At 42.3% G+C, this 72089-nt stretch overlaps 2 protein-coding genes and 1 long non-coding RNA gene across 3 annotated transcripts; all 3 read left to right on the top strand.

Annotated features, from left to right (window-relative positions):
* The first annotated feature begins 20511 nt into the window (after positions 1-20511).
* On the top strand, positions 20512-22938 carry LOC114313406 (uncharacterized). Its single transcript, XR_003647177.2, has 3 exons — positions 20512-20675; positions 21779-21814; positions 22580-22938. It is a non-coding gene; the product is annotated as an uncharacterized LOC114313406 (long non-coding RNA).
* A 7254-nt stretch (positions 22939-30192) lies between these two features.
* Positions 30193-32047, top strand: LOC145799286 (uncharacterized). Its single transcript, XM_082888834.1, has 2 exons — positions 30193-30609; positions 31592-32047. The coding sequence occupies exons 1-2, from the start codon at positions 30193-30195 to the stop codon at positions 32045-32047; spliced, it is 873 nt and encodes a 290-aa protein (XP_082744960.1).
* A 5486-nt stretch (positions 32048-37533) lies between these two features.
* On the top strand, positions 37534-38097 carry LOC114313434 (uncharacterized). Its single transcript, XM_028259820.1, has one exon. The coding sequence runs from the start codon at positions 37534-37536 to the stop codon at positions 38095-38097; it is 564 nt and encodes a 187-aa protein (XP_028115621.1).
* Positions 38098-72089: the final 33992 nt, after the last annotated feature.

Genomic DNA, 72089 nt, shown 5'->3' on the forward strand with positions numbered 1-72089 from the left:
TCTAATAAGCTAGCATCCATTTTTTTTTTGGCTCCCACAATTGCCCCAAAATTTTCATTGTCTGCGGTAGAAGGAATGAGAGTTTTTATTATCGAGTTGCACTGTTCAAATAAATGTTAAGTTTCTTGATAAAGAACACTTTGAATAAATGAATAAAAATAAATAAATGAATGTTAAGTTTTGTGAGACCATGAAATATTCTCTCACATGGATGTTGTAGAGATCCAACGAAGAGATGAACTTTGTCCCGGTGTGTCTGCAAAGATAAGCATGATTGGTGCCATCCAACCGGGGTTGTCGGCCGGAGACACTCCGATGCTAAAGTTAGTCCATTGATTGAAAGAATAAAACTAAGGAAATCAAGAGTGTTTGTGTGTAGTGTATGGAGAGAGCACCTGTTTCTCCGTCTGGGATGCCCCTCTTTATAAAGATAGGGGGTGTGATATTTATTTGAACTGGACCCATTGTAGGCCTTGTTTGGTTTAACCCCAATAAGCGGATATATATTTTTTTTTTCTGGCTCCCACAATTGCCCCAAAACTTTCATTGTCTGTGGTAGAAGGAATGAGAGTTTTTCTTGCCAAGTTACGCTGTTCAAATAACTGTTAGGTTTTCTTGGTAAAGAACACTCTAGATAAATGAGTAAAATGTATGAATGAATGACTACATGTATGCTTGAATGTATGCATAACTGTACGTATGTCTTGAATGTATGTATAAATATACATATGTCTATCATAGGATGAAATTATATCACATGAGTTTCAAACAAATCATAATGATGGGCCACGGTATTGTTACCACCGGACAAGGACTGTAGGTCGCGATACTATGACCCCCGAGCGAGGGTGTACTATATTGTCGAGTGCAAAAAGCACTTCAAAATATGGACTTTCGTGCCGAGCTAGTGATATTTCTATGTACCAAGCACGGAAATAATTACCTGAACAAAATAATGTAGATTAAATAAGGCAGATATATCAGCCAAAAAATGGACCACGGTATTATTACCCCAAGGCGAGGGTGTAGACCTACGGTATTCTAACCCCCGGGTATGGGTGTAGGCCTGCGGTATTTTAACCCCCAAGCATGGGTGTAGGCCTACGGTATTCTAACCCCCAGGCATGGATGTACGCCTGCAGTATTCTAACCCCCGGGCATGGGTGTAAGCCTGCGCTATTTTAACCCCTGGGCATGGGTGTAGGCCTTTGCTGATGGCGCTCCGTGCCAAGTGTGAAGATTACGTTGTACTCAGAAACTTTTGCTAATTTTAAGTGGCAACTAGGTGCCAATATGGCAAGGACTTTGAATAATGCATCCTGTACTGAATAAGGTGGACGTGTTAATCACCAATAATATTGCTCCGTTTGTAAGAAATTGCCAAGTAGATATTGGGCCAACTATTTAATTGCCGAGTTGCCAGATGCCAATATGGCAAGGACATTGAATAATGCATCCTGTACTGAATAAGGTGGGCGTGTTAATGACCAATAATATTGCTTCGCTTGTAAAGAATTGCCAAGTAGATATTGGGCCAACTATTTAATTGCCGAGTTGCTTAGTCCATGACAGGTGTCGGAAGGAATGCAGATTCCCATTGCCCTATGTTGCAGGGAAGATTCGGCTTTGGTAAAATGACGGTGCACAAAAAATATGCGAACTGCCGATTGCCAAATGCAAATTGCCGACTACCAAGTTTGTAATGTATTGCCCCAAAATTGGTGCTTGCATGGAGCGATGTGAAAAGGAGCGGGAGTGTGTAACTCACGTAAAGGTCGTTGTAATGTTTGTACCAAGTTGGCCGAGTATGCATGCATATCAAAGGTGCCGAGATGATGATCGGCTGATGTGCCCCAATTGGAAAGCGAAAAATTGACTAAGATGTCCTAGTGGGCAATTGTTTTGCCGAATAATGTTAGGCGAATAAAGTTTCCAAATACTATGGCCAATGTTGCTGCATAAAGTTGACAATGCATAAAGTTGACAAATAATGTTGGTTAGCCGAATAAAGTTGATGCACGGCTGAATAATGATCATGCACAATGTTGAATTAATAATGGTGCCCGAATAATCTTGCCGAGTAAAGTTGATGCACTGCCATGTAACTAGTGTCAAAACTTGGATAGGTCATTGTGCGATCTTTTGGTCGGCGATTTTTCTTAGCTTGCGGTGTGTCGGGATCCCTTCGGAGTTGGATTTGCTAAGAACTTGGTTGGCAATGGTTTCCAATTTATTGAAGTTGAGTTTCTTGTCCAACGTATATTTGCCCCATTGCTTCTGAGTAAGATTTGTGATTCGGAAGGAATAAAATTGACTTGGGCCAAGATTGCCGAGTAGGCAGATAACAATTTGAAACGAATTATGTGCCCCTATTCGGTGCCGTGGTGATATCGAAATGGAGCCGAGACAAAGTAGGGTGTGTGGTGATATGCGAAGTGAGAGCCATTGCGCTCAATTCTTTGAATAAAATTTGCATTCTTTTTTTTTTTGAAGTTGAATTTGAAAATTATGTCCGTATCGATGGGCTTGGAATGCATCAAATAGCTAGAAACGAATATTGGATCATTGGAATCGGACCCCTGAGGGCATATTTTTATCCAAAATGGATATGAGGGTTCAGATCAATAGGGTGTAAGGCAACTGCGAAGCACAGGATTATTTCTTCATTGCTTGTTGGGTCACCTTCTCTAGCGAAAGAATTCATTTTCTAGGCAAACTTTGATCGGCCCATACAACTTCGATTTAGCACCGATTTGGACACGGTTTGTTACGTTCGAGTCGTCTCGATGTGTACTTCACATTGGGATGATCAAAACTTGATTTCGACAACTTTGAAAATTTTAGCGTTTAGAAAATGTGGTCCATTTCGCAGTTTCCAGTAAACTTTGGTTACTTCTTGGCTGCTCGGGTTGGTGGGTTTGGACTCCTTGATTTGACACGAATCCTCTCGTATATTTAGATATTGGTTTCGGCAAGCTGAGATGCTATTTCTATGCCGAGATAATAAGCATGAGATTTTTGCCGAAGAGGTAGGCAAGTTAATAATTGTAGTTTCGTGCCGAGAATGTCCAGTGCTATTAATAGAGCCAAATGTTGACAAGCAATGTTAGCCAAATAATGTTGCCGAGAAAATCCAATGTGGTGCGACGTGGCCAAATAGTCTTGCCGAGTAATCAATGAGCCGAATAATGTTAGCTGAATAATGTTGCCGAGAATATCCAATGTGAAGCGACGTGTGGCCAAATAGTCTTGCCGAGTAAACAATGAGCCGAATAATGTTAGCCGAGTAAAAATCTTTTGGGTGAGCGTAGTGATGCCAAGAAGGATGGAAGAGCTGCTGAACAACTTCATTGTTGGTTTGCCGAACAACCTTTGTTGGAACACTTGTGATTCTAGTGTCAACCAAACTGATTGGAAAGCCAAGCTTGAGTCATGTGCCAAGTAACTACCTCCAAAGCACCTGGATCCATCTCATTTACTGTGACTTTGCAAGAGCTTGGTCGGCAATACTTTATGCATGCAACTTCTTCAATTCTGCCGAGATCTTGGTCAGGATCAATATGAGCCGTTCACGAAAATTGAATTATGTATATATATAGATTGCCCCAAACATGTATATATATAGAGAGATTGTCAATTTATGTCCTTATTTAAATTACTTGTTGTAATAACTCACGACCTTATTTATGTCAATTTCAGCTAGAGAGAGAAAAAGTGAAGATCAACTTTTTTGGCCAAGATAGGTTTGAGGAACATATAATAAATAAATAAATAGATAGTCCATGTATGAATTTGGCTAAGAAACTCCGTTAATAATGCCGAAATGATGTTGTCACCAAGAAAAGTATGAAACCCATTTTTAGAGAGAGAGTGAAAATATAAAAGCATATCCACATAATATGTGCCGACTACTCTTCTCAGAATGTCGAGATAGATATTAAACAAATGTTTGGACCGAATCTATGAGCATCAATATATAGTGGACCAAATCTATAAGCATAAATGTATACATATATATATATATATGTACATGCATATAGGCAGCAAGATAGAATTCAAAAATAAATTTAAACAAAGAGGAGAAGGATAGAATCAATCATGAGTCTTGTTTCTAGTAACGTGTAATGAATATTTGAGCATCTTGAGTGTACTGGTTGTCATCTCCTTCGTTGAATTCTTGTAGAGGTTTCCCACAGACGGCGCCAATTGTGAGACCATGAAATATCCTCTCACATGGATGTTATAGAGATCCAACAAAGAGATGAACTTTGTCCCTGTGTGTCTACAAAGATGAGCATGATCGGTGCCACCCAACTGGGGTTGCCCACCGGAGACACTCCAATGCTAAAGTTAGTCCTTTGATTGAAAGAATAAAGCTAAGGAAATCAAGAGTGTTTGTGTGTAGTGTAGGGAGAGAGCACCTGCCTTTCCTTTTGGGATGCCCCCTTTTATATAGATGGGGGGTGATATTTATTTGGGCTGGACCCATTATAGGCCTTGTTTGGATTAACCCCAATAAACGGATATATATATTTTTTTCTGGCTCTCACAAGTTTCATCACCTGGTTATCATCACAAATTCAAAGTCAGCACTTTCTAGCAATTCCACTGACCAACAATATTATTTGGTATTTTTAAGATGACAACAAGGAATTCATTTTTTAAAAAGAAAAAATCACCACTGGATTATGCACTTTGAAACATTTTAAGGATAGCAATATATTACAATCAGGTTGGTTTTGTTCCATGGAAATTTTTTCAAGTATCTCATTGGTAAATATATTATGTAAACATATTGGAAGATTTTCCTAGATATTTTTGTAACAAACTCCCTTATGGTTCCTACCACATTCAGAACAGGGTGGTATTAAACGGTTCCCTTGACTAGAAGTAGTCGTTGACGCTGTGTTTTGCTTTTTGTTCAACGGGTGGTTCTTGCCTTTCTTAAACTTGAAACCCTGTCTCTTACCACGCCATTCAGATGCTGGTGTTTCAGTTTTCAGTGCTTCGATGTTCAACTCAGCCATCAAAGCTCGGTCAAGGACATTCACATAATTCGGTAATTTCAAAACATTTATTCTATCAAGAATTGCAACATTAAGGCCGCCTTCGAACTTTCTGGCCTTCTTGTAATCAGTGTCCACTATATGCGATGCATATCTCGCAAGCTCGGTGAACTTTGTTTCATATTCAGCAACGGACATTGTGCCCTGTTTCAGGTGTTCAAATTCAGTTACTTTTCTATCGCTAACACACTGAGGGAAGTACTTTCCAAAGAAGGCTCCTTTGAACTGAGCCCAAGTCATAACGGGGTTGGTGTCGCGGACTAACATCCACCACCTTCTGGCCTCTTCTTGTAGTGTAAAGGTGGCTAGCAGTACTTTATGTGCTTCAGAGCACGGAAAGACCTCAAATAATTTTTCAGTCTCAAGAACCCATGCTTCAGCTTTTAACGGTTCAATGCCTCCCTGGAAGGATGGCGGTTTCATTTTGCTGAACTTCTGGGTCAGAGCAATTATATCCCCACCATTTACATTCACATTCTATTCTGGTACAGCCGGAGGAGGAGGTGGGGGCTGTTGATTCTGTTACTGGTCTAATCTTTCAGTTATCAGTTCCATCATCCATTCCAGTCTGGCCATTCTGGCCTCAGAGGATGAGGATTGAGTTTCATTTGCAGTTCTTGCATTATCCATTTCACTATAAGCAGTTATGACAGTTATCAACATAGGCAGTCATTTGTTTAAACAGATTAACATATTAGCATATATTCAATCATGTCATAAGCACACACTTTAACATGTTCATGGAATGCCCTAAGCACTTTTCTAGGACATCCTATAGCTCATTTGGACACGTGTGTGTGGTATAACTCGTGGTAAGTAACGCTCTGATACCACTCTGCCACGACCCAAACCCGACCCTATGGGTTTAGCACCGTAACCGGCCAGTAATCCGAGATTACCGAAGGCCTGCTTAACAGTAATACAGTAAAACAGAGTACAGGGCCTGGCGGAAGCCAAAACAGTAAATAAACAATGTCCAATGAGTTGTGTCAGTCTGTATGCAAAAAGACTTTTCCTACATATATACATTCAGTACAGAAAAGTATACACAATATATACGATCATTCAGAATAGGGACTCAATCGCTTATATAACAGTACAGAACAGTGCTATCAGTCTATACAGTTCACAAAATAGGTACAGAGACAGAAAGGGGAAAGAGACCCCTAAGCCATAGCATGGCAGGCTCGGAACCTCGCAGTGAGGCACAGTAGTTGGCTTGACAAAACTGGAGTTTACCCCGACGCTTCTAGCCGCGTATTGGTGTCGGTACACCTACATATATGTATGAGCAGTGAGCTAAAGCCCAGTGAATAACACAGTGCGTAAAGGAGTTAAGAATGAATGTCCTTACAGTAATGAAAACAGTTCATTGTTTCAGTAAATCAATCATTCAGTCATATGTGGTACATCCCCTAGCATAGCAGTACAGTAAACAGTAGGTCTTAAAAGACCGAACAGTAAATGATGGCCATTAGTCAGTAAACAGTAATGGTTCCAATGAGGGAACCGACAGAGATCTCTGTAACAGTAACAGTAAATAGTAGTTGCTAAGGATGCCACAATACAGTTCAGAATATAGGACATACATTCATTCAATTAACAGTAACAGTTCAGAAAGCAGTACAGTTCAATTGTTCAAAAGATAATCATTTTGAACATATCTTTACACAGTTGTTACTCACTGAGTTCTGGGCTACAGTAAAGCTAGAGCGCGTCCCCAGTCGCCAACCCTACACAGTTACAGATTGAACACACACTAAGCTACACAGTTGGGAAATTAATAACTTAATCCCTAATTGCCTCGGTGTGTTCTATATCTATATCCTCAACAAGATGTCTTAAACTAGGCCTAAGAATGCCTAGGATGGGATGAGGATGCAAAGATGTGATCAGAAAACAGTTTCAGAATTTTCAGAAAAACAGAGTCCCGCTCGAGCTCAGGTTTCCCCGCTCGAGCGGACATGCAACAAAGGCACACGCTCGAGCGTCAAATCCCCCGCTCGAGCGTACTGTAAAAGTACTGGATGGGTGAAATCTCCGCTCGACGGACGCTCGACGCCCGCTCGAGCGTGAGACACATGCCTCCGCTCGAGCGTCTAATCCTCCGCTCGAGTGGACTGTAAAACAGTGCAAGGTACTGGATGCTCGAATTCCCCGCTCGAGCGCCACTTTCCCCGCTCGAGCGGGAGTGCAAAATTTGGAAAACCCAGATTGCACCTTCAAGCCAAAAACCAAGTTTAAATGCATCAAAACCGATCCTCTTGGGCTGAATTTCCAGAAAACACTTGTAAACATATAGAATGACATGATTCAAAGCTCAATTTGAGAAATCAAGGCCCAAGGGTAGTTTAAACCAACCCAATTTCAAACCAATTTCATGAACAATATTTCAAACATGACATGCATGAATTCAAACCAATTTCAAAGCTTCAAAGCATGCTCTAGAGAGCTCATTCTTTTCAAAACAAGATGAAAACATGGTCTACTCTCAAAACATGGACATGCATGTGACAATTTGCCATAAAAACAATTTAAAATCCAACAATACCAACATGCATGCATGAATTAAGCTATAATTCAACATTTTTGAATCAAATCATGACTTAGTTCTACAATGAAGCATGAATCATGCAAGAACTAGCTCAATGACAACGATAAGAAGATGAGTTTCCTACCTTAGTCTTGTATTCAAGGTTTAGGAGCTCAAATATGAAATCAATCTTCAATTCTTCAAGCAATTCTACAAGTGAACTCAATTCTCTCACTTCCCCTCTCTCTATGGCCGGTTGAACAAGGAGAATGGACTGATGAAATGTTTTGATTCAATGTGTATACAAGGTCAAGCCTAAAACAAGTTTTGGTGTAGTGGCCCACTCAAGGGCAAAGTTGTTGTTAAGTCAAACTATGCAATTTAACTTACTTTAATCTAATTTTATCATCCCAAATCAATTTTCGAATAACTATACCATAAAATCACATAAATTACGTTAATCACAAAACACTAATCGGTTTCCGGTTCGGCCGCTGATAAGGCCTTCAATTAGCAGTTTAAACACTAAAATACTAACAGATCAAATAAACAATCAACAGATAGAATTACAACTAAACAGATATACTCTGTCAAGTCAGTTCTAGTTTTCAGTCAATCAGTTCAATATTTAAATCAGTTCAATTATCAGTCATAATCGGTTCAGTTTAACGGTAATCAGTGGTTATTCGGTAAACAGTGACGAGGGTTATTACAGTTTCCCCTCCTTAAAAAGAGTTTAGTCCTCTAAACTCGAGTTACCTTCATTCTGGAAGAAAACAGGGTTCAGTGGAAACAGTTCAGGATATCTTTTAGCCATGTCATCTTCCCTTTCCCAAGTGGCATACACGCCACCATGGTTTTGCTAGTCGACTTTTACTAGCGGGATCTCTTTGTTTCTCAACTTCTAGATCCGTCTGTTTACAATCTGAATAGGCCGTTCCTCATAAGTATAGTCATCACTCAGCACTACACAAGTTGGCTCTATCACATGGAAAGGATCCCGGAGATAGTCTCTCAACATAGAAATGTGGAAGACATTGTGCATATGCCCCATTTCAGGAGGAAGCGCAACTTGATACGCCACCGGATTGATTTTCTCGATAATCTCGTACGGTCCGACATATCTTGGCGCTAACTTGCCTTTGACTCCAAAACGAGTCTGGCCTTTCATCGGTGTCACTTTCACAAAAACGTGATCACCCACTTCATACTCTCTGTCTCGTCTTCTAACATCAGCATAACTCTTCTGTCTACTCTGCGCAGTTTTCAGTCTTTGTTGTATCAGTTTCACTTTCTCAGTGGTTTCATAAACAATCTCGGGCCCAAGCAAAGGCCCGTCTCCAACTTCTGCCCAGCAAATCGGAGATCTACATTTTCTGCCATACAATGCCTCGAAAGGCGCCATACCAATACTTGAATGATAGCTGTTGTTGTAGGCGAATTCCGCTAAGGGCAAATGACTTTCCCAGTTTCCCTGAAAATCAAGGACACACATTCTCAGTAAATCCTCTAGAGTCTGGATGGTTCTTTCTGACTGGCCATTTGTCTGAGGATGATAGGCACTACTCAGTCTTAATTCAGTACCCAATGCAGTCTGTAAGCTTTGCCAAAATCTCGATGTAAACTTCGAATCCCTGTTAGAAACAATGGACACAAGCACTCCATGTAGTCTAACAATTTCATCAATATAGAGTACAGCCAATTTGTCCGCATTATAAATTGTCTTAACAGGTAACAAGTGAGCAGATTTAGTCAGTCTATCAACAATAACCCAAATTGAGTCCATACCTTTACTAGAGCGAGGTAATCCAACGATAAAATCCATGGTCATATGTTCCCATTTCCACTCCGGTATCGGTAAGGGCTGTAATAAGCCTGCGGATCGTTGATGTTCGGCTTTGACTTGTTGGCAATGAAGACATTTTGATACAAAATCGGCAATTTCTTTCTTCATTCCCGGCCACTAGAAATTCAGTTTTAGATCTTGGTACATTTTCGTATTCCCCGGATGGATAGAAAATTTTGAGTTATGGCCCTCTTGCAAAACTCTTCTTTTCAGTTCGGTATCATTCGGTACACACAGTCTTTCTTGAAATTTTATTACATTGTTTTCAATCTTGAAACCTTGTCTCGGTTTAGTTTCCCTTTCTTCGATGATCTTCTTCAAGAAGTCATCCAGTTGCTGCTTCTCTTTAATCTCTTCAATCAGTGTCGGTTGAGCAGAAATAGCAGCTAAGGTTCCACCTTGTTCTCGCAAAACAATTTCAATTTCAGATTTTTCAAGGTCACAAAGCAACTCTTTCTGTCCGGTAAGCAAACATGCTAAGTTTCCAATCGATTTCTGGCTCAATGCATCGGCAACGGTATTGGCTTTTCCCGAATGGTACAATATCTGTAGGTCATAATCTTTAATCAGTTCTAGCCATCTCCGCTGTCTCATATTCAGTTCTTTCTGTGTGAAGAAATATTTCAAACTCTTGTGGTCAGTGTATACTTCACATGTCGCCCCATATAAATAGTGACGCCAGATTTTCAGTGCAAATACTACTGCAGCAAGTTTCAGATCATGGGTCGGGTAGTTCTTTTCATGCGGTCTCAGTTGTCGGGAAGCATAAGCAATAACTCTCCCATTCTGCATTAAAACACATCCCAAACCCTTATGAGAAGCATCACTAAATATAGTAAAACCATCCGTACCTGAAGGTAGGGTAAGAATCAGTGCAGTTACAAGTCGAGTTTTCAACTCTTGGAATGCTGATTCCCTTTGGTCAGTGCAGTCAAATGATATCCCTTTATGAGTTAACTGAGTCAATGGTAAGGCAATTTTAGAGAAATCTTTGACAAATCTTCTGTAATACCCGGCTAGTCCCAAAAAGCTTCGGACTTCTGTCACGTTTGTTAGTCTAGGCCAGTTCACTACCGCTTCAATTTTCTATAGATCAACGGAAATTCCATCTTCGCTAACAACATGCTCCAAAAACATAACATAATCAAGCCAAAATTCACATTTAGACAGTTTAGCATAAAGTTTATGTTCTCTTAGGGTTTGTAGGGCAAGTCTCAGATGATGTTCATGTTCTTCTATACTTTTGGAGTAAATCAGTATGTCATCAATGAATACTACAATAAAGTCATCAAGGTATGGTTTAAAGATTCTGTTCATGAGGTCCATAAATGCAGCAGGTGCATTGGTAACTCCGAAAGGCATAACTAAAAATTCGTAATGTCCATACCTCGTTCGAAAAGCAATTTTATCAATGTCTTCTGGTTTAACTTTCAACTTATGGTATCCTGATCTGAGATCAATCTTAGAAAACACTTGAGCACCCTGTAACTGATCAAATAAGTCATCAATACGTGGCAATGGGTATTTATTTTTCACAGTTACCTTGTTTAGTTCACGGTAGTCAATACATAGTCTCAGTGAGCCGTCTTTCTTCTTCACAAATAAAACAGGAGCACCCCATGGCGAAGTGCTAGGCCTGGTGAACTTCTTATCTAACAGTTCCTGTAATTGCACTTTCAATTCCTTCAGTTCAGTTAGAGCCATTCGGTAAGGAGCTTTAGATACCGGCTGCGTTCCCGGAATCACATCAACGGTAAATTCAATCTCTCTGTCAATCAAATCCCCTGGCAAATTGTCTGGAAAAACATCTGGGAATTCTCTGACTATAGGAATACTGTTCACATTAGCACTACCATCAGTAGATACAGTCAATACAGAACACAGATATCCTTTACATCCCTTTTCTAATCAATTTAACAGCTTTCACAGATAAAATCAAATACGGAGGAGGTACTACTCCAACCCCATTAAACACAAATTCAGGCAGACCAGGTGGATGGAAAACTACTTGTTTCGTTACACAGTCTATGGTGGCATGATATTTCATTAACCAATCCATCCCCAATATTACGTCAAAATGATCAATGTTCAGTGGCAGTAAATCAATAAATAGATGTGCATCTCCAATAATAATTTCACAAGCAGGATACATATATGCACAGGTCATAGATCCCCCAACGGGTGAAGATACAGCTAACAGATAGTTCATAAGTTCTAAGGGTCTATTCAATTTTTGCGAAAAAGCATGCGACACATATGAATGCGTGGACCCTGAATCAATCAGTACATATGCATTTTGAGTACAAATAGAGAGGATACCTGACACAACGGTCTCTGTATTTTGTACATCTCCCGGTACTAGGGCAAACACTCGGCCCTGCCTCATAGGCTCTTTCCCGGTAGCTTTGGGATTCGGTTTTGGTGCAACAGTCGATACTGCCACGCTTGGCGTAGCTTTACTACTAGCCTGTGGAGCAGAGGGTCATTCTTTAACCATGTGGCCCATCTTGCCACACCTGTAACAAGCTCTAGATATTTTTTAACAAACTCCCTTATGGTTCCTACCACATTCAGAACAGGGTGGTATTGAACGGTTCCCTTGACTAGAAGTAGTCGTTGACCTTGTGTTTTGCTTTTTGTTCAATGGGTTGTTCTTGCCTTTCTTAAACTTGAAACCCGGTCTCTTACCACGCCATTCAGATGCTGGTGTTTCAGTTTTCAGTGCTTCGATGTTTGACTCAGCCATCAAAGCTCGATTAAGGACATTCACATAATTCGGTAATTTGAAAACATTTATTCTGCCAAGAATTGCAACATTAAGGCCGCCTTTGAACTTTCTGGCCTTCTTGTAATCAGTGTCCACCATATGCGATGCATATCTCGCAAGCTCGGTGAACTTTGTTTCATATTCAGCAACGGACATTGTGCCCTATTTCAGCTGTTCAAATTCAATTACTTTTCTATCCCTAACACACTGAGGGAAGTACTTTTCAAAGAAGGCTCCTTTGAACTGAGCCCAAGTCATAATGGTGTTGGTGTCGCAGACTAACATCCACCACCTTCTGGCCTCTTCTTGTAGTGTAAAGGTGGCTAGCAATACTTTATGTGCTTCAGAGCATGGAAAGACCTCAAATAATTTTTCAGTCTCAAGAACCCATGCTTCAGCTTTTAACAGTTCAAGGCCTCCCTGGAAGGATGGCGGTTTCATTTTGCTGAACTTCTGGGTCAGAGCAATTATATCCCCATCATTTACATTCACATTCTGTTCCGGTACAGCCGGAGGAGGAGGTGGGGGCTGTTGATTCTGTTGCTGGTCTAATCTTTCAATTATCAGTTCCATCATCTATTCCAGTCCGGCCATTCTGGCCTCAGAGGATGAGGATTCAGTTTTATTTGTAGTTCTTGCATTATCCATTTCACTATAAGCAGTTATGACAGTTATCAACATAGGCAGTCATTTGTTTAAACAGATTAACATATTAGCATATATTCAATCATTTCATAAGCACACACTTTAACATGTTCGTGCAATGCCCTAAGCACTTTTCTAGGACATCCTATAGCTCATTTGGACACATGTATGCGGTATAACTCATGGTAAGTAACGCTCTGATACCACTCTGTCACGACCCAAACCCGGCCCTATGGGTTTAGCACCGTAACCGGCCAGTAATCCGAGATTACCGAAGGCCTGCTTAACAGTAATACAGTAAAACAGAGTACAGGGCTGGCAGAAGCCAAAACAGTAAATAAACAATGTCCAATGAGCTGTGTCAGTCTGTATGCAAAAAGACTTTTCATACATATATACATTCAGTACAGAAAAGTATACACAATATATACGATCATTCAGAACAAGGACTCAATCCCTTATATAACAGTACAGAACAGTGCTATCAGTCTATACAGTTCACAAAATAGGTACAGAGACAGAAAGCGGAAAAAGACCCCTAAGCCATAGCATGGCAGGCTCGGAACCTCGCAGTGAGGCACAGTAGTTGGCTTGACAAAACTGGAGTTTACCCCGACGCTTCTAGCCGCGTTCTGGTGTCTGTACACCTACATATATATATGAGCAGTGAGCTAAAGCCCAGTGAATAACACAGTGCGTAAAGGAGTTAAGAATGAATGTCCTTACAGTAATGAAAACAGTTCATTGTTTCAGTATATCAGTCATTCAGTCATATGTGGTACATCCCTTAGCATAGCAGTACAGTAAACAGTAGGTCTTAAAAGACCGAACAGTAAATGATGGCCATTAGTCAGTAAACAGTAGTGGTTCCAACGAGGGAACCGACAGAGATCTCTGTAACAGTAACAGTAAACAGTAGTTGCTAAGGATGCCACAATATAGTTCAGAATATAGGACATACATTCATTCAATTAACAGTAACAGTTCAGAAAGCAGTACAGTTCAATTGCTCAGAAGATAATCATTTTGAACATATCTTTACACAGTTCTTACTCGCAGAGTTCTGGGCTACAATAAAGCTAGAGCGCGTCCCCAGTCGCCAACCCTACACAGTTATAGATTAAACACACTAAGCTACACAGTTGGGAAATTAATAACTTAATCCCTAATTGCCTCGGTGTGTTCTACATCTATATCCTCAACAAGATATCTTAAACTAGGCCTAAGAATGCCTAGGATGGGATGAGGATGCAAAGATGTGATCAGAAAATAGTTTCAGAATTTTCAGAAAAACAGAGTCCCGCTCGAGCTCAGGTTTCCCCGCTCGAGCGGACATGCAACAAAGGTATACGCTCAAGCGTCAAATCCCCTGCTCGAGCGTACTGTAAAAGTACTGTATGGGTGAAATCTCCGCTCGACGAACGCTCGACGCTTGCTCGAGCGTGAGACACATGCCTCTGCTCAAGCGTCCAATCCTCCGCTCGAGCGGACTGTAAAACAGTGCAAGGTACTGGATGTTCGAATTCCCCGCTCGAGCACCACTTTCCCCGCTCCAGCGGGAGTGCAAAATCTGGAAAACCCAGATTGCACCTTTAAGCCAAAAACCAAGTTTAAATGCATCAAAACCGATCCTCTTGGGCTGAATTTCTAGAAAACACTTGTAAACATATAGAATGACATGATTCAAAGCTTAATTTGAGAAATCAAGGCCCAAGGGTAGTTTAAACCAACCCAATTTCAAACCAATTTCATGATCAATATTTCAAACATGACATGCATGAATTCAAACCAATTTCAAAGCTACAAAACATGCTCTAGAGAGCTCATTCTTTTCAAAATAAGATGAAAACATGGTCTGCTCTCAAAACATGGACATGCATGTGACAATTTGCCATGAAAACAACTTAAAATCCAACAATGCCAACATGCATGCATGAATTAAGCTATAATTCAACATTTTTTAACCAAATCATGACTTAGTTCTACAATGAAGCATGAATCATGGAAGAACTAGCTCAATGACAACGATAAGAAGATGAGTTTCCTACCTTAGTCTTGTATTCAAGGTTTAGGAGCTCAAATATGAAATCAATCTTCAATTCTTCAAGCAATTCTACAAGTGAACTCAATTCTCTCACTTCCCCTCTCTCTATGGCCGGTTGAACAAGGAGAATAGACTGATGAAATGTTTTGATTCAATGTGTATACAAGGTCAAGCCTAAAACAAGTTTTGGTGTAGTGGCCCACTCAAGGGCAAAGTTGTAGTTAAGTCAAACTATGCAATTTAACTTACTTTAATCTAATTTAATCATTCCAAATCAATTTTTGAATAACTATACCATAAAATCACATAAATTACGTTAATCACAAAACACTAATCGGTTTCCGATTCGGCCGCTGATAAGGCCTTCATTTAGCAGTTTAAACACTAAAATACGAACAGATCAAATAAACAATCAACAGATAGAATTACAACTAAACAGATATACTTCGTCAAGTCAATTCCAGTTTTCAGTCAATCAGTTCAATATTTAAATTTGTTCAGTTATCAGTCATAATCAGTTCAGTTTAACGGTAATCAGTGGTTATTTGGTAAACAGTGTCGAGGGTTATTAGAGTAGGAATAGTGAAATAGGAGAAGAACATCTCATCCAAAAGCATTTGAACCCAGGCCGCTTCAGCTGTAGCTTGAGCTAATGATCTGTATTCTGCCTCCGTTGAAGACCTAGCAATAGTAGGTTGTTTCTTGGCTTGCTAAGAAATAAGATTGGACCCCAGAAAAACACAAAATCCAGAAATAGATCTGCGAGCAGAGTGATCACAGCCCAGTCTACATTAGAGAAGATTGCATATCAAAAGAACTAGGACTAAAATTAAGACCATAGTGTAGAGTTCCTTTAAGATACCTAAGGATCCATTTGACTACTGCAAAATCAGCCACAATAGGTATGTGCATATGTTGACAGGCAATGTTAACAGCAATGGAAAGGTCAGGTCAGGTACGAGTAAGATATTGAAGAGCTCCCACAATACTTCTATAGAGAGAGGGATTATGAAATGGCAAAGAAAAACCAGAAGAAAAAGAAGGAGGTTTGAGAGACAAAGAGGATGAGTAAGGCTTATATTGTGCAAGACCTGCCTTGATGAAAATATCAGAGGCATACTTATGTTGGGTCAAAAACAGACCAGTAGAAGTGTGGTGAATAGCAATACCCAGAAAGTAATTAACCAAGCCAAGATCCTTGAGAGCAAATACTGAATTCATATGAGAAATGAGAGATTGAATATGAGAAGAAGAGTTGCCAGTGAGTAAAATGTCATCAACATAGACAAGAAGATAAGTAATGGTAGAAGAAGTTTTCTGAATGAACAAAGAATGATCACATTGACTATGAACAAAACCTATAGAAAGAAGGTAGGAAGCAAAAGTAGTGTACCAAGCCCTAGGAGCTTGTTTAAGTCCATAGAGAGATTTGTCCAATTTGTAAACAAAGGAAGGTTGAGTAGAACAGACAAAACCAGGTAGCTAGTGCATAAAGACATCTTCATCAAGAGTACCATACAAGAAGGCATTTGAGATACCTAACTGCCTAATAGGCTAGTTAAAATGAAGAGTCAAACAAAATAAAATCCTGACAATAGGCTGTTTAGCAACTGGAGAAAAAGTATCATGAAAATCCACACCTTCTTCTTGCAAGTAATCTTTGGCTATCAATCTGGCCTTGTACCTAGCAATGGTACCATCAGAGTGTTTCTTGATCCTAAAAACCCATTTACATCCAATAACGTGGTTAGTTGTAGAAGGAGGAACAAGAGTCCAAGTATGCTGCTTTTGTAAAGCTAGAAATTCTGTTTGCATAGCTACCAACCAATGAGGAGACTGGAGAGCTTCTTTATAAGAAGTAGGTTCAAAGAGAGATGGAGAAATAGAAGTTGAGAAACATAGAGAAGAAGTAGCCTTGGACCCGGTAACCATAGAATGAGTACTAGAGGAAGAAATAGGAGGATGAGGAAGAATAAGTATAGTTGATTGAATACTTGGATGAGCAGACAAAGAAGGAGATGAAGATGAAGAAGAAGGAAAAGAAGACAGTGTAGAGGAGACAGGTAAAATGGAAGCAAAAGACGAATCAGAAGAAGGAGAGAAATAAGATAAAGGATTAGAAGCAACAGTTGGAGAAGGCCAAAAGAAAGACTGAAGTGTAGACGAAGAGGGAGAAGAGAAGTCGGAAGAGGAGACTTGAGCAAAGGGAAAGTGAGTTTCATGAAAAATCACATGCCTAGATATATAAACTCTGCCAGTAGCAGGATCCAAGCATCTATACCCCATCATGGAGGAATGATAACCAATTAACACACAAGGAAGAAACCGAGGCTCAAGTTTGTGGTTAGTATTTGGGTGAAGCCAGGGATAACAACAACATCCAAAAACTCTAAGAAAAGAATAGTCAGGTTAGGTACCAAACAAAATCTGAAAAGGACTAAGACAAGGAGATTGAGACCTAGGCAATCTATTAATGAGATATGCAGCAGTAGAGATAGCCTCAAACCAAAACTTGAGAGGCAAAGAGAAGTGATGCAGGAAAGTTATAGTTGTTTCAATGATATGTCTATGTTTTCTTTCAGCCAATCCATTTTGGGATGGAGTATGAGGGCAAGAAAACTGATGAACAAGACCACATTTTGTGAAAAATTGCTGAAATTTATGATTAGAATATTCACCACCACCATCGGATCGGAAATTCTTAAGAGAAGTAGAGAATTGTTTTACAACAAACACCTTGAATTCCAAAAATTTAGTATAAACCTCACTCTTGTAGTTTAAAGGAAACAACCAGGTTAAGCCACTGAAATCATCAACAAAAACATCATAGTAGCTATATTAAGAATGGTCTTAAGTAAAGGGGCCCCAAACATCACTATGGATGAGGGCAAGAGGTTGGTTGACAACAGAAGAAGACAAAGTAAAAGGCAAACGATGACTTTTAGCCACACAACAGTGAGAACAAAGTCCATTATCATCTTTATTACAAACAATAGGAACAAACTTAGCTATAGTATTGAACTTGAGGGATGACCTAATCTCTTGTGCCACAAAGTAGAAGAGTTGCTTTGAGAAACTAAGCTTGCGGAGGAGAGGAAAACTGATAAAGACCATTAGAGTGAAAACCTCTAGAAAGCACTGCCTTCAAATTTTTGTCCTGAACAACAAAAGAATTGTTATCAAAAGTGATTGTACAATTATTGTCTTGAGTGAGCTGATGAACAGAAATAAGATTGGAAGAAATTTGAGGAACATGAAGCAAATTGTTCAACTAAAAACAAAAGGTAGGAGTGGGAAGAATACCAGCTCCACAATGCTGAATAGGAGGAGAATCTCCATTGCCTACCACAACCTGATCATGGCCTTGATAGGGTTAATACAGATGCATATGTTGCAAGTCATTAGTGATGTGTGTGGTAGCAACTAAATCAAGATACCAAGGAGAAGCTTTAGATGAAGAAGAATGAACAAAACCTGTGGTAGAAAAGGCTCGAGGAGTTGTAGAGGATGGATGTAGAGGATGGAGAAGGACCACCAAGATAGATAGAGAGAGAGCAGAGAGAGAGAGAGAGCAGAGAATATCCTTCTTGAGTCGGTGAACCAGAAGCAAATCCATAAGAGGGTGTATAAGCTGGATTCATGCGATTGCGACACTCAAGAGCTGTGTGATTGTTTTTGCCACAGATTTGACAAACAAAACCTGAAAATAGATCTCCACAACGGCCTCTATAATTTGAAGAATTGGTATAGCGACCTCTGCTACCAGAATTGGAACGATTTCCTCTATAATTAGAAAAATTTGATCGATTATCTCCTGACTGAAAATGTTGATGTTGTGAATTTGGAGATGACTAATATGGCGAAGCTAGGGTTTGATGTTCAGAAGGAGCTCCTTGAATGACAGAGAAAGCAACATTAGGAGAAGAATGTAAATTGATCTTCTCAATATGAATTGCTTCAGAATATAATAAAGAGGACATTTTTTCCATGGTTACACCATCAGATCGGGCTCGAATAGCTATTTTGAAGGAGTTATATTCATCAGGAAGACCATTCAAAACAAGAAGAATAAGATCCTCATCATCTATAGGTGAAGTGACCAATGCAATTTGATATGAAATTTCCTTGAATTGTTGCAGATAGACCTCCATAGTCTGAGATTTCTGTGAAAGTGTTTAAAGCTTGTTCTTGAGTTGATGAATATGTGATCATGATAAAGTAGTGAACCTTTTCTCCAAAGCAATCCATACTTTGCGACTATGCTGCAGATGCAAGACTGAAGAAAAAAATTGGTGGCGACAAAGTCACAGTTAAACAGCTAGGAAGATGTGCATCAATAAGCTTCCATTTGTTGAATTCCGGATTGGAGAATGAATTGTTCTATGCATTCACAATTGTAGGAGGAGGACAATCAACTGATCCATCAAGATATCCCAATAATTATATGGCTCGAAACAGATTATGAACTTGACTTTTTCAAATTAGATAATTTGATGGGTCAAGTTTTACTGTGACTAAAGAATTGAGATTGGAAAGAAGAAGAGAAAGATTTGGATGAAGAACAGTAGAGGTTGGCATTGAAGATAACGCCATTGTTGAAATGCTCGTTAGAGCTCTATTCGCGCTGATACCATGAAGAGAAACTGAATCTTGATTATCATTATTGATCTAACTATTACATTATATATATATATATATATATATATATATGTATATTCACATATCAATAACTAACCATCTGACAAACTAACTAATCTTCCAAACAAACTAACTATATACACGTGAATTGCTTAGGTTTTACACAGCCCATGTGTGATGACCCCGCCTCGTATAATATTTTATATTTGGTTATTTAAGGAGATTTGAGATTTTAATTAGTCATTATCCTAATTTAATTTGGGATTTATGAGGATTGTAGAATCTGATTCGTATATGATTCTATTAAAGATTTATTTTTGGAATTAGAACTTAAGGGTCCAAATGGCTTAAGTAACTGAAATTAGAAAGTTGAATCAATTTAATTTTAATTACGGACCCATTTGGGAGTTTAATTAAATATTCATTTCAGTTTAGTAAAATTGAGATTCAATTAATTAGGTCCAAATTGGAGTTAATTAAGTTAATTAAATTATGAGGATTGAGAATTGTGATTATTACGAATTAAATTTATTTATAGAGCGTCCAATTTGAATATATAATTTATTGATAAAAATTTGAAGTCTGATTAGAAATTGAAGGCCTAAATAGTTTGAGAAATCAAAATTGATAATGGAAATAAGTCTAATTTAATATTTGGACCTTTTTGGAAGTCTGATTAAAAATCTGATACAGAATGGTACAGATTAAATATAAATAATTGAGCCTTAATTGAAGTCAAATTAGATTAATTAAATTATGTGGGAATTGTAATTAGTTATGGTTAATTAAGCTAATGTACAATTAGTGTGCTAACTAATCCTAGCATACATCACCACATGGATTAATTTAAGGTGGACAATTGTCCCATGATTTTTAATATTATAACAATAATAATAACAATTATAATAAAAGAATGGAATAAATGAAATCAGGAAGAGGGTGAGCTAAGTATTTGAGCCTTAAATCTATTCACCAACCTGTTCGGCTGGGAAAAATCAGAGAAAAGAGAGAGAGAGAGATAGCGAGAGAGAGAAAGAGAGTTTTGTGTTGATGGGTTTGAACGAAATTCAAGAAATTGAAGACAAAGGAGGAAACTCAAAGCTTGACCAAGAGATTCAACAAATTGAAGATTTTAGGTAAGAAATTAAAGTTTAAATTTTGTAGATAAATTACCTAAATGCTGAAATTGAGAGATAATTGAGTTCAATTTCATGTAATTAAAAAAGGATTTAGCAAGATGATGAAGAAATGGATTTATGTTCAATTTATGGTAATTAATTATTTTGGGTTTGATGTTGTGATTTTGCATGAAATTAAGCTTCATTGTTACATGCATGAATAAATTTTACAAGTTTAATACTCCAATTATACATGCATCATGGATTTTGAAGAATTTGGATTAATTCAATCACATATTTTGAAGAGAGAAAGGAAAAGCTTTAGAAAAATCAAATTTATGGAATTTTGGAATTAATCCTAATGTAAGAAAAGTTTTGATCTTATTATGAAAATTATGAATTTGTTTGATCCATGCATGTAATTGAATTTAAAAGTTTTATTCAATTTAAACACATTTTAGAACATCTATGATTATAAATTAAGTTTTTGGTTAAAAATTGAGTTAAGTTGAATTTCTAAGAAATTGATTTGTGTAACTCATAGTTAAGTTGATTTTTGTTTATTAATAATAAAATTGGGTTCTATTTTTACACACATCATGAAATTTCAAGAGTTTGGAAAGTCTAATTCATATTTTAAAATTGTGGGTTTGATATAAAGAAAATGAGTTAAATCTAAATTTGGACAATTTGAGCATAATTTTGAATAAATGATTTCTAATTAGGAGTGTTTACTAAATTATACAATGATTCTCCATGTTTTAAACCAAAAATACAAGTTTTGAGGCATTGAATATCAAATTTGAACTTCGAACACAATTATGGAAATTCCAGAATTCACACTGTCCGTTCGAGCAAGGAAAGTCTCGCTCGAGTGTGAAAATCGAGCTCCCAGAAGTTTTGCAAAATTTTACAGTCCGCTCGAAGACCCTATTTTCAGCAATTTTTGACTAACTCTTTTAAATGCATAATTGCATCCTTATGACATTCTAAGAATTCTTAGGCACCAATTGGACTTACATAGTCATTAAATAAACTAGAAATACATAAAGAGAGTTGAATTAAATGAAATGAATATTGAATGGTGCTTCTATTGTGTTTTTGTTATGTGATTTATATAGGTGGACATCCGAGGCCTTACATCGACTTAACACGCTGTGAGTAATAACCTTATAAAGATATGTTCAAAGTATCTTTACTTTCGAAAATGTTATTGCTATCAAAATCGATATGTGATTGATTGAATGAATTCTTAAAATGATTTGATAATTGATAGCATGACTTATTGAAATGTTATGTCCTCTAACTAATGAAGTTCTGTTTTGAAATGATATTGTGGCATCCATTGAATATAGGCCCTTGCCTGGGGGTAACAATACCATGGCTAGGCCCTTGCCTGGAGGTAATAGTACCATGCCTAGGCCTTTGCCTGGGGGTAACAATACCATGGCTAGGCCCTTGCCTGGGGATAATAGTAGCATGGCTAGGCCCTTGCCTGGGGGTACCAATACCATGACTTTTAGATTGATTGACATACGATTCATTATTACTTCATGGATGTACCACATAATTTGACATTGAAAGATCTAAATGATGAAATTAATGAATTAATAAAAATGCTACCGCACAATGGTTTTTATTATTGAAAGGAATTGATGTGATGGCTAAACGAATTGTTTTGCCTATGGAAATGGATTGTTTCGGAAAAATGAAATATATGTTTTGGTAAGAGATTTGGTATGGAAAATGTTTTGTTATAAAGTTTGATATAATATGGCAAATGCCTTAGTTTGAAAATGATTTAAGACTTATTTCAAAATTGTAAGACATGTTTTTGTACTATCGTCGAACTTCATTTATTTAACCTCTTTATTCTGTTATTACTCGCTGGGCTTTAGCTCACTATTTATATGTATATATAGGTGAGTAAACTAAGCAACAAGGATAGAGAAAGCCTCGGAGTCTACCCCTGTCAGCCTTTTGAAGAGCTTCCGGAATGGAGCAAGTTAGGCTCGAGTAGAGCCAAGAAAATCCGCCCCTTAGCTTTGCCAGAGTTTTGTATTTTGCTAAGTCTTAACGTATATGTGTGTGAGATATATAAGATATGTGTATAAATTATTATTGTGTTTTAATGTTTTAATTATTTTAGTCATCATGTATGCACAAGCTCGATGGACATTGTTATTTTTTTTGTTTTGCTTCCGCTTAAGGCCCCGATATAATTAAAATATTTTGAAATTTTATCTTTGAGGCCAAAGGTAATCTAGGATTACTGGCCGGTTACGACGCTAAACTTATAGAGGCGGGTTTGGGTCATGACACCATGGCTTGTGATACACCTTCATGTAAGACTGCACTTGATTAGCTTCCGTGGACTGCTTTTGCGCTGTTTGATCTGTTGCAGTAACTATTGCAGTAGCTGAAGCCTTGGATTGCTATGTTAAGTCTTCATTAGATTTTAGTGAATTGCTCCCATATATAGTGGCATACAAATTTAAATTTTAAAATAGTTGAGCATACTTTCCTTTTAGAAATCATAATTTATGGAATAATTAGTGTTTTATTGTTATGGTTAATTGAGTTAACCAATAGAATTTTTTTTTTAATATTTAAAAGTTATAAAATTTAGTTTGAGGATTTAGAATTATCACAATTCTTTTGGTTGAAAACCCCTTTTACTTAATATAAGGACTCGTCTAAAATCCATATTTAAGTTTACTACTCAAATTTCAAATTCTGATTGAATTTAATTTGAGTTGATAAATTTTTATCTTAGACCTATTTTGGGAAGTTGGCTTTTTATTCCATCCGAACTTTGTGGTTAAACTCTACTACGGTGACGATACTATAGGAGAGGCCTTGCGAAAAAATAGCTCATTGTTAAGATGATAAAAAGCTTAACACCCCAAGAGTAAAAAGCACTACAAAAAAATCAATTTTTTTCTCTATTTTTTTGAATGTTTTTTTGCAAAAAATTAGAAATCAATTCTAAAGACAACTATTACTCTTGACCAAATTGAAAATAGTCCTCAGGCCATAAAATTTTACTTACTTAAATTACTTAAGGCTACGAAATTTTACGAACTTAAATTACTCAAATCGGGCTCACCCAAATTGAACCTCAATTAGGCCATAGGATAAAATAGATGCGCGCTCTAAATTTTATGATCTAAAAATTCATACAATGTTAATAGATATCCTTATCATATATCTCAATATTCAAGAAAAAATTATTTTATAATCTAAAAATTCATCAAATATTAATATATATCATTATCATATACATTTAGTCGTGCATAGTACAGTTTGGGATTGCTGCTGCACAGGGTGCGTAGCAGCAACTGTTGTGCACCTTATTGGGCCCATTCCAGGGTCTAATTCGATAATTTGAACCATTCACATTTTAGAACGTATCGAGTATTATATACTTGTAAAATATCACGTCAATCAGATATCGTTGGCCTTTTCATAAAATCACATGTGTATTTTTTTTTTTAAAAATACGATAAATATAATTTGAAATATAAAACTCAATGCACATGTGACTTGATGAAAAAGATAACGATATCCGATTGATTTAATTTTTTACAAGTATGTTTTACTCAATACCTTCTAAAATATGAACAGTTCAGATTATCGAATTAGGCCCTTAAATGGGCCCAATAAGGCATGCAACAGTTGCCGTTGCACACCCTACGTAGCAGCAATCCGAAACTCTGCATAATATGGGTTGAATGTTAGTATATATATAGCACATAATTTTAAATTTTAAATGGAAAAATCTATACTATATATTATAGTAAATTGACATTGCAATGAGGAGCCATATGAGAAAACATCATACAAATTTTCGTGGTTTATTTTAATTTTAAATAGTTTAAAAAAAAAAACTTATTGGCTGACAATCATGTAAGCATAAAAAATATAATTATTCCATATTTTGTGATTTTCAAAAGGAAACAACCAATCCGTTTCCAAATTCAAATTTATGGGCCTAATTATATTCCATGACATCTAAAATAATAATGACAATCTCATAATAGGAAAACTTCCATTGAAAAATATATATATTGAAAGTATGATTAATTGTTCCTAACTCATCCCCACCCTAAAACCCTAAAATATTAAAAAGTCATATGTATTGTTAAGGCTCATACACAGCATAGACAACAAGAAGAACTTCTTACAAGTTTAGATAGTCACTCGATAATAAAGCTATTTCAAAGTTACTGGTTAGTCAACCATTCCACCTCAATTCTCATAATGTTTTTTATTGTATAATTGAATTTCTTTAGTTGTTTTTTATCTAATAATTGTTTGATTTTAAACTAAACCAAAGTCTTGTGTTCCATTTAAGAAGAAACAATTATTTATTGTTTGATACTAAAATTAAAATAATAGTTAGAAAACACCCCTATTTGTCGTGCTAACATATTTTTGAATAAATTTGAGAGATTTTGTTTTTTTGCTCGATAGTTTGAATAGGTTTGAAATGCATATATTTGGATCATTCAATTTTTCTAACTATATATATATATATATATTGGGATGTTTAGTTTGGTTTTCGGGTCAATTTGAAAGGTTAAGATTTAAAAATAAAAACAAAAATAAAAATAAAAATAATAATATAATAAAAATAATAGTAATAATAATTTAAAATCAAAGCTAGACTGTTTAAAGTATCCGAGTGAATCAAAACTGTATAAAATTCAATGTCTTAGGTTATGTATTCCAAAAAAAAAGCATCCCAATTATCAATCAACAAGAAATCAATTAATTAGTAGAAAACGTTGCAACTACTTTAATTCAATTGATTTCTATATTTATTTAGAACCAAGATCAAATCATCTTTTGAAAAAATAAAACTGTACTGTATAGTTTAACTTTGTTTACAACCATTTTTATTTTTTTTTTTTTTTTTTGCCATTATAGAATAACCATGATATGATGGTCAGCTTTAGCTGTTAACTTGCTAAGGTAACTTTAATTTTTCTGTTAGCTCTATTCGCATTCCTTTTTTCCCATCACATGCTATGCTTTTAACTGACTATATACTTTTTGCATAAATAACATAATTGTCCTTCTTAGAAGATGAATAAAGAGAACGGTAAAGGCATAGGAAGGGAAAATTTAGCTAATTGACAAGTGTAAACAATTTTATTGTAACTTTGCATAATAAAAATAAAATTTTCATATTTCTACATCTACATATATGTTATAGCGAAAGAATGTTTCATCCGAAATGCACTATTAGCTTTACAGCATTGATCTTCACAATTTTTTTTTTTTTTTTAAATTATATGTTAAAAAATACACTTGGCATAGAATTGGTCCATCTAACCATATTTATGATTTTGGAATTTAAAATGTTTTACGTAGGAGAAATTAAAATTACATAGGAGAAATTAAAATTACAAAATTCATGAGATGGAATGTATTATTTTATGTTAAATGTACTGTTTGTAATATATTTTATTTTTCTTTAGTTTTCATCAATTAATTATGACAAGCACTTCTCATTAAAAACTTAGAATACACATTAATGACATAACAAAAAAAATATATATCAAACCAGCTAAAAAAAAAAAAAAACTTCAATGTAATGCTGATGAAAATGGTTAAAATCTAATTGATTCTAAACTATTTTTGGTAAGGTTACTAAGTTATGGTTCTTAGGTTAGAAGCTTCAGGAAGGGAATCCGAAGCACGAGTTCGAATCCCGCTTGTGACTATAGGGGGGTTGCACTATGTTATTATTTAATTTTAAAATTATTTATTTATGTCCGTGCATAGAGCTCAAGTATTATACTAATATATGTATATTTTAAAAATCATAAATTATGAAATAATTAGATTTTTTTTATGATTATAATTAAATTTTAGTAAATTGCTTCTATATGGTGGTATACAAATTTAAATTTTAAAATAGTTGAGAATACTTTTCTTTTAGAAGTCATAATTTATGGAATAATTAGAATTTATTGTTATGATTCAATTAGAGTTAATCAATAGAATTTTTTTTGTTAAAATTTATTTGGAAATCCCATTTCAAAAACTTGTATACTAAAAAGTTTTATGAATTTTCTTATAGACATGTAAGTCCCATTGACTTTGTGAGTTATTCTAGGAGATCCTTTTAGTCTTTTTTTTTTAGAATTTTTGGACTGATATGCCCTTTTTGTTTTGTTTTGTTTTGTTTTTTTTTTTTTTTTTTTGAATTAGCCAACAAATAAGGGATTTGGATTACAATGTACTTGTATTTTTATTTGGAAATATCGAAAACCGAACTTAATTTTGGAATTTTCTGTGAGAAATTGGGTATTCCTTATATATAATTGCTTGGTTGTTTATTTGAAAAGGTCAAAGATCTAACTTAACATTTGGTAATTTATATTGTATTTTATCTCACAATTGGCATGATTAACGATTTCAAATTCATTGGTCCTATGGACAGTTGAAGCATTTTTATTATTTATTGTTTATTGTTTTATGTGTGATCATCCTTACTGAGAGTTCCGGCATGATTTATGAAATAATTAAAGTTATTGTTTTGGCTAATTGAATTGACCAATAAATTTTTTTTTACAACAATATTGGGGATATTAATACAATTATTAATAATCTTATTAGTACACTTAACAATTGGGCCGAGCTACGTCAGCGTGGGATATGGCGTTGGGCCTCACTAGGGCGAAGGACCATGAACCTGGCCGAACTGAACAAACGCGCCTGCCCCGGCCCATTAAGTTGGGCCGGGCAAGCCGACCGAGCTATGATTCTGCGAAAATGGATATTTGCTTAAATCCGTACTGATGCGTTGGGACGAACTATGAATAGTCTGGACTGACATAGGGCCGAGGAGTCCTAGGAGGTAGTGGGGCGACGCCGAGATGCCGAACCACACGTCCTACGACCAGTAGATCCAGATGGACCGATTTATTGTAGCTCGACCGTTCCAGTTTGTTGTGGTGTCTGTTTCTTCCAAGTGATAGCCTGGTAGTGGAAGCCACCTGGACCAATGATAAAGCAGAGAAAATCCACTCCTGGTATGCGTCAATGCTGTTTGGCAGTTCAACAAACACTGTTTGGAGGTTTTGATCTCTACACATGTAAGATAAGTAGAGGGGAGCACAACTGCCTACTTAGAGAAGGACAGTAAAGGTAGTGCGCCCACAATCTCTGAGGCTGCATGGCCAGCCTAGAAAAAGAAGAGAAGAGAGACGTTAGAGTTAAGCAATCAGAAGGAATTCCAAACTCTCTCGCTCTAAAGTGCTCGCTCTATTCTTCTTCTTCTTCTCCAAGTGTGCTGACTTGAACGTCGAAGGGTTTATCCGGCAGCACATCGTCGGGCAGCTCACCATCTTTTGGTTTTCACGTCAGGCGACGCCACGTGAAGCTTGGATTCAAGGAGTACGGAGAACAAAGAATATTTCACCCCCCGTACAATCGGCGCCATCTGCGGGAACTCTTTGACAGACAAACCTTGTTGGCTAAGCTTTTTCAACCGTTTCCATGGCTAATAATGACAAAACATCACTGTCCGTTGTCGACGGTATTACACCAGAGTCTGTCCGACGGAGAGATGGACCTACCACTATTCCGACTATGGCGAACCTGGAAACCTCTTCCAAAAGTGCGCCAGAGAAACGCGCAACGAGCACTAAACACTTCAAGAGTCTAGAGGGTCCCCAACGACGAGGAGAGTCACATGCTCAGTGCTTGGAGCACAAACTCAGAGACCAGAACACCCTCATTCAAAAGATGGCGGCTGAAATGCAGACGCTGAAGCTCCAGATAAAGGGGAAGGGTGTTGTTGGAGTGGGCAACCACAGTGAGCACACCCCACTCCGTCACTCTGACAGTCATCGCCAAGATGGGACGCCTTCTTTCCCTATCACCAGAAGCTATGGAGTTGGAGACTCCAACCTACCAGCGAAGAGATCTCACACTCGTGACAGCAGTTACCGTCCCTCACGTCCATCGACGACGTCGAGATACTCTTACTTTGCCCATTCGGGGGACCTGAGGGATGTATAGGAGGAGCGAGCTCACCGTAGAGAGACCCAAAGATTGCCGGCGTTGCAAAGGCTGAGTCCCTAAATTCGTTGAAGTGAGGAAGTGGCAGTGCCAGTGCCTAGAATGATGGCTCCAGCACCGATGAACAGAGAGCTAGCAAGATTTACCGCTACCCCACAATGTACGACAGTAAAACGGATCAGTACATGCATGTAAGTCATTACTGGCAAGTAATGGCTCGCCACCGGTGCAATGACGCCTTGATGTGTCTCATATTCCCAGCAAGTTTAGGAGAACTTGGCTTGAAGTGGTTCGAAAGACTCCCGGAGGGGAGCATCGAGGGGCAACAACAACTAGCAGAGGTCTTTGTCACTAGATTCAAAACCAACACCCGAACACCGAAGGAGGTTGACCACTTCCTGAGCGTCAAGATGGAATCTAGAGGTTCTTTGAAGGCAGACAATGCCAAGTATTGGGAAACTTACAATGAGATCCTCGATTACCCCACCAATCTTGCGATCGCACAATAGAAGCGAGGTCTCCCATTCGAACATAGGCTGCGAGACTCGCTTACCATGGACCAACCCACAACCACGGAGTCCTTGATACAGCAGATCAACGAACATATCCGAGTAGAAGATGATGCCACCATTGCTACCGTAACCGAGAAGGAAAATTCGGTTGCGGCGGACAGAAGAGTGGCTGGGAAGGTTTACTCGGTGGGGCAGGAGGACAACTGCCCTAATGATTGAGCTAGAGACCAATATCGCGGTTTAAACCGCAATGATAAAAGCAAAAGTCACAGAAATGACCGAGCTAACGCTCTTCGTAGTGAAGAGGAAGATGCCAAGAGGAAGTTGAATGCACGAACCGGCATTACCACTGTCTTTAAGATCCCAATTTACCACATCCTAAATGAGATCCGAGGTGAGCCTCACGTGCGTTGCCCGACCAAATTGGAAGACACACAGAGGGGCTTCAACTCAAGGTATCGCCGCACATTCCATGAAGAAAGGGGGCACCGAACGGAGGATTGTGTGCTGCTCAAACAAGATTTGGAGGAGATGGTAGTGGTTGGGCATCTGGACCAGTACATAGACAGGGGTATGAGGGCCACTCCACAAGGACAAACCGAGCCAAATGGCCTTGATGTCCTCGATGTAGCACCCCAAGATATCTGCCGCTAGAAAAATTGGTTCTGGCTCTCATGATGGCTTCCATAAAGCTGGTGCACTATTTTCATGCCCACATAATAATCATGCTAACCAAATTTCTGCTCAAGGTGCTCTTTGAAAAGGTAGATTTCATTGGTAGAAGTGGGCTGTGGAAATAGGGCAATACGATATCAAGTTCCAACCGCGCACTATAATTAAAGCTCAAGCTCTTGTCGACTTCGTGGTGGAATTTGTCCCTGGAACACACCCACTTTACCCTGTCGGTTTGGCTGGCATGGACTTGGATAGCAGAAATAAGTGGTGGACAACAAGTAGCAGAACAACAAGAGAAAGCTGAGCAAGAAATGGAAGAACCGGCCGATTTACCAAAATACAAGCTCGACAGAGATGTAAAAAAAGACCAGAATGATCCGACCAATACCTTGAAGTGGAGGAACTCTCAAAATCCTTACGGCTGCTGGAAGTTGTTCATTGGTGAGATATGGAAACTCTTCATCGATGGGGCCACCAATAGACATGGCGTTGGGCTAGGGGTCATGTTGACACCACCGGATGGGCTGACTATTGAGCATGGGATCACACTCGGGTTCCCAGCATCTAACAATGAGGCAGAATATGAAGCCCTCCTCGCCGGATTGAAGAGCGCTTTGAGAATGAAGGCACCAGAACTTATTGTATTCAGCAACTCCAAGCTGGTTGTCAATCAGGTCTCCGAGGAATATGTGGCCAAGGATGAAAGGATGGCTAAGTATCAACTGCTGGTACGAGTAGAAATCAAAAAGTTTGCCGTAATAAGAATGGAACAAATTAACTACGAAAAAAACAATGTAGCTGACGAATTGGCCGGCCTAGCATCAATGCAAACGACTTTTCCCAATCCTTTGATGATAGAATTCTTACCCTGACCGAGTATTGAGGAACCAGAGGTGCCCAAAGTACTCTGCGCCGACTTGGGACCATCCTGGATGGATCCTATTATCACCTTCCTGAAGGATCAAATTCTACCACTGAAAAGAAAGAGGCCAACAAGATAAGGGCCACGTCAAAGCGGTTTTGACTCTCTCCATCTGGCGCCTTGTATAAGAAATCTTTCACTAGGCCATACCTGAAGTGTGTCCACCCCAACAAGGTTGAAGCTTTCCTCTTCGAGATTCATGAAGGCATCTGCAGAAGCCATATTGGGGGTAGATCTTTGGCTTACCGAGTAATTTCCCAGGGGTTATTGGTGGCCGTGCATACTAGCTGAAGCGTAAAAATATGTTCACAAATGCGAAAAATGTCAAAAATTCGCTCACAAGATTCACCAATCGGATAGTGAGTTGCTCCTCCTTACAAGTCCTTGGCCATTTGCGCTTTGGGGGCTAGACATTGTAGGACCTCTTCCAGCAGCTCCAGGCAACCGCAAATTTTTCATCGCTGCTACCGACTACTTCACCAAGTGGGTAGAGGCCGAGCCATTGGCCACCGTCAAGGAAAAAGATGTTAAAAAATTTGTCTGGAAAATGTCATCACCCACTTCAGCATCCCAAAACTCTCATTTCGGATAATGGCACTCAGTTCGACGAAAAACTCTTTCGTGGGTTTTGCGAGGAGTTAAAGATTGAGTTCTATAATTCTACACCGGCCTACCCCCAATCAAATGGTCAAGCTGAAGCTTCAAACAAAACCATCTTGGACGGGCTGAAGAAGCGATTGGAGAATGCCAAAGGGAAGTGGACTGAGGAACTTCCCAATGTGCTATAGGCATACCACACTACACCAAGGCACTCAACCGGGGAAACTCCATTTGCCTTGGCTTACGGCATAGAGGCAGTCATACCATTGGAGATTGGCCTGCCAACCATCCGATCTGAAAGTTTCCAGCCAGACTTGAATAAAGAAGCTGTAGCCTTGGAGCTTGACCTAGCCGAAGAAAGAAGGGAACGGGCTCTAATCCACTTAGAAACTTACCAACAAGAGCTCTCCAAGAAATACAACAAGACCGTACATCCTAGGCTATTCAAGGTCGAAGACTGGGTCTTGAGAAAGGTAATGGGAAACACAGTGATCCCCGGTGAGGGAAAATTAGGAGCAAATTGGAAGGGGCCATACAAGATAACTGGCCTTACAGGCAAAGGGGCATACCACCTTGAAGACTTAGATAGCAAAGCTATCCCCAAACAATGGAATGCGACCAATCTTAAGGTATTTTACTTTTGAAATGTAATCATTTCTACTTCTTTGGTTCTTGTAACTTGGCCTTTTGGCATTGGGTGTAATCTGTAACATGTAGTAGAAGATGACCCCTTCTTTCTCTTATGTTCGCGTTTCTACACGGAAATGTTACAAAGACATTAAGTTGCTATGAGTACCAGAGGCAAGTGTTCAAAACCGGGATAACTTTTGCAGAATGAGCGGTTATCCGATTATGGGCTGATTTTGCTTGTTGAACCAAGCTGAACTTGCTCAACCACCCAATTGTTAGTGTTCCGCCCATCTTGTATTTAAGCCAAGCCAATTTTGTTCTTAATTTTCCGAGCTGATATTTGCTCGGCTTTGTGAAACTTATTTTGCTCATCATTAACCGAGTTGATTTTGGCTCGCCGATTGAAGAGCAGATTTTGCACATAATTACCCAAGTTGTTTCTTGGTTGCCGATGAAGAGCAGACTTTGATCATTACATCGAGCTGATTTTGTTCATCATTGACCGAGCTAATTTTGGCTCGCCAATTGAAGAGCAGATTTCGCTCATGATTACCCGAGCTGTTTCTTGCTCGCCGATGTAGAGATGATTTTGTTCACTCACCAAGCTGATTTCGCCTGACTGCGCAAACAGAATCAATTTCGCCCAACTTATATTGTAACCGAGTTGACATTGCTCGCCCGCTTAAAATGTTGGTGTCTTTGAGTTCTTATTAAAACCAAGCTGACCTTGCTCAGCCTACCAAACAGTTGGTGTTGTATTCAATTAATATTTTAAACCAAGATGAGTTTGCTAGTTAAACTGAGACCATTACACTTAGAATGCACCAAGAAGATTTTATCTCGGCCAAATCAAAGAAAATGACAACCACAGGAAAAATAAAAATTTGCATACATGGCGAGGGAAAAGTTCACTTTTCATTGATGATAAAGCCTGATTACAAAAGTGGGGGCTTGTAGCCGGCGACATCAATAAAAAAAAAAAGGGGGGGCCAAACATAAGCCTAGTTGCGCCTTAGTCGATATCTACAGCGTCCTCCAGGTTGCCCACCACCTCTTCTGCCACATTTTGTGCGGTTTCAGTGCTAGAGTCCATTCCTCGTTCGGCGATTAAAGGCTCCTGCTCACTGCTCGGCGCTGCCTCTTTCGATATGGCTGGCAGTGAGGTCTTGTCGGTTGGCTGTAGAGTTGGCTCATCGACCGCGCTGGCCTCCTTAGCATCGTCTATCAACTTCTACTGCACAACGGCAGCATATGCCTGTATATAGGAGGGAATGAAGGCAGGTGGGGGGTTGTTGAATACCTCAGACTCCGGCGCCTGATGAAGTTTTTCGGCAGCTGCTTTCCAGCCGCACTGAAAAAATATGTCTTCGGTGCCCGCCACTTGGCACCCGTACACCCTTTCTCCCTCGGCATATCCCCGATCTTTGGCCACTTATTTTTTTAGCTCGGACCTGTGGATGGTGCGGAGCTTGGGCAGCTTAGCCAGATATCTCTCATTTTTGGCCTACACGGCCTTATCTTTCTCCTCCTTGGCCTTCGCCAACTTCTCATCCAGGAGATCCCACTCGGTTAACACTGTCTCATGTGCAGTCTTCAGCTTCTCCAGCTCGACCGTCTTAGATTTGTTGTCAGCGATAGCCTCCCTCAAACTCTGCAGCACATAAATCATACATTTGTGCACCAAATAGTTTTTCAGCGTGGCCTGCAGCGAGACAGAAGTTAGTATGTGAAACCGATCGATAACTTGGAAGTACAATAACTCGATCACTTACCAAAACGACCGATTTTGCAGCCGACCGGAGGACTTTAAGGTCAGACAGTTCCTTATGCTTCTTCATGTCCACAGGGAGAAGCAAACCCTTGGTCATGTTGAAGCAAAGCGAATGGTCTTTATCTGCGTAGACGGAGTCCGCCTCCGTCACTGCTTGGCCTTTATATTTTCATATGAGTAACCTGACTGCAGGGGCAGTGGAAAGGGCAGATCGCCCAAAAAGTGGTTGTTCAGTCTGCTCTCCCCGTTCAGTCGATGGTAGCCTGGCCGAATCTTCATCAACAAAGCGCTACTCGGCTTACTCATTTCTTGGCCTTTTTCTCGACTGACCAGCAGCTGCCTCACTAGCAAGAGCTAGCACATGCTCCTTTTGCACGGCAGGCCTAGATGTTTGGCCTCCTGTCATTTCAGCCGGCTATGAGTCGCATGGCTTCCCCGTGATCATAGACTTTATGGCTCAGATTTTGGCCATTTCTTGTTCTTCTGTCAATGGTACAAGTTTGATTGGTGGAAGGTTTGGGTCCAGCTCTAGAAAGAGGACACGAAGGAAGTTGGACACCCTACTCCTGCGCGGCACTGTGTAACGGTAACTCGGTTCATAACCGAGCAATTTTTGAGGCTCTCGCTCCTCGCTCAGATGCTGCAACACAATCTTTATGGCCTCTTGGTTTGCGCGGGTGTAATCGTCGGCCAACTGCTTGTAGTCTGCAACAAGAAAACAAGGGTTAGATTGGCAAAAACAAGAACAATTATAGAATTAAAAACATGCTAAGGTACTCACCAGCACTCCTAACATATTTTCCTATGTACCAGCCCCGTATGGGCGCTTCAGTGTCCTCGTAATTACCGGACACCGACAGGAAATCATCGTCGTTTGTCTCTTTATCTGGGGTTACCTTCGATAAGGTTTGCTCAGCCTTCCAAACTTTGAGATACCAACAAAACCCCCCTTTATTTTTGCTAAGTGTGTATTGATGGAATATCTCGATGAGGATGAGATTCAGGCCGAGTATCCTAGTCAGCGCGGCCACGCCATTTATTCTTTTGTATGTGTTGTTGGAGACTTGGATTGGGCACAACCTAGTCTGCCTCAAAAATTCGCAGACTAAGGGTTGGATCAGGAAACGTAGCCTGCCTCCCACAATGGATACCACTGTGAAAGGGCATTTGTCTAGTTAGCCCCAGGGAATGTCTCCTTTCTTGGCCAACTCTAAGTGGACGTCGTCTGGAATATTGTATTCTCTATGGAACACAGCCATTGCCCCAGGCAAATTAACCTTAAACCGGTACTTCCCCATCTATCCCGGTTTTATTTAGTTAAGGAATTTTTATTATAGCTCGGTCAAAATTGGATGATTGTTTGCTCGGTCTTTGAGCCTCACCGACAGTTATGCGGAGTGGGCCTTGTCGGTCCTAGTTTGTTCTGCATTATTAAAAAATAAGTCCAAGTATTAGCGGCGCATAACTTGCACAGCTCCTATAAGGAAGTTTTTTAGCTCGGTCTGAGATTCTGGGCCATTTGACCGGTTGTGGTGCTGTTTTTCGGTTTCTATCTCGGTTCGATCTTCCCACAGGGAGGACCACAAGGGAGTACCTCGAACCAGTTCTGGCTTGGCTAAATCCTATTTTTAGATCTAAAAGTGGGTTTTTGATCGGTTATACTTGGATTTTTCAGTATTCATCCTAAATCCAAAACCACCTACAGTAATCAAGGGAAATAAGGGGCAAGGAAGCCTCGTTGCTACTTAGGGCTTCGATTTGGCCTAATGCTCATAGATATTAATCCCACAAGAGGGGCATAGGCAATATTTCAACAGTCATGAAACAAACGGGAATTAAGAACACGAAGAACAACAATGCAGAATATAAAGGAAAATGAGAAAAACTTAAGGGTGTGGATGCCAAGTTAGGACCCAGTCAACCACAACCCTTACTGAGGCCTTCGTGAGGACAGAAATAGCTGGAAACAACTCAAAAAGCAACGACAATTGCGATGGCGGCGGTGGCAGAAGCTTGGAGGTCTGAAGCTTAGGGTTTTTGCAGAAGGGAGATGAACAGTGATGAGGGTTTTTGGGCTTGTGTGTATGTATGGGGGAAACCGAATAGTTGGCAACTTTTCAAATCTTTGGTATAATGTGGACAACTATAGGAACGCACGAAACCAGTCAGGGAAGGCCACTTTACGTTGAAAAGATGGTTTGTCAGTATAGCTGGTTGATCGATAACATGACTACTAGCGCAATCCTCAAGATTTGCTCCGAACAATTGGGCCGAGCTACGTCAGCGTGGGATATGGCGTTGTGCCTTGCTAGGTCCAAGGACCATGAACCTGGCTGAACTGAATCAACGCGGTTGCCCCGGTCCATTAAGTTGGGTCAGGCAAGCCGACCGAGTTATGATTCGGCTAAAATGGATATTTTCTGAAATCTGTACTGATGCGTTGGGCTGAACTACGAACAGTCCGGCCTGACGTAGGGCCGAGGAGTCCTATGAGGTAGTGGGGCGAGGTTGAGATGCCGAACCACGCGTCCTATAACCAGTTGATCACGATGGACCGATATTTTGTAGCTCGGCTGTTCCAGTTCGTTGTGGTGTTTGTTTCTTCCAAGTGATAGCCTAGTAGGGTAAACCACCTGGACCAATGGTAAAGCAGAGAAAATCCACACCTGGTATGTGTCAATACCGTTTGGCGGTTCGACAAACACTGTTTGGAGGTTTTGGTCTCTACACGTATAAGAAAGGTAGAGGGGAGCATAGCTGCCTGCTTAGAGAAGGACAACAAAGGTAGTGCGCCCACAATCTCTGAGGCTGCATGGCCAGCCTAGAGAAAGAAGTGAAGAGAAACATTAGAGGTAAGCGATCAGAAGGAATTCCAAACTCTCTCGCTCTAAAGTGCTCTCTCTATTCTTCTTCTTCTTCTTCTCCAAGTGTGATGACTTGATCGTCGGAGGGTTTATCCGGCAGCACACCGCCAGACAGCTCACCATCTTTTGGTTTTCAGGTCAGGCAACGTCACGTGAAGCTTGGATTCAAGGAGTACGGAGAACGGAGAATATTTCACTCCCGTACAATTGACGCCATCTACGGGAACTCTTTGACAGACAAACCTTGTTAGTCACGCTTTTTCAACCATTTGTATGGCTAACAATGACGAAACAACGCTGTCTGATGGAGAGATGGCCCTCCCACTATTCCGACTATGGCGAACCTAGAAACCTCTTCCAAAAGTGCACCAGACAAACGCGCAAGGAGCACTGAACACTTCAAGAGTCCAGAGGGTCGTCGACGACGAGGAGAGTCACATGCTCCGTGCATGGAGCACAAACTCAGAGACCAGGATGTCCTCATTCAGAAGATGAAATGGAGGCACTGAAACACCAAATCAAGGGGAAGAGTGTTGATGGAGTAGGCAACCATAGTGAGCGCACCCCACTCCGTCACTCTGACAGTCATCGCGAAGATGGGACGCTCTCTTTCTCCATCACCAGAAGCTATGGAGTTGAAGACTCTGACCCACCAGTGGAGAGATCTCACACACGCGACAGCAGTTACCGTCCCTCACGTCCATTGACGACGTCAAGATACTCTTACTCTGCCCATTTGGGGGACCTGAGGGATGTATTGGAGGAGCGAGCTCGCCGTAGATAGACCCAAAGATTGCGGGCATTGCAAAGCTTGAGTTCCCAAATCCGTTGCAGTAAGGAAGTGGCAATGCCAGATCCTAGAATGATGGCCCCAGCACCAATGGACAGAGAGCTAGCAAGATTTACCGCTACCCTACTGTCCCCAAAGATCGAGAGCATGCCACTCCCTGTCGGATTCCACCAACCAAAGTTCACACTGTACGATGGCAAAACGGATCAGTACATGCACGTGAGTCATTACTGGCAAGTAATGGCTCCCCACCAGCGCAATGACACCTTGATGTGTCTTATATTCATAGCAAGTTTGGGAGAATTGGGCCTGAAGTCGTTTGAAAGACTCCCAGAGGGGAGCATCGAGGGGCGGCAACAACTAGCAGAGGGCTTTGTCACTAGATTCAAAACCAACACTCGAACACCGAAGGAGGTTGACCACCTCCTGAGCGTCAAGATAGAATCTGCAGGTTCTTTGAAAGCATACAATGCCAAGTATTGGGAAACTTACAATGAGATCCTCGATTGCCCCACCAATCTGGCGATCGCACAATGCGAGCGAGGTCTCCCAGTTGGATATAAGTTACGAGATTTGCTTACGATGGACCAGCCCACAACCATGGAGTCCTTGATGCAGCAGATCAACAAACATATCTGAGTAGAAGATGATGCCGCCACCGCCACCGCAACCGAGAAGACAAATCCGATTGCGGCGGACAGAAGAGTGGCTGGGAAGGTTCACTCAGTGGAACAGGAGAACAACTGCCCTAATGACCGAGCTAGAGACCAACATCGCGGTTTAAATCGCAATGATAGAAACAAAAGTCACAGAAACGACTGAGCTAACGCTCTTCGTAGTGAAAAGGAAGATGCCAAGACGATGTTGAAAGCACGAACCGGCATCACCACTGTCTTTAAGATCCCAATTTACCGCATCCTAAATGAGACCCGGGGTGAGCCCTACATGCGTTGGCCGGCCAAATTGGGAGACACACAAAGGGGCCTCAACTCGAGGTATCGCTGCACCTTCCATGAAGAAACGGGGCACCGAACGGAGGACTGTGTGCCTCTCAAATGACATTTGGAGGAGCTGGTGGCGGCTGGGCATCTGGACCAGTACACAGACAGGGGTATGAGGGCCGCTCCACAAGGACAGGCTGAGCCAAATGGCCTTGCTATCCTAGATACAGCACCCCAAGGCGTAATCAATGTCATTCAATGCATTAGCAAACCTGCGTGGGTTTGTGAGCTGAGGGGGATGATCAAGAAGCCCGAGCACATGAGGGAAGTGCTCTCTGTTCAACCCGATGTGAAGAAAGGAAAGATTGAGGTAAAAGATGTCTTAACTTTTTCAAGCAAGGACTTGGAGAGAATTCAAATGCCTCATAATGATGCCTTAGTGGTGACCCTTCGCATCAAGGACTTCGATATCAAAAGAATTCTAATTGACCGGGGGAGCTTGGTCGAGATTATGTATTATGACACGTTCAAACAGATGAAGTTGGAGGACAAAGACTTGGTTCCAACAGCGTCCCCTTTGGTAGGCTTCAACTCTCAACTTGAATGACCAATCAGAAAGATTATATTGAGGGTCAAAGCTGGGTCAGTCACGAAGCAAGTGGAATTTTAGGTGCTTAAGGTCCCATCAACCTACAACTTAATCCTAGGAAAGGGCTTATTGCTCGTCATGCAGGCAGTAGCATCGACTTATCACCAAGTCCTGCACTTTCCAGCGCTAGCCAGACAAGTAGAAGAGGTTTGAGGGGACCAAGTAATGGCAAAACAATGCTTTGTCGCAATAAATGGTGGTCAAGCTGCCAAAGGCTTTGTACAAATGATAGAAGGACCAAAAGGAAAGGAAGTCCTAGAAGTTGTGGAAAGAAAAGTCGAAGAGAAATTGGCTGAAGATTTGGTGGAAGTGCGCATTGATGAGAATGATCCAAATAAGTTCTTTCTTTTGGGATCATCTTTCTCCAACGCCGAGCGGCTTGATTATGTCAACTTTTTGGTTTCCAACATTGAGGCCTTTGCGTGGACGCCTTACGATATGCTTGTTGTCGACCCTAGCATCATTTGCCACCAGTTGAATGTCTTTCCAAATGCACGACCGGTCATCCAGAGAATACGGCGCTCGGCCTTGCACCATGCCGAGATAGTGGCAGAGGAGGTCAAGAACTTGTTGGAAGCTAGGGTGATAGAAGAAGTGCAGTATCCCAGATGGATCTCTAACACAGTGGTAGTGTTGAAGAAGAATGGTAAATGGCAGGTGTGGGTCGATTACAAGACAGTCAACCGTACGTGCCCAAAGGACAGCTTCCTCTCCCGAGAATAGACCAGTTGGTGGATCTAACCACTGGCCATCAGAGTTTTAGCTTCCTGGATGCCTATCGCGTCTACCACCAGATCGCTATGTACAAACCAGACCGAGAGATCACTTTGTTCACCACTCCAGGAGGCTTGTACTGCTACAAGGTCATCCCGTTCTGCCTCAAAAATGCAAGGGCAACTTTTCAGAGGATGGTAACCAAAATATTCGCTCCTCTTTTTAGCTTCACTATAGAGGCTTACATTGATGACATGATAGTGAAGAGCAAATACAAGTCTCAACACCTTACCGACCTAGCAGAAATGTTTGCCATACTTAAACATCACAAGCTGCGTTTAAATGCCTCCAAGTGTGCATTCAGAGTTGGAACCGGGAAATTTCTAGGTTTTTTGGTCATAAGCTGAGGAATCGAGGCTGACCCTTCCCAGCTCAAGACAATACAAGAATTGAAGTGGCCAAACTTCACGAAGGACGTGCAACATCTCACCGGAATGGCAGTCGTGCTGAACCGATTTATTAGTCGGTCTTCAGATCGTTGCAGGCCCTTCTTCAAAACTTTGAAGGCCAAGTTCTTTTGGGATGACGAGTGCAACTGTGCACTGGCGAATCTAAAAGTATACCTTTCCTCGACCCCAATCTTGGTCACACAAAAACTGAGCGAAGAACTGTGTGTCTACTTGGCAGTTTCTCAACACACGGTGAGCGCCATCCTCATCCGCACTGAGGGAATCCAGCACCTCCCTATCTTCTACGTTAGTAAGACACAGCTCCCGGCCGAATCAAGAGATATCTACCGCTAGAAAAACTGTCTCTGGCTCTCATGATGGCTTCGAGAAAGCTGGCGCACTATTTTCATCCCTACACGATAGTCGTGCTAACTGAATTTTCGCTCAAGCTTCTCTCTGAAAAGGCAGATTTCTCCTACAGAAGTGGGTCGTGGAATTGGGTAAATATGATATCAAGTTCCAGCCATGCGCTACTATCAAAGCTCAAGCTCTTGCTGACTTCACGGCGAAATTTGTCCCTGGAACACACCCTCTTTACCCTATCGATTTGGCTAGCACGGACATGGTGCAGCCCACGGCTCGGATAGCAGAAACAAGTGGTGGACAACAAGTAGCAGAGCGGCAAGAGAAAGCGGAGCAAGAAATTGAAGAACCTGTCAATTTACCACAATACAAGTTTGACGGAGATGTAGAAAGAGACCAGAATGAGCCGACCAGTACCTTGAAGTGCAGGAACTCTCAAAATCCCTCTGACTGTTGGAAGTTGTTCATTGGTGAGATGTGAAAACTCTTCGTCGATGGGGCCTCCAATAGACATGGCGCCGGGCTACAGGTCGTGTTGCCGTCCCCAAATGGGCTGATCATTGCACATGTGATCACACTCGGGTTCCTAGCATCCAACACTGAGGCGGAATATGAAGCCCTCCTCACCGGATTGAAGAGCGCTTTGAGAATGAACGCATCATAACTTATGGTATTCAGTGACTCCAAGCTAGTTGTCAATCAGATCTCCGGGGAATGTGAGACCAGGGATGAAAGGATGGCTAAGTATCAAGCGCTGGTATGCGCAGAAATCAAAAAGTTTGCCACAATAAGAATGGAACAAATTAACCGCGAAAAAAACAATGCAGCCGACGAATTGGCTGGCCTAGCACCTATGCAACTTTTCCCAATCCTTTGATGATAGAATTCTTACCCTGACCAAGCATTGAGGAACCAGAGGTGCCCGAAGTACTCTGCGCCGACTTGGGACCATCTTGGATGGGTCCTATTTATCACCTTCCTGAGGGATCAAATTTTACCCACTGAAAAGAAAGAGGCCAACAAGATAAGGGCCAAGTCAGAGCGGTTTTGGCTCTCTCCATCTGGTGCCTTGTACAAGAAATCTTTCACTGGGCCATACCTGAAGTGTGTCCACCCCAACAAGGTTGAAGCTTTCCTCTTCGAGATTCATGAAGGCATTTGCGGAAGCCATGTTGGGGACAGATCTTTGGCTTATCGAGTAATTTCCCAGGGGTTATTGGTGGCCGTGCATGCAGGCCAATGCATGGAAATATGATTGCAAATGTGAAAAATATCAAAAATTTGCTCACCAGATTCACCAACCGGCCAGAGAGTTGCTCCTCCTTACAAGTCCTTGGCCATTTGCGCTTTGGGGGCTAACATTTTAGGACCTCTTCCAGTAGCTCCAAGAAACCGCAAATTTTTCATCGCTGCTACCGACTACTTCACCAAGTGGGTCGAGGCCGAGCCATTGGCCACCATCAAGGAAAAGGATGTTAAAAAATTTGTCTGGAAGAATGTCATCACCCACTTCGACATCCTAAAAGCTCTTATTTCAGATAATGGCACTCAGTTCGCCAGAAAACTCTTTCGCGGTTTTTGCGAGGTGTTAAAGATTGAGTTCTACAATTCTACACCGGCCTACCCCCAATCAAATGGTTAAGCCGAAGCTTCAAACAAAACCATCTTGGACGGGCTGAAGAAGCGATTGGAGAAGGCCAAAGGGATGTGGGCTGAGGAACTTCGCAATGTGCTTTAGGCATACTGCACTACACCAAGGCGCTCAACCGGGGAAACTCCATTTGCCTTGGCTTACGGCATGGAGACAGTCATACCATTGGAGATTGGCATGCCAACCATTCGATCTGAAAGTTTCAAACCAGACTTGAACGATGAAGCGGTAGCCCTGGAGCTTGACCTAGCCGAAGACAAAAGGGAACGGGCTCTAATCCACATAGCAACTTACTAACAAGAGCTCTCCAAGAAATACAACAAGACCATGCATCCTAGGCTATTCAAGGTCGGAGATTGGGTCTTGAGGAAGGTAATGGGCAACACAGTGATCCCTGGCGAGGGAAAATTAGGAGCAAATTGGAAGGGGCCATACAAGATAACTGTCCTTGCAGGCAAAGAGGCATACCACCTGGAAGACTTAGATAGCAAAGCTATCCCCAGGCCATGGAATGGGGCCAATCTTGGGATATTTTACTTTTGAAATGTAATCTTTTCTACTTCTTTGCTTCTTGTAACTTGGCCTTTTGGCATTGGGTGTAATCTGCAACATGTAGTAGAAGACGACCTCTTCTTTCTCATTAGATCAAGCTGATTTTGTTCATCATTGACTGAGTTGATTTTGGCTCGCCAATTGAAAAGAAGATTTCGCTCATGATTACCCGAGTTGTTTCTTGCTCGCCGATGTAGAGCTGATTTTGCTCACTCACCGAGCTGATTTCACCCGATCGCACAAATAGAATCAATTTCAACCAACTTATATTGTAACCGAGTTGACATTGCTCGCCCGCTTAAAATGTTGGTGTCTTTACCGAGTTCTTATTAGAACCGAGTTGACCTTGCTCGGCCTACCAAACAGATGGTGTTGTGTTCAACTAATATTTTAAACCAAGATGGGTTTGCTCATTAAACTGAGACCATTATGCTTAGAATGCACCGAGAAGATTTTATCTTGGCCAAATCGAAGAAAATGGCAACCACAGGGCAAACAAAAATTTGCATACATGGCGAAGAAAAAGTTCACTTTTCATTCGTGATAAAGCCTGATTACAAAAGTGGGCCTCGTAGCTGGCTACAAAGAAAATGACAACCACAAGCTTAGCTGCGCCTTAGTCGATATCTACAGCTTCCTCTAGGTTGCCCACCACCTCTTCTGCCACATTTTGTGCGGTTTTAGTGCCAGAGTCCGTTGCTCATTCGGTGGTTGAAGGCTCCTGCTTACTGCTCGGCACCGCCTCTTTCGATATGGCTAGCTGTGGGGTCTTGTCAGTTGGATGTAGAGTTGACTCATCGACTGCGCTAGCCTCCTTAGCGTCGTCTATCAACTTCCACTGCACGGCGGCAACATATGCCAGCATATATGAGGGAATGAAGGCAATTGGGGGCTTATTGAACACCTCTAACTCCGGCGCCTGACCGAGTTTTTCCGCAGCCGCTTTCTAGCCGCACTGATAAAATATGTCTTTGGTGCCCGCCACCTGTCGCCCGTACACACTTTCTCCCTCGACGTATCTCCGATCTTTAGCATCGTCCACTTCTTTTTTTAGCTCGGCCCTGTAGATGCCGCGGAGCTTGGGTAGCTCAGCCAGATATCTCTCATTTTTGGCCTGCACGGCCTTATCCTTCTCCTCCTTGGCCTTCGTCAACTTCTCAGCCAGGAGATCTCACTCGGTTAACACTACCTTGTGTGTAGTCTTTAGCTTCTCCAGCTTGGCCATCTTGGATTTGTTGTCAGCGATAGCCTCTCTCAAACTCTGCAACACAGAAATCAGATGTTCATGCACTAAACAATTTTTCTGCGCGGCCTGCAGCAAGGCAAAAGTTAGTATGAGAAACTGATCGATAACTTGGCAGTGGAATAACTCGATCACTTACCAGAACGACCGATTTTGAGGCCAACCGGAGGACTTTCAGGTCGGACAGTTCCTCATGCTTCTTCATGTCTGCAGGGAGAAATAAACCCTTGGTCATGTTGAAGCCGAGCGAATGGTCCTTATCTGCATAAACGGAGTCTGCCTCTGTCACTGCTCGGCCTTTGTATTTTAGCTCAGGTGACCAAACTGCTGGGGTAGTGGAATGGGCAGATCGCCCAAAAAGTGGTTGTTCAGTCTACTCTCCCTGTTCAGTCGATGGTAGCACGGCCGAATCTTCATCAACAACGCGTTACTCGGCTTGCTCTTTTCTTGGCTCGGCTTGCTCCTTTCTTGGCCTTTTTCTCGGCCGACTAGCAGCTGCCTCGCTGGCAAGAGCTAGCACAAGCCCCTTTTGCATGACATGCCTAGATGTTTGGCCTCCTGTCATTTTAGTCGGCTATGCGTTGCTTGGCTCCTCCATGATCACAGACTTTATGGCTCAGATTTTGGCCATTTCTCGTTCTTCTGTCAATGGTACAAGTTTGATTGGCGGAAGGTTTGGGTCCGGCTCTAGAGAGGGAACACGAAGGAAGTCAGTCACCCTACTCCTGCGCGGCGCTGTGTAATGGTAACTCAGTTCGTAACCGAGCAATTTTTTAGGCTCTCGCTCCTCGGCCGGATGCTGTAATGCAATCCTTATAGCCTCTTGGTTTGCGCGGGAGTAATTGTCGGCCAAGAGTTTGTAGTTTGTAACAAGAAAACAAGGGTTAGATCGGCAAAAACAAGAACAATTACAAAATTAAGAACATGCTAAGATGCTCAGCAGCACTCCTAACATTTCTTATGTACCAGCCTGGTATGGGCGCTTCGGTGTCCTCATAATTACGGACACCCACAGGAAATCATCGTCGTTTGTCTCTTTATCCGGGTTACTATCAATAAGGTTTGCTGGGCCTTTCTTAACTTTGAGATACCAAAACCCCCCTATTTTTGCTAAGCGTGTATTGATGGAATATCTCGATGAGGCCGAGATTCTGACAGAGTATCCTATTCAGCGCGACCACACCGTTTATTATTATGTATGTGTTGTTTGAGACTTGGATCGAGCACAGCCCAGTCTGCCTCAAAAACTCGCAGACTAAAGGTTGGACAGAGAAATGTAGGCTGCCTTCCACAATGGATACCACTATGAACGGGCATTTGTCCAATTCGCCCCTAGGAGTGTCTCCTTTCTTGGCCAGCTTTAAGTGGACGTTGTCTGGAATATTGTATTCTCTATGGAACTAGGCCATTGCCCCAAGCGAATTAACCATAAACTGATACTTCCCCATCTATCTCGGCTTTATTTAGTTGGGTAATTTTGATTATAGCTCGGTCAAAATTAAGTGATTGTTTGCTTGGTCTTTGAGCCTCACTAACAGTTATGCTGACTGGGCTGGTCGGTCCTAGTTTGTTCTGCATTATTAAAAAATTAGTCCAAGTATTAGCACGGCATAACTTGCACGGCTCCTATGAGGAAGTTTTTTAGCTGAATCTAAGATTCTGGGCCATTTGACTGGTTGTGGTGCTGTATTTCGGTTCCTATCTTGGTTCGATCTTCCCACAGGGTGGACCTCAAGGAAGGACCTCGAACCAGTTCTGGCTTGGCTAAATCCTATTTTTAGATCTAAAAGTGGGTTTGTGATTGGTTCTACCTAGAGTTTTCAGTATTCATCCTAAATTCAGAGCCATCTACAGTAATAACAGGAAATAAAGGGCAAGGAAACCCCGTTGCTACTTAGGGCTTCGATTTGGCCTAATGCTCACAAATATTAATCCCACAAGAGGGGCATAGGCAATTGTGGAGATGTGGTTTGGAAATACTCTAGGGATCCTGTAGGACGCTCTTGATCCTCTTCTAGTCACCTGAAAAGGAATGAACACTCTAGTCGAGGGTACCGCAATGAGTACTCCGACGGATAAATCAGTGTATACTATCTTGGTTGCTTGTATCTCAAGTTAATCTTATTTGTTCTCACATACCTTTTCTTAGCTGATGCTCTTCTTATTTATAGTTGTCCTTGATATTGATGATTGGGCCCACCTTTCGACCAATGAATAATTGCTTACTCGGCTATTCCGTCATACCTATTCCTACTCGGCCCAGTTTACAGCTAATTCTACGGCCGATCTAGTTATTTGGCCTCTGTATCCCTCCAGGATAGAGCCATACAATACATAATTTGATTTCTTTCTTTAAACTAAATCGGCCTCCCTACGTAAAATTTAGCTCCCACAATTGCCCCCAAACATCCTATTAATGTTAGTTATTCGACATGTTTGGTCTTGGACTTAGAGGGTTAAAAAATATGGTGGTTTCCCTTATTCCAACGCAAGTGTCAGAACGCCTACTCTTTTTAGGAATTATTATAATCTCTTGCCCCTTCGTACGCTTCATTCATTTAATACGATTTGAAACCGTGTTGTCTCTTCGTTTGTATGCTTTTTTGAATACACAAGGTTTCTTGTTGCCTGTCAGTTCACCTTTCTCCCTTCACGTCCTCTGTAACTTCTTTCCGTTCTTCATTGTCCTTATTTCTTGTAAGTTTTTCTCTCTTCCATTTTGACTCCCATTTCCTTGTTTGTTTTCTGTTTAGAGTGTCCACTTTACTGGCTATGATGGCGAAACATTTAAAAGCCCTTCTTTCTATGGATCGAGTCTCTGGTTTCTGTCGCCATTTTTCCATTCCAAACGACGTCCATCTGTCACTCTTGGCAAAGAGTGTAGTTCACATGGAGAGGACTGATGAGAGTACAATCATCCATCTTCTCCTGTCAATCGCTGAGGGCAGAGTCTGTTTCCCCCTTCATCCACTTTTGAGGGCTGTCCTTCTCCATTGGGGTTTAATCCCTTCTCAGCCGAACCTAAATTTTTACCTAATAATAATGGGAATTGTAGAACTAAAATGACGCCTTAGGCTTAACCTTGGAATCCCTATTATTCGGCATTGTTATACCTTGGCCAAATCCTCTGGCTGGTAGGGGCGCTACTTCCTCAGGGCCAAGGGCCAAGGACACCGACCATCATTTAGTGACATTGCTTGCCAGCTCTGGCAAGCATGTTGATGATGTCATGGTCATTGTCCGCAGCAACTGGGAATTCGGTGAGGGTGAAGATCGCCTAGATCCAGTGCCCAGGCGAAGAGGCGAACCAGGTGGCCGTTTAACCCCTCATGAATTTTTATTAAGTATTTACCTAGTTCAAATTCTACATATTTACCATTTTATTTGTGCAGGAAACGATTTTAAAAAAGTTCTCATCTCAATTGACGATGCTATACTTGCGCAGATCAAAACTATACTCCAGTTTGTTGGCCGTCCGAATCTCCAGGAGCAAAGGAGGGCGACCCACATTCTTCTGAGATACGAGCCGACTTACACTACTTTTTCGACCACAAATAGCATTCTGATTCTGAGGGGTGAACAGTACCTTACGGCGCTTGTTTTTCCAAGCTTCAAGAACCTTAGGAAGATTTGTCCTAAAGCTTCAAATTCAAAGCCAACGGATGAACAAGCAGCCGAAGGAGTTGTTGAGCGGCTGAATCAACCCTTCTTGGACAGATCCGACAGACTAGAGGAGGAGGTTGATGCGGCACTAAATTTGGCTTTTGAAAAAGCCAGCCTCAATTCTCCATCCACTTCTGGCCGAGGGGACATGTCCTTTGAAGATATTTTCACCGACTTAGGGGACCTACCCGGCTTATATCCTGACAGCATGGCTGGTGAGTCGCTTATTCAAATAGCTAGGCAAAAAAATGCAAAAAGGATGGCTGCTCGTAGGAAAGTCGAAGCTGAGCGAACTAAACCTCCACTCCCTCCACCCGATGCTAGGGCAGAATCACCTCCAGCTGCTCCTGTTGTGGAGATGGTTCAAACTGATGTGGCTGAAACAGAGCCTGTTGTCGATCAATAGGAGGGCCAAGTGACGGAGCACAGGGGGGAAAAATGTCCGGCCGAATACGAAGCCGATTATTCAGAAAACCTAGTGGATAAACGGCCACAAATTGAAGAATTGGACTTGGTTGTGCCATTTATAATACAACCAAGGATAAAAAATGTGCCAGTTGCTTCTGATGCATCAGCTGTTAAAGATGCCGCTGTGGCCTTGAGCTTGGCCTCCTCCATTTCTCTGCCGGTTGACAAAGCAACCTTTAGGGCAAAGCCTAATCTGTTGTCCATCGCATTGGCCGCTCAATCAGCGATATTGGTACATGATCCTTGTTTATAATTTTACAAGGCTAAATAAAAGAAAAAAAAATTATATCAGCTAACTTGCTGATTCCTTATTTTGTAGGCGGCGTGAAGGATAGCTGAGATTGGCCCTCACCAACATGATGCTACCGAACAAATCAGCTTTCTCACAACCGAGGTGGAAAATGAAAAGGGTAAGACAGTAGAGGCCTCTCTCAGAGCTGAGTTTGAGGACATGAAAGCAGCAGAAGAAAGAGTGAGGGCCGATGCCGAAGCAGTTAAGGCGAAGATTGCTGACCAACTGAGATTCGCCGCCGAGGAAAGGGCAAATGCAAGCGAAGAAGCACTCAAGTTGGCCAACGAGACGATTGCCAAACTGAAGGCCGATTTGGAGGAGTTGAAAAGGGCGATGGCAAACGCCGAATACGAGATTTCCAAGTCATTCCAAGCTGGCAAGGATGCAGCCTTGGAAAACTTTGTAGTGGAAGTGCCCAAGTTCAAGAATAGGGGCTTCAAACACGGCTGGCTTAAAGCCTTAGCTGTTGCTAACGTGGTATCGGAGCAACCGATTTCGTACGAGCGGGTAGACGTTAAGCCGTTGGAGTCTGACCCTGAAGACTGACCTAAGGTCAAAGTATTTTTCATTTTGTTTTGGTATTATGAGTATATAGGTTTTGTTAGATTTTTGACTATTTATTTTTGTGAGAAGCTAACGTAGGGCAATTTTCATTTGTAAAATGACTTCTGTTTGTACTCAGTTTATGAATGAAAATTGCCTTTGCCTTTCTACTTAAAGTATGTGCTTGTTAACGGCTAAGTAAGATGTAAAAACATGAAATGAGATGAATGGAACAAACTACATAATTAATCCAGTGCTAAAATAACTGCATAACACTGCGACTTAGCCAAATAGATTAGTGAATATGCCCTTGCCCCAGCAAATTGATGAACAATACTACCGAACAATGGCAGTTCAGGGATTGGCTGGGGCACAATAACATTTTGGCTCATAGCTCTGATATTTAGGCCAAATATATTAATGAATATGCCCCTGCCCCTGCAAATTGATGAACAGTATCGCTGAAGAACGGCAATTCAGGGATTGGCTGGGGCACAATAACATTTCGGCCCATTGCTCTGATATTTAGGCTGAACAGATTAATGATGCCTCATTTGGGAACAACCTAATTTAATAACTTTTTGGCTATTTGGCTAAAAAGGTAGGTAAAAAAAACTTGTATGTTTGGGATGACTTTTTGATTAATTACGAAAAGAAGTGCAAAAAGTAGAGAGAAAAGAGAATCTTTGACTTTTTGGTATGAGTTGTTGGCTTTTTGGCTAATTTAGTAACTTTTTGGCTAATTGGCTAAAAAGTAAGTCCCCAAACGGGCTTGAATCTGCCCTTGCCCCAGCAAATTGATGAACAGGACCGCCGAACAACGGCAATTCAGGGATTGGCTGGGGCACAAAAACATTTCGGCGCATAGCTCTGATATTTAGGCTGAATAGATTAATGAATCTGCCCTTGCCCCAACAAATTGATGAACAGGACCGTCGAACAACGGCAGTTCAGGGATTGGGTGGGGCACGCATAGCTCTGATAATTAGGCTGAATAGATTAATGAATCTGTCCTTGCCCCAGCAAATTGATGAACAGGACTGCCGAACAACAGCAGTTCAGGGATTGGGTGGGGCACGCATAGCTCCCATATTTAGGCCGAATAGATTAATGAATCTACCCTTGCCCCAGCAAATTGATGAACAGGACCGCCGAACAACGGCAGTTCAAGGATTGGGTGGGGCACGCATAGCTCTGATATTTAGGTCGAATAGATTAATGAATCTGCCCTTGCCCCAGCAAATTGATGAACAGGACCGCCAAACAATGGCAGTTCAGGGATTGGCTGGGCCACGCATAGCTTCGATATTTAGGCCGAATAGATTAATGAATCTGCCCTTGACCCAGTAAATTAATGAACAGGATTGCCGAACAATGGCAATTCAGGGATTGGCTGGGGCACTGTAACATTTTGGCGTATAGCTATGATATTTAGGCCGAATATACTAATGAATCTACCCTTGCTCTAGGAAATTAATGAACAAGACTGCCGATCAACGTCAGTTCGTGGTGTAGACCATTGAAGGGAACGCGTTGGGAACGTTGCACCGGCGACAGAAGCATATGCCTACATACAAGAGGCAATGAGGGCAGGTGGGGGGTTATTGAACACCACGGACTCCAGCGCCTGACTGAGTGTTTCTGCAGCCGCTTTCCAGCCGCACTGAAAAAATATGTCTTTGGTGCCTGCCACTTGCTACCCGTACACCTTTTCTCCCACGGCGTATCCCCGATCTTTGGCGTCATCCACTTCTTTTTTTAGCTCGGCCCTATGGATGGCGCGAAGCTTGGGTAGCTCGGCCAAATATCTCTCATTTTTGGCCTGCACGGCCTTATCATTCTCCTCTTTGGCCTTCGCCAACTTCTCATCCAGGAGATCCCACTCGGTTAACACTGCCTCGTGTGCAGTCTTCAGCTTCTCCAGCTCGGCCGTCTTGGATTTCTTGTCAGTGATAGCCTCCCTCAAACTCTGCAGCACATAAATCATACATTCGTGCCCCAAACAGTTTTTCTGCGCGGCCGGCAGCAAGGCAGAAGTTAGTATGAGAAACCGATCGATAACTTGGAAGTACAATAACTTGATCACTTACTAGAACGACCGATTTTGTGGTCGATCGAAGGACTTTCTGGTCGGACAGTCCCTTATGCTTCTTCATGTCCACAGGGAGAAGTAAACCCTTGGTCATGTTGAAGCGAAGCGAATGGTCCTTATCTGCGTAAATGGAATTCGTCTCCGTCATGGCTCGATCTTTGTATTTTAGCTTGGGTGACCAGACTGCAGGGGCAGTGGAATGGGCAAATCGCCCGTAAAGTGGTTGTTCAATCTGCTCTTCCCATTCAGTCAATGGTAGCTTGACCGAATCTTCGTCAACAAGGCGCTACTCGGCTTGCTCCTTTCTTAGCCTTTTTCTCGATCGACCAGCAACTGCCTCGCTGGCAAGAGCTAGCACAGGCCCTTTTTGCGCAGGAGGCCTAGATGTTTGGCCTCCTGTCGTTTCAGCCGGCTGTGAGTCGCTTGGCTCCCCCGTGATCATAGACTTTATGGCTCAGATTTTGGTTATTTCTTGTTCTTCTGCCAATGGTATAAGTTTGATTGGCGGAAGGTTTGGGTCTGGCTCTGGAGAGGGGACATGAAGAAAGTCGGTCACCCTGCTCCTGCGCGGCATTGTGTAACGGTAACTCGGTACGTAACTGAGAAGTTTTTTAGGATCTCGCTCCTTGGCCGGATGCCGCAACGCAATCCTTATGGCCTCTTGGTTTGGGCGGGAGTAATCATCGGCCAAGAGTCTGTAGCCTGCAACAAGAAAGCAAGGGTTAGATCAGCAAAATCAAGAACAATTACAGAATTAAAAACATGCTAAGGTGCTCACCAACACTCCTAGCATCTTTTCTTATGTACCAGCCTGGTATGGGCGCTTTGGTGTCCTCGTAATTACCCAGACACCCACAGGAAATCATCGTCGTTTGTCTTTTTATCCGGGTTACCTTCGATAAGGTTTGCCCGACCTTTCCTAACTTTGAGATACCAACAGAACCCCCAGTTATTTTTGTTAAGTGTGTATTGACAGAATATCTCAATGAGGCTGAGATTCAGACCGAGTATCCTATTCAGCGCAGCCACGTCGTTTATTGTTTTGTATGTGTTGTTGGTGACCTGGGTCGGGCACAACATAGTCTGCCTCAAAAATACGCAGACTAAGGGTTGGATCAGGAAGCGTAGGCTGCCTTCCACAATGGATACCACCATGAAAGGGCATTTGTCCAGTTCGCCCCACGGAGTGTCTCCTTTCTTGGCCAGCTCTAAGTGGACGTTGTTTGGAATATTATATTCTCCATGGAACTCGGCCATTGCCCCCAGCGAATTAACCATAAACGGGTACTTCCCCATCTATCCCAGTTTTATTTAGTTGGGTAATTTTGATTATAGCTCGGTCCAAATTGGGTGATTGTTTGCTCGGTCTTTGAGCCTCACCGACAGTTATGCTGAGTGGGCCTGGTTGGTCCTAGTTTGTTCTGGATTATTAAAAAATAAGTCCAAGTATTAGCACGGCATCACTTGCACAGCAGCTATGAGGAAGTTTTTTAGCTCGGTCTTAGATTCTTGGCCATTTGACCGGTTGTGGTGCTGTATTTCGGTTCCTATCTCGATTCGATCTTCCCACAGGGAGGACCTCGAACCAGTTCTGGCTCGGCTAAATCCTATTTTTAGATCTAAAAGTGGGTTTTTGATCGGTTCTACCTAGAGTTTTCAGTATTCATTCTAAATCCAGAACCACCTATAGTAATCAAAGGAAATAAGGGGCAAGGAAGCCCCGTTGCTACTTAGGGCTTCGATTTGGCCTAATGCTCACAGATATTAATCCCACAAGAGGGGCATAGGCAATATTTCAATAGTCATGAAACAGACAGGAATTAAGAACACAAAGAACATCAATGGAGAATATAAAGGAAAGTGAGAAAAACTAAAGGGTATGGATGCCAAGTCAGGACCCAGTCGACCACGACCCTTACAGAGGCCGTCGTGAGGACAGAAATAGCTGGAAACGACTCAAAAAACAATGACAACAGCGACGGTGGTAGTGGCAGAAGCTTGGAGGTCTGGAGCTTAGGGTTTCTGCAGAAAGGAGATGAACAGTGATGAGGGTTTTTGGGGTTCTGGTGTGTATATATGGGGGAAACCGAATAGACGACAACTTTTCAAATCTTTGGTATAATGTGGACAGCTATAGGAACTCATGGAACCAGTCAGGGAAGGCCACGTGGCGTTGAAAAGATGGTTTGTCAATATAGTAGAATGATCGGTGACAAGACTACTGGAGCAATCCTTAATGGCCGACCAAATTGGATAGCTCGGCCAGAGTAGTAATCCCAATCACGCTTAGATTGGATGGGATTAAGGGGAAATTGAGAGGGAGATTTGCGCCGAACAATTGGGTTGAGCTATGTCAGTGTGGGATATGGCGTTGCACCTTGCTAGGGCCAAGGACCATGAACCTGGCCGAACTGAACCAACACGGCTGCCCCAGTCCATTAAGTTGGGCTAGGCAAGTCGATCGAGCAACGATTCGTCTAAAATGGATATTTGCTTAGATTCGTACTGATGCATTAGGCCAAACTACGAACAGTCTGGACTGACATAGGGCTGAAGAGTCATACGAGGTAGTGGGGCGAGGTCGAGATGTCGAACCGCGCGTCCTACGACCAATTGATCCCGATGGACCGGTTTATTGTAGCTCGGCCGTTCCAGTTCGTTGTGGTGTCTGTTTCTTCCAAGTGATAGCCTGGTAGTGTAAGCCACCTGGACCAATGGTAAAGCAGAGAAAATCCACTCCTGGTATGCGTCAATACCGTTTGGCGGTTCGACAGACACCATTTGGAGGTGTTGATCTTTACACGTGTAAGAAAGGTAGAGATGATAGCACAGCCGCCTGCATAGAGAAGGATAGCAGAGGTAGTGCACCCACAATCTCTGAGGGTACATGGCCAGCCTAGAAAAAGAAGAGAAGAGAGACGTTAGAGGTAAGCAATCAGAAGGAATTCCAAACTCCCTCGCTGTAAAGTGCTCTCTCTATTCTTCTTCTTCTTCTCCAAGTGTGCTGACTTGATTGTTGGAGGGTTTATCCGGCAGTACACCACCGGGTAGTTCAGCATCTTTTTGTTTTCACATCAGGTGGCGTCACATGAAGCCTGGATTCAAGGAGTATGGAGAACAGAGAAAATTTCACCCCCGTATAATTGGCGCCGTCTGCGGGAACTCTTTGACATACAAACCTTGTTCGCCATGCTTTTTCAACCATTTCCATGGCTAACAACGACAAAACCCTGCTATCTGTTGTCGACGGTATCACACCAGAGTCTATCCAATGGAGAGATGGGCCTCCCACTATTCTGACTATGGCGATCCTGGAAACCTCTTCTAGAAGTGTGCCAGACAAACACGCAAGGAGCGATGAACACTTCAAGAGTCAAGAGGGTCGCCAACGACAAGGAGAGTCACAGGCTTAGCGCTTGGAGCACAAACTCAGAGACCAGGACGCCCTCATTCAGAAGATGACGGCTAAAATGGAGACGCTGAAGCACCAGATGAAGGGGAAGGGTGTTGCTAGAGTGGGCAACCACAGTGAGCGCACCCCACCCCGTCGTTCTGATAGTTAGCGCCAAGATGGGATGCCCTCTTTCTCTATCACCAAAAGCAATGGAGTTGGAGACTCCCACCCACCAGCGGAGAGATCTCACACAGTGGAAGCAGTTATAGTCCCTCACATCCGTCAACGACGTTGAGATACTCTTACTCTGCCCATTCGGGGGACCAGTGGGACGTATTAGAGGAGCGAGCTCGTCGTAGAGAGACCCAAAGATTCCTGGCGTTGCAAAGGCTGAGTCCCCAAATCCATTGCAGTGAGGAAATGGCAATGTCAGCGCCTAGAATGATAGCCCCAGCACCGATGGACCGAGAGCTAGCAAGATTTACTACTACCCTACTGTCCCCAGAGATCGAGAGCATGCCACTCCCTTCTAGAGTCCACCAACCTAAGTTCACACTGTATGACGGCAAAATGGATCAGTACATGCACGTGAGTCATTACTGGCAAGTAATGGCTCGCCACCAGCGCAATGATGCCTTGATGTGTCTCATATTCCCAGCAAGTTTCGGAGATCTAGGCCTGAAGTGGTTCCAAAGACTCCTGGAGGGGAGCATTGAGAGGCGGCAACTACTAGCAGAGGTCTTTGCCACTAGATTCAAAACCAACACTCAAACACCGAAGGAGGTTGACCACCTCCTTAGCGTCAAGATTGAATATGGAGGTTCTTTGAAGGCATACAATTCCAAGTATTGGGAAACTTCTAATGAGATCCTCGATTCCCCCACCAATCTGGTGATCGCACAATACAAGCGAGGTCTGCCAGTCGAACATAGGCTGCGAGACTCGCTTTTGATGGACCAGCCCACAACCATGGAGTCCTTGATACAGTAGATCGACAAACATATCAGAGTAGAAGGTGATGCCACCACTGCCACCGCAACCGAGAAGGAAAATCCAGTTGCGGCGGATAGAAGAGTGGCTAGGAAGGTTCACTTGGTGGGGCAGGAGGCAACCGCCCTAATGATCGAGCTTCCTGCTTTAAACCGCAATGATAGAAATAAAACTCATAAGAACGACTGAGCTAACGCACTTCATAGTGAAGAGGAAGAAGCCAAGAGGATGTTGAAAGCATGAACTGGTATCACCACTGTCTTTAAGATCCCAATTTACCGCATCCTAAATGATATCTGAGGTGAGCCCTATGTGCGTTGGTCGGCCAAATTGGGAGACACACAGAGGGGCTTCAACTCGAGGTATCGTTGCAACTTCCATGAAGAAAAGGGGCACCGAACGGAGGACTGTGTGCCGCTCAAACAACATTTGGAGGAGCTGGTGGCGGCTGGGCATCTGGACCAGTACATAGACAGGGGTATGAGGGCCTCTCCACAAGGACAGGCCGAGCCAAATGGCCTTGTTGTCGTAGATGCAGCACCCCAAGGCATAACCAGAGCGGGTTTGCGAGCTGAGGGGGATGATCAAGAAGACCAAGCACATGAGAGAAGTGCTCTCAATTCAACCCGCCGTGAAGAAAGGAAAGACTGAGGTAAAAGTCGTCTTAACTTTTTCAAGCAAGGACTTTGAGAGAATTCAAACGCCTCATAATGATGCCTTAGTGGTGACCCTTCGCATCAAGGACTTCGATATCAAATGAATTCTAATTGACCAAGGGAGCTTGGTCGAGATGATGCATTACGACACGTTCAAACAGATGAAGTTGGAGGACAAAGACTTGGTTCCAACAACGTCCCCTTTGGTAGGCCTCAACCCTCAACCCGAATGGCCAATCGAAAAGATTATATTGCGGTCAAAGCTGGGTCAATCATGAAACAAGTGGAATTTTGGGTGCTTAAGGTCCCATTAACCTATAACTTAATCCTGGAAAGGGTCTGGTTGCATGTCATGCAGGCAGTAAGGTCGACTTATCACCAAGTCCTGCGCTTTCCGGCGCTAGTCGGACAAGTAGAAGAGGTTTGGGGGGACCAAGTAATGGAAAAACAAAGCTTTGTCATAGTAAATGGCAGTCGGGCTACCAAAGGCTTTGTTCAAATGATAGAAGGACCAAAAGGGAAGGAAGTCTTGGAAGTCGTGGGAAGAAAAGTCGAAGAGAAATCGGCTGAAGATTTGGTGGAAATGTGTGTTGATGAGAATGATCCAAATAAGTTCTTTCTCCAACGTCGAGCGGTTTGATTATGTCAACTTTTGGGTTTCTAACATTGAGGCCTTTGCGTGGACATCGTACGATATGGCTGGTGCCGACCCTAGCTTCATTTGCTACCAGTTGAATGTCTTTCCAAATGCATGATCGGTCATCCAGAGAACGCAACGCTCAACCTTGCACCCTGCCGAGATAGTAGTAGAGGAGGTCAAGAACTTGTTGAAAGCCGGGGCGATAGAAGAAGGGCAGTACCCCAGATGGATCTCTAACACATTGGTAGTGCCAAGGAAGAATGGTAAATGGTAGGTGTGGGTCGATTATCAGACACTCAAACGTACATGCCCAAAGGACAGCTTCCCCCTCCTGAGAATAGACCAGTTGGTGGATCTAACCGCTAGCCATCAAAGGCCTAGCTTCCTAGATGCATATCACAACTACCACCAGATCAACATGTACAAACCAGACCGAGAGATCACTTCATTCACCACTCCAAGAGGCTTGTACTGCTACAAGGTCATGCCGTTCGGTCTCAAAAATGCCGGGGCAACCTTTTAGAGAATGGTAACCAAAATATTCGCTCCTCTTCTTGGCCGCACTATGGAGGCTTATGTCGATGACATGATGCCGAAGAGCAAAGGTAAGTTTCAACACCTTGTAGACCTAGTAGAAAGGTTTTCCATACTCAAACATCACAAGCTGTGTTTAAATGCCTCCAAGTGTGCATTCGGAGTTGGAACCGGGAAATTTCTAGGTTTTATGGTCATAAACCGAGGAATCGGGGCCGACCCTTCCCAGCTCAAGGAAATACAAGAACTGGAGTGGCCAAACTCCACAAAGGACGTGCAACATCTCGCTAGAATGACAGTCGCGCTGAACCGATTTATTAGCCAGTCTTCAGATCATTGCAGGCCCTTCTTGAAAACTTTGAAGGCCAAGTTCTTTTGGGATGACGAGTGCGACCGTGCACTGGCAGATCTAAAAGTATACCTTTCCTCGGCCCCAATCTTGGTCACACCAAAACTGGGCGAAAAACTGTATCTTTACTTGGCACTTTCTCAACACGCGGTGAGCACTGTCCTCATCCGCGCTGAGGGAATCTAGCACCTCCCCATCTTCTATGTTAGCAAGACACTGCTCTGGCCGAATCAGGATATCTGCCGCCAAAAAAACTATCTCGGGCTCTCATGATGGCTTCCAGAAAGCTGGCGCACAATTTTCATGCCCACACGATAGTCGTGCTAACCGAATTTTTGCTCAAGGTACTCTTTGAAATGGCAGATTTCACCAGCAGAAGTGGGTCGTGGAATTGGGGCAATATGATATCAAGTTCCGGCCGTGCGCTACTATCAAAGCTCAAGTTCTTACAGACTTCATGGCGGAATTTGTCCTTGGAACACAACTTCTTTACCCTGTCGATTTGGCTAGCGTGGACTTGGCGCAGCCCACGGCTCGGATAGCAGAAATTAGTGGTGGACAACAAATAGAAGAACGACAAGAGAAAGTTCTGTAAGAAATGGAAGAACCAGCCAATTTACCAAAATACAAGCTCGACGGAGATGTAGAATAAGACTAGAATGAGCCGACCAGTACCTTGAAGTGGAGGAACTCTCAAAATCCCTCCGACTGTTGGAAGTTGTTCATTGGCGAGATGTGGAAACTCTTCATCGCAGAGGCCTCCAATAGACATGGCGTCGGGCTAGGGGTCATGTTGACATCCTCAGATGGGCTGACCATTGAGCATGTGACCATACTCGGGTTCCAAGCATCCAACAATGAGGCGGAATATGAAGCCCTCCTCACTGGATTGAAGAGCGCTTTGAGAATGAAGGCATTAGAACTTATGGTATTCGGTGACTCCAAGTCTCTAGGGAATATAAGGCCAGGGATGAAAGGATGGCTAAGTATCAAGCGCTGGTACGGGGCAGATCTTTGGCTTACCGAGCAATTTCCCAGGGGTTATTGGTGGTTACGCATGCAGGCCGACACGTAGAAATATGTTCACAATTGCAAAACATATCAAAAATTCGCTCACCAGATTCACCAAACGGATAGAGAGTTGCTCCTCCTTATAAGTCCTTGGCCATTTGCGCTTTTGGGGCTAGACATTGTAGGACCTTTTTCAGCAGCTCCAGGCCAACACAAATTTTTCATCGTTGTTACCGACTACTTCACCAAGTGGGTACAGACAGAGCCATTGGCCTCCATCAAGGAAAAGGATGTTAAAAAATTTATCTGGCAGAATGTCATCACCCACTTCGGCATCCCAAAAGCTCTCATTTCGGATAATGGCACTCAGTTCGACGGAAAACTCTTTCGCGGGTTTTGTGAGGAGTTAAAGATTGAGTTGTACAATTCTACACCGGCCTACCCCCAATCAAATGGTCAAGCCGAAGCTTCAAACAAAACCATCTTAGACGAGCTGAATAAGCGGTTGGAGAAGGCTAAAGGGAAGTGGGCTGAGGAACTTCCCAATGTGTTCTAGGCTTACCGCACTACACCAAGGCGCTCAACCGGGGAAACTCCATTTCCCATGGCTTACGACATGGAGGCAATCATACCATTGGAGATTGGCATGCCAACCATCCGATCTGAAAGTTTCCAACCAGACTTGAACAATGAAGCGGTAGCCCTGGAGCTATACCTAGCTGAAGGAAGAAGGGAACGGGCTCTAATCCACATAGCAACTTACAAACAAGAGTTCTCCAAGAAATACAACAAGACCATGCATCCTAGGCTATTCAAGGTCGAAGACTGGGTCTTAAGGAAGGTAATGGGCAACACAATGATCCTTGGCGATGGAAAATTAGGAGCAAATTGGAAGGGGCCATACAAGATAACTGGCCTTGCAGGCAAAGGGGCATACCACTTGGAAGACTTAGTTAGCAAAGCTATCCCCAGACAATGGAATGCAGTCAATCTTAAGATATTTTACTTTTGAAATGTAATCTTTTCTACTTCTTTACTTCTTGTAACTTGGCCTTTTGGCATTGGGTGTAATCTATAACATGTAGTAGAAGATGACCCCATTTTTCTCTTACGTTCGCGTTTCTACACAGAAATGTTACAAGGACATTAAGTTGCTATGAGTACCAGGGGCACGTGTTCAAAACTGGGATAACTTTTGCAGAATGAGCGGTTATTCGGTTATGGGGTGGTTTTGCTTATTGATCCTAGCTGAATTTGCTCAACCGCCCAATAGTTAGTGTTTTGCCCAACTTGTATTTAAGCCAAGCCAATTTTGTTCATAATTATCTGAGCTGATTTTTGCTTGGCTTTGTGAAGCTGATTTTGCTCATCATTGACCGAGTTGATTTTGGCTCTCCGATTAAAGAGCAGATTTTGCTCATAATTACCCAAGTTGCTTCTTGGTTACCGATGAAGAGCAGATTTTGCTCATCACATCGACTTGATTTTTTCAACATTGACTGAGCTGATTTTGGCTCGTGAATTGAAGAACAGATTTTGCTCATGATTACTCGAGCTGTTTCTTGCTCACCGATGTAGAGCTGATTTTGCTCACTTACCGAGCTGATTTCGCCCGACCGCACCAATAGAATCAATTTCGCCCAACTTATATTATAATCGAGTTGACATTGCTCGCTCGCTTAAAATGTTGGTGTCTTTACCGAGTTATTATTAAAACCAAGATGACGTTGCTCGTTAAACTGAGACCATTACGCTTAGAACGCACCGAGAAGATTTTATCTCGGCCAAATCGAAGAAAATGACAACCACAGGGCAAACAAAAATTTGCAAGCATGGCGAGGAAAAAGTTCACTTTTCATTCATGATAAAGCCTGATTACAAAAGTGCGGCTCGTAGCCGGCTACATCAATACAAAAAAAAAAACAAAGAAAAAAAGAAGGGGACAAACATAAGCCTAGCTGCGCCGTAGCCGATATCTACAGTGTCCTCCAGGTTCCCACTACCTCTTCTGCCACATTCTGTGCGGTTTCAGTGCCAGAGTCCATTGCTCGTTCGGCGGTTGAAGGCTTATGCTCACTACTTGGCATTGCCTCTTCTGATATGGCTGGCAGTGTGGTCTTGTCAGGTGGGTGTAGAGTTGGATCATCGACCGTGTTGGCCTCTTTAGCATTGTCTATCAACTTCTACTGCACGACGACAACATACGACTACATATAGGAGGGAATGAAGGCAGGTGGGGGGTTATTGAACACCTCGGACTCCGATGCCTGAACGAGTTTTTTCGCGGCCACTTTCCAGCCGCACTGAAAAAATATGTCTTTGGTGCCCACCACCTGCTGTCCGTACACTGTTTCTCCCTCAGCGTATCCCCAATCTTTGGCATCGTCCACTTCTTTTTTTAGCTCGGCCCTGTGGATGGCGCAGAGCTTGGGTAGCTCGGCCAGATATCTCTCATTTTTGGCCTGCACAGCCTGATCCTTCTCCTCCTTGGCCTTCACCAACTTCTTATCCAGGAGATCCCGCTCGGTTAACACTGCCTTGTGTGCAGTCTTCAGCTTCTCCAGCTCGGCCATCTTGGATTTGTTGTTAGCGATAGCCTCCCTTAAACTCTGCAGCACATAAATCACACGTTCGTGCATCAAACAATTTTTCTGCGCGGACTGCAACAAGGTAGAAGTTAGTATAAGAAATCGATCGATAACTTGGAAGTACAATAACTCGATCACTTACCAGAACAACCAATTTTGCGGCCGACCAGAGGACTTTTAGGTCGGAAAGTTCCTCATGCTTCTTCATGTCCGCAGGGAGAAGCAAACCCTTGGTCATGTTGAAGCCGAGCGAATGGTCCCTATCCGCGTAAATGGACTCCACCTCCGTCACTGCTCGGCCTTTGTATTTTAGATCGGGTGACCAGACTACAGGGGCAGTGGAATGGGCAGATCACCCGAAAAGCGGTTGTTCAGTCTGCTCTCCCTGTTCAGTCGTGTGTAGCTCAACCGAATCTTTGTCAACAAGGCGCTACTCGGCTTGCTCCTTTGTTGGCATTTTTCTCGACCAACCAACAGCTGCCTCGTTGGAAAGAGCTAGCACGGGCCCCTTTTGCACGGCAGGCCTAGATGTTTGGCCTCATGTCGTTTCAACCGGCTATGAGTCGCTTGGCTCCCCCGTGATCATAGACTTTATGGCTCAGATTTTGGCCATTTCTTGTTCTTTTGTCAATGGCACAAGTTTGATTAGCGGAAGGTTTGGGTCCAGCTCTGTAGAGGGGACACGAAGGAAGTCGATCACGCTGCTCTTACGCGGCGCTATGTAACGGTAACTCAGTTCGTAACCAAGCAATTTTTGAGGCTCTCGCTTCTCGGATGGATGTCGTAACGCAATTCTTATGGCCTCTTGATTTGCGCAGAAGTAATCATCAACCAAGAGTCTGTAGTCTGCAACAAGAAAGCAAGGTTTAGATCGACAAAAACAAGAACAATTACAGAATTAAAAACATGCTAAGGTGCTCACCAGCACTCCTAACGTCTTTTCTTATGTGCCAGCTCGGTATTGGCGCTTTGGTGTCCTCGTAATTACCGGACGCCCACAGGAAATCATCGTTGTTTCTCTCTTTATCCGGGTTACCTTCGATCAGGTTTGCTCGACCTTTCCTAACTTTGAGATACCAACAAAACCCCTCTTTATTTTTGCTAAGTGTGTATTGATGGAATATCTTGATGAGGCCGAGATTCAGACTGAGTATCCTATTCAGCGCGGCCACGGTGTTTATTATTTTGTATGTGTTGTTGGAGACTTGGGTCGGGCACAGCCTAGTCTACCTCAAAAATTCACAGACTAAGGGTTGGACCTGGAAGCGTAGGCTACCTTCCACAATGGATACCACCGTGAAAGGGCATTTGTCCAGTTCGCCCCACGGAGTGTCTCCTTTCTTGGCCAGCTCGAAGTGGACGTCGTCCGGAATATTGTATTCTCTATAGAACTCGGCCATTGCCTCCAGCGAATTAACCATAAACTGGTACTTCCCCATCTATCCTGGTTTTATTTAGTTGGGTAATTTTGATTATACCTCGGTCAAAATTGAGTGATTGTTTGCTCGATTTTTGAGCCTCACCGACAGTTATGGTGAGTGGGCCTAGTTGGTCCTAGTTTGTTCTACATTATTAAAAAACAAGTCCAAGTATTAGCACGGCATAACTTGCACGACTCCTATGAGGAAGTTTTTTAGCTCGGTCTGAGATTCTGGGCCATTTGACCAGTTGTGGTGCTGTATTTCAATTCCTATCTCGGTTCGATCTTCCCACAGGGAGGACCTCAAGGGAGGACCTCGAACCAGTTTCGGCTCAGCTAAATCCTATTTTAGATCTAAAAGTGGGTTTTTGATCAGTTCTACCTAGAGTTTTTAGTATTTATCCTAAATCCAGAACCAGCTACAGTAATCAAGGGAAATAACGGGCGAGGAAGCCCTGTTGCTACTTAGGGCTTCGATTTGGCCTAATGCTCATAGATATTAATCCCACAAGAGGGGCATAGGCAATATTTTAACAGTCACGAAATAGACGGGAATTAAGAACACGAAGAACATCAAAGGAGAATATAAAGGAAAGTGAGAAAAGCTAAAGGGTATGGATGCCAAGTCAGGACCCAGTCAACCACGACCCTTATTGAAACCTTCATGAGGACAGAAATAACCGAAAACGACTCCAAAAGCAACGACAACAGTGACGCCGGCGGTGGCAGAAGCTTGGAAGTCTGAAGCTTAGGGTTTCTGCAAAAGGGAGATGAACAGTGAGGAGGATTTTTGGGCTTCTTGTGCGTATATATGGGGGAAACCGAATAGGCGGCAACTTTTTAAATCTTTGGTATAATGTGGACAACTATAGGAACGCACGGAACCAGTCAGGAAAGGCCATGTGGTGTTGAAAAGATGGTTTGTCAATACAGCTGATTGATCGATGACAAGACTACTGGCGCAATCCTTAATGAACGGCCAAATTGGATAGCTCGGCCGGAGTTGTAATCTCAATCACGCTTAGCTCAGATGAGATTAAGGGGCAATTGAGAGGGAGATTTGTGCCAAACAATTGGGCCAAGCTACGTCAGCATAGGATATGGCTTTACTCCTCACTAGGGCCAAGGACCATGTGTAGACACCCCATTTTTTACCGCCCTTAAGACTTGGGCGCTACTTATGGTTTACTTGGTGATAAAAGGTGTGCAGCGCAAAGTTTCGATTTCTTTGGCACAGAGAGCATCAAATCCAAACCTCACACCCGATTTTTGGACCAAAATATTCCAGATCTTAAAATCCTCTCTTTCAAAACACTTTTGAAAAAGTTCCAATGATGTTCCGACGCTCGCATTTTGTTAAATGTTGCACTTTTCGGTAAACTGAGCAAGGACAAAGTGGAAATGAATGAAAGAGAGATGACATCTGTGAAAAATATTTGAAAACACCATGTTTAGGGGTTTGGAGCTGAATAAATGAGGGGATGAGAGAAGAAACTCAGTTGGGGAAGAAGATGGGCATGAACTGTTGAGAGAGAGTCGAGCAGCCCTCGTTGAATCAGGCCTATCCGTTTGTAAACTTGGATTTCATCTTTGAGGACATCACCATTGGAAAGAAGACTTCTGGGGATTCATTTTGCACTCAAGAATCTCCTAAAGCCGAGGTCAGACGAGGGAGATATCGCTGGCTGAAGTTAGGCATCTATTCGGTTGGACTGAAACTGAGCAGTCTTCACTAAAAGAGGGATATCTCTTAGCATACTTGGAATTTTTGATTTGAGGCTATGACCATTGGAAATATTACATCTGGGGCTTCAATTTACACACAAGAATGACCTGAAAAGGCATACAGATGAAGGAGTTATGCTTGCTTCAAGTCGGGGACCAGGATTGATTTTTGCTGCCGGCCCCTATGGGAGTGTGTTGGCCACTTATGGAGCATGCCAGCCACATGTCGTCCAAAAATGGTTCTTTTCGGCCACTTAAGGTGGCCAGTCGGCCAGAAATTTCTAGAAAGCCCAGAATCTGCAGATATTTCTTCTCCAGCTGTTGCACACTACTTTAGATATTTCCAAATCAGATATTTCGACCACATGCTCATATATTGCTATATATTGAGCCATATCTCATATATCGAGAGAAGAATAATTTTGGGAGATTCTCACACTAAAAAGTCCTCTCTCTCTAGAAATTTCAGAGCTGAAAATCTTCTCTCTCTAGAATTCTCTTTCTCTTTATATTTTAGTGCTTGAGAGTGCTTCAAAGTGGGATTTTTCTACACCTTTGCAAAGGGACTCCTAGTCAAACACCTCTATCTTGTTGCTGAGGCTCTTGGAGGATTTATTTGAGCTCTCAAGGCTTGGTTTTTGCCTCAGAAGTGCCTATTTGCTGTGGTTCTTCAAGGGTGAGTAGTTATCCTCTGTAAGCTTTGTCTTGCTTAAGTATTTGGCCACTTTTGCATGCTATTTTTGGCCTAAGTTTCAACTATAAAAACCTCTATTTTTAAGTGTTTAAAATGGTGGTTTAGGCCTATCTTGTGTTAGGGGGTTGTCTCTCCCTTTTGTTCCTTAGCTTGTTGTAGCACGTCCGCGAGGGACCCCGCTACTACAGTTCGGACTCGCGATTTTTGTTGTCGCGGTTCTTAATCTGAACCAAAGAGTCCAAATCTGGAAAATCGTTTTGAGAAACAGATTTTGGAAAAAGTAGTGCCAAACATGGACTGCTTTGCCAGATACAGAGTCGCCACCTAAATATTTTTAAAATGGGGAAATTTAGGAAACCCTGACTCGGTGCCGAAGGCCACATGTCCGTCATCACCGGAGTTGTCTCGGCTCGGGAGCTTGGGTACGATCGGGGAAGGTCAGCTATGAGCACCCCCTTTCGCCCGGTTCGAAGACTGGCCTCTACTAACCATGATATCCGATTTTGAAAACGTTATGTGTTCTTATTCCAATTGTTAGCCTAGAATTACTATGTTATGCGCGCAGCAAACAAGTATAGACTAGATTGCCTAATTTGGAAAGAAACATTGCATATCCGTTTGTTTTGAAAATGCTTTGGAATTTGCTACTCGCAAGTAGGCTAAAACACAGATTTCAATGAGTTTTCCAACTCAAACAATCTAACCTTCACCCACAGGCATTCAAACAATTTAATCTCACATAAGCATTTAGCCGCATGGCAAGCATACTGTCATGTTAGCATTCACACGCATGCGAGATGCTAAAGCGAAAATACTTACATTGTACTCCGTGCCAAAATAGTAAACTAGTTAGCAAACATGCGTGTCCTAGTTCATGCTAAATTGCCTAATGCAATACATACAGGATGCAATTTAGATAGGCTCGGCTAACCTAAGCATGGCATATGAAATGCGATCAACTATCACATATTCAATTTTTGAATTGAAGTACAAATGCAGTTACCGTGATGTACCGAGCCTAATGCATGCAATACAAATGCATGGATGCACGCATGCTATCATACTGTTGTGCTAATTTAAATATGCCCTAGTCTACCATCATAGCAGGTAAATAAAAGGGAAGGAAGACGTGAGGTTGGAAGACATACACACACTCACGCACACTTATTACATATTTACCCTCACTAGGAGGGACCAAATAAATATTACAGTCCCAAATAATAAATAAATAAAATTATTACAAAATTTCTAATTAATTAAAAGAAAGGATGCAAAAGAAAGAAGAGGGTGGCCACAGCCTCTGCTCAGGATGCGCAGATGATGCATGCTCGGAACTTGGCTCGCCCGAAAAACCCGTACCGTACCCCTGCCACCTCTGTTTGTACTGCCTTGTCTCTCTGAAAATTGCCAAAGTCCTGGAGCAGGTTCCTTACACACTGCAGAGAACCACCGGTCAGACAGAATTCCCACCGGCACTCTACAATTTCCACCGGCTGTTCTTGGACTCATCGGCACTTCAGTGATTGCCGGTCGGCACTAAATTCTGCCGGTCGGCAGAAACTTCCTGCAGAAGACAGTTTTGACAGCAAACAGAGAACAGACAATGCATGGCATGGGGTTTTCAGGCACATGTGAGCATGGTCATGCTTCCTATCATGCTTCGAACTCAAGGAAGCATGATCTTCAATCCTCGAGCCATCAATGGTGCATGATAGCCCAAGGGATCAAATTTGCCACTTAATGTAAAGATGTATGCAACATACAAATGAGATCCGAAGCCTTATCATGTCGAAGTCAAAGGCCCCGGTGACCGAAAATCAAGGTACATTACATCACTTGAAGTATGAATGTCCCTTGATCCCCACACTTGGTTTGACACCCCAAACCAAGTAATGCAATGCATGTTATGCAAACATGGCTCAAATGCAACATGACACCAATCATGCAAGACATAGCAAATGTTATGCAACTAACATGACAAATACGCAATGCTAAGCATGCAAGTTGCAAATGGGATGCAAACATGGACCAATTTGTCACAAAGTTAGCATGGGACTACACATTAATGAAACAATTATGTAACAAACATGAGACAAGCATGCAAGAGGGCCTTAAAGTGATAAAGGTGCTGGCCTTAATTCACCTCAAAACAGCACCAAAAGTGATCAAAATGATGGGCAAGCTCTCATGTCAACATGCAAGCCAATAGACCCAAGGCTAAGGCACCAAAAGGGTCACTTCATTTCCAACAACAAGACCAAATCATGGCATGGTTTAGACAAGTAAAAACAGAGTTTTTGCAGACAAAATAGGACCCCAAACCCTCCTAACATGGCGGCTAAAATGACTCCAAAGGAGTGTATGCACCAAGGCTCAAATGTAGGCATAAAAGGGCACACCCTCAAGTCACAAAAGAGATCGTAAATGCAAGCATGCAAACATGATTCTTAGGCTGAAATAGGATCCTAAATGATGCCAAATCATAAGGATGGTCAAACTACACATGCTAGAGGTCAAAATGTTCAAAGCTTACAAGCCAAAACATAAAAAGATGATATCAAACAAGACAAGCATGACTGAAATGGATGTCCAACAGACGTTAAACATGGTAAAACAATGCCAAAATCTTCATGGAACTAAGCCAACACATGCAAGAATCATGGCCTAATCATGAGATGTATTTCTAGGCCAAATGGAGCAATACAAAGCAAGTACTACAAGCATACAAGGAGGCACAAATCTGGCCAAAAATAGAGGTTATATATGACCTAAAACATCCAAAAATCTTCTGAAATAAGGCTCAAGATGATCAAGTATACATGCTAACCTTTTTGGCCAAAATGTAAGGAAACAAGACAATGAAGGGAGAGGGGTGTCCCTCCCCTATGCAAGACTTCAAACCACCTTTTTTAATACTGAAAATCAACTGTTTTTTAGTGATGAAAAGACCAACACACTCAAGCAAACAAGGCCTCTCAAAAGAAGCACAAAAGAGGCCAAATAAAGCCCAATGAGGTGAGTTAGCACTCAAACCACAAAATAACCTTAATGAAAGTTCTAAAGCATGAGAATACAAGCCTTTTTCATGTTATACACAAAAGCTAAATCAACAAGCAAGATAGGTAAAAGACTATTGCAAGTTTGGGGAATATAAAGCAAGATGCTCACCCTTGAAGAACCTTTGAAGAACAAATGGTCTAGCCCTCTTCTTTTGATCAAAACCAGTCCAAAAACTCAAGAAACAACCCCCCAAGTCCCTCAATCTCGGACCAAGGTGTAATAGTCTGTGTAATGGTGCAAAAGTAAGGTAAAAACACACTTTTGGGCCAAAAATCACACACAGAGGAGGAGAGAGAGGGAGATATAGAGATAGGATATATCTGTATCTCTAAGCTCTGGTTTTTGCTTCTAACTTTCTAACCTAGATCAAAGAGGAAGGCCCTTCCTCTTATAATACTCCCTCTTGCAAAGCTTATACAACAAGCTTGCTTAGAGGGAGATCCCTCCATACACGTGTATGGAGGGAGGCAGAGTTGGTGCCAGCTATCACAGCTGGCACAAAATATCTCCATAAAGTAGATGAACAGTGGTCGGCTGCCCAAAAATGTCATTTCGACAAAAAATAGTGCCGACCGGCAACAAACTATGCCGACCGGCAATAAAATGTGCCGACCGGCAACAAATAGTGCCGGTGGTAGAAAAAGACCAGCCGGTGGCCTCTGGCCACTGCCGGTGGTGTGTGGGGATGCCTCACAAGGCATTCCCTGCCCTTCCAAGGCAAAGCACAAGTGTTCGGTATGAAACCAGACACTAAACGGTCGAGTTCGGAGATCCTGAGGCAGGACGCGCGAGCCGGGACTTTCGGGAACTCCAAACGAACACAAACATGGATAATCACCGAGTGTTCAAGCGGTGACGTCCAAGTCTTGAGAACGGTCAAAAATGGGGTGTCTACACTTGTATAGTTTTTTGTGCCATCTTTCAAGGCTTTCAAAACCATCTCTTTTTGGCCCTTTAACCACTGAATTCCGGAGGAATTTTAGTGGTGGAAAGGTAGTTTTGAGGTCTCAAATGGGAGGGGGTGGTCCCCTCTCCTCTTGTCTTGTTTCCATGTGTTGATGGCCTAACAAATGAGCATGTTTTTCTACCCTTTTGAATCTTGGTTTACGCATGTTTTTGCCACAGCTTTGCCATGATATAACTCTATTTTTGGCTGGTTTGGTTACCTCTTGCATGCTTCTTGCACTTGTTGTGTAATTTTGTTCACTAGCCTAGCATGTTTGGTGTTTTAGCCTATTAATCTAGCATGTATATGTTCCACTCCAGGATGTTTTTGGCTCTTATTTAGTATGCTTTAGGTCTGATTTGAGTGGTCTTGGTCATGTGGCTCATGCTTTGTATAGCTATAGTGTAGTTGGCCTTGCTAGTCTTGTCTTCTGAAGACCCTAACATGACTTATTTGTGATGTTTGCATGATATGGCATCACTTGGCATATAATTTCAGAGCATATGGCATTGCCACACTCTCACATTTTCCACTCCTTCAATGTGTTTGAGAGTTGTGTCTTCATGCCTTGTTTGCGAGCCATAAAAAGTGCATATTTTCCTTGTGTTATATGCCTTGAGCTTAGTATATTTCAACCACTATTTTGGCCTATTTAACCTCTGTCCGGGGTTGGTTTGGTCATTTAGGCTTAGTATTGTATGCCTATAGTGCTATGCTATTTGCTAGTTTCAATGCCTTTGGCTTCAAGCATGTTTTGCATGCATCATTTGCATGATTTTAAGTCATTTAGCATGTCATTTCAGTGCTGAAAATTATGACATTGCACTCCATGCTTCACTCCTTCATTCGCTTTGAAAGAGGTCTTAAGCCCCTTGTTGGCTTGAGCATGGAATTGAGGCTCTCATGCCTAATGGTTTTAGCCTTCTCTTGAGGGTTTCTACTAACCAAAAGCAAGAGGTTTCTTTCATGCTCAAGGTGCTTGTGGTTGAGGCCATCTTTCCAATTAGAGGACTATCACATCGGACATTAACCGGTTAAAGAATGACTCAGTAATTTAAAATGTGTAAACAAAATGAATCAAAGTAAAACATGCCAAGATAGCATGTTTGTGTTGCATTGCATATGTTTTGATCGGACGTTAATCCAAACACAAGAAATGAGAGACGTTTCATACTTGAAGTAATAAAACGTGCCTCATTTCTTAGTCACCGACACCCTTGATCGTGCATGATAGGGTGGAAGTTTCATCGAGTCTATTTGTGCATTCATTGACTTGTACACACTTGGCTTCTTGGTCATCATGCATTGCGATGCTCGGTTGATGGCCCGAGAGTCGAGTAGCACACTCCTTTGAGCTTGAGAAATGATAAGGAGGGTGGTTGTACACACATACCCTGCAAATACCTTGCTTTGCCTCTATTGTTCCCTGTTGGAAGCAAAATTGGAGAACGCAGAAGGAAGTAGCCGACCGGCCATAAGAAGTGGTCTACCGGCCACTTTAAGTGGCCTACAGCCTCCTTAAGTGGCCGACAGTTCTCAAGCTCAGAGGTGGTCAAAAGTTGTTCTGGTTCTAGAGCAGAAACAACCTAGAGATTAGTTCGGTGTTCAGGAATCAAGGCGAATGCAAACAGAGGCAACCGGTGGCAAAGTGACGGATTTTCGGGAGGATGCCGACCGAGCATTCATGCATCCCTCGCTTCTTGAGGCCATTCATTTAAATTGCTTAGCTAATTAGCTAGTTAGCTTAGTCATTTTTGTAATTAATTAGTTAAGCGTTTAATTAATTAATTCGGTTTGTAACTAATTAGCTTAGATTAGCTAGTATTCAATTGTGTTGTAATTAATTAACTAGTTAGTTAATTAGTTGTGATTTGTAATAGTTAGCTTAATTAGCATAGCTAGTTAGCTTTCATTTCATTCAGACCCTCCATCGAGAGGGCAAATGCTGTAATAAGTGTGCGTGTGTGTGTGAATGTCTTCCAACACCGCGTCTTTCTTCCTTTTATTTACTAGCTTTCGATGGTTAGTTTTTGGCCATGTTTAAATTAGCATACTTATGCTTTGCATGCATGCATCATTCATTCATATTGCATGCACCGGGCTCGGCGCATCATTTTGTAGGCGCGCCCTTGGGCTTCATCGCTATAGTTCGGACTCAAATGTCACGGTTCTTAATCTGATCTCACAATGTGCGATGTAAGATTAATAAATCACCAAAGAGTCCAAATCCAGCAAATCATTTTGAAAAATTGATTTTTGTAAAGAAGTGTCAAACATGGATTGCTTTGCCAGATACAGAGTCACCACCTAAATATTTTATTTTGGAAAAATTTAGGAAACCCTGACTCGTGCCTAAGGCCACGCGTTTGTCATCACCAAAGTTGCCTCGGCTCGGGAACTTGGGTACTATTTGGGAAGGTCATTTAATGAACACCCCCGCTCGCCCGATCAAAGATCGGCCTGTACTAAATATGATATCTTATTTTTGAAAACGCATGTGTTCTTATTCCGATTAATTAGCTAGAATTACTATGTGATGCGCACAACAAAACAAGTATAGACTAGATCACCTAATTTGGAACAAAGCATCGCATGTCCGTTTGGTTGGAAAATGGTTTGAAGTTTGCTACGAGTAAGTAGGCTAAAATGCGGATTTCAATGAATTGTCCCAATTCAAGTAATCCAACCGTCACCCACAGGCATTCAGGCAGTTATAGCATATAAGCAGTTAGCCTCATGGCAAGCATGCTTTCATGGCAACATTAACACACATGCAGTATGCTAAAGCGTAAACGCTCACAATGTACTCCGAGCCAAAACAAGGAGCTAGTTCGAAATCATGCATGATCCTAGTTCATGTTAAGATGGCTAATGCAACACATGCGAGAATGCAACTAAAATAGGCTCGGCTATTCTAGAATGCCATGTGAAATGTAACTTGGTACATGTATTCAAATTGGAATTGAAATACAATGCAGTTAGTATGATGCGCCGAGCCCAGTGC

The sequence above is a fragment of the Camellia sinensis genome, chromosome 9 (genome assembly GCF_055761805.1).
Source record: "Camellia sinensis isolate YWXY chromosome 9, ASM5576180v1, whole genome shotgun sequence".
Lineage (NCBI taxonomy): Eukaryota > Viridiplantae > Streptophyta > Magnoliopsida > Ericales > Theaceae > Camellia > Camellia sinensis.

Coding starts and splice junctions, on each gene's coding strand:
- LOC145799286 (XM_082888834.1), top strand. CDS start 30,193: ATGGAAGAACCGGCCGATTTACCAAAATACAAGCTCGACAGAGATGTA. Junction 30,610..31,591: donor TGGCTAAGTATCAACTGCTG/GTACGAGTAGAA, acceptor AATGTGCTATAG/GCATACCACACTACACCAAG.
- LOC114313434 (XM_028259820.1), top strand. CDS start 37,534: ATGGCCCCAGCACCAATGGACAGAGAGCTAGCAAGATTTACCGCTACC.